A 72,089-nucleotide genomic window follows, 5' to 3' on the forward strand; every position below is an offset into this window, starting at 1 on the left:
AACATGAATAATTCAGTGAAAATGACTGTAAACAGATGAGAACTTGTTTAGAACAGATGAAAAATATTCTCCAAGTCAATTCTTAGTGTAGAAAAGGTAGCTAAATCCGGGAAATCTTTAATTCGAGTTAAGATAACATCAAACACTGTATGAATCCTATATTGTTTACTTAACTGAGACTAGAGTGGTAAATGTGTGTTATATAAGCCAGAATACCATTGAAATAGAGAAAGAAACACGTTTGGCAGCTTTGGAAAGCCTTACACTTCACTGAAATGTAGTACTACACTCTATAACACAGTTGAGAGACAATGTTCCCTAGCTCCCTCAGTTCATAACAGTGTGTAGGAAGTTGTTTGATAAAGTGGCCAAAGCTTATACTTGGGCCAGAAGGCAGAATATAGGAAACTACATGAAAACATGAATAATTCAGTGAGAATGACTGTAAACAGATGAGAACTTGTTTAGAACAACTGAAAGAGAATCTCCAAGTCAGTTCTTAGTGTAGAAAAGGTAGCTAAGATAAGGAAATCCTTAATTCAACTTAAGATAACATCAAACACTGTATGAATCCTATATTCATTACTTAAAGGAGACTAGAGTGGTAAATGTGTGTTATACAAGGCAGAATACCATTGAAATAGAGAAAGAAACACGTTCGGCAGCTTTGGAAAGCCTTACACTTCACTGAAATGTAGTACTACACTCTATAACACAGTTGAGAGACAATGTTCCCGAGCTGCCTCAGTTCATAACAGTGTGTAGGAAGTTGTTTGATAAAGTGGGCAAAGCTTATACTTGGGCCAGAAGGCAGAATATAGGAAACTACATGAAAACATAAATAATTCATTGAAAATGACTGTAAACAGATGAGAACTTGTTTAGAACAGATGAAAAATATTCTCCAAGTCAATTCTTAGTGTAGAAAAGGTAGCTAAATCCGGGAAATCCTTAATTCGAGTTAAGATAACATCAAACACTGTATGAATCCTATATTGTTTACTTAACTGAGACTAGAGTGGTAAATGTGTGTTATATAAGCCAGAATACCATTGAAATAGAGAAAGAAACACGTTTGGCAGCTTTGGAAAGCCTTACACTTCACTGAAATGTAGTACTACACTCTATAACACAGTTGAGAGACAATGTTCCTAGCTCCCTCAGTTCATAACAGTGTGTAGGAAGTTGTTTGATAAAGTGGGCAAAGCTTATACTTGGGCCAGAAGGCAGAATATAGGAAACTACATGAAAACATGAATAATTCATTGAAAATGACTGTAAACAGATGAGAACTTGTTTAGAACAGCTGAAAGAGAATCTCCAAGTCAGTTCTTAGTGTAGAAAAGGTAGCTAAGATAAGGAAAATCCTTAATTCGAGTTAAGATAACATCAAACACTGTATGAATCCTATATTCATTACTTAAAGGAGACTAGAGTGGTAAATGTGTGTTATACAAGGCAGAATACCATTGAAATAGAGAAAGAAACACGTTCGGCAGCTTTGCAAAGCCTTACACTACACTGAAATGTAGTACTACACTCTATAACACAGTTCAGAGACAATGTTCCCTAGCTCCCTCAGTTCATAACAGTGTGTAGGAAGTTGTTTGATAAGGTGGGCAAAGCTTATACTTGGGCCAGAAGGCAGAATATAGGAAACTACATGAAAACATGAATAATTCATTGAAAATGACTGTAAACAGATGAGAACTTGTTTAGAACAGCTGAAAGAGAATCTCCAAGTCAGTTCTTAGTGTAGAAAAGGTAGCTAAGATAAGGGAAATCCTTAATTCCAGTTAAGATCACATGAAACACTCTATGAATCCTATATTCTTTACTTAAAGGAGACTAGAGTGGTAAATGTGTGTTATACAAGGCAGAATACCATTGAAATAGAGAAACAAACACGTTCGGCAGCTTTGGAAAGCCTTACACTTCACTGAAATGTAGTACTACACTCTATAACACAGTTGAGAGACAATGTTCCCGAGCTGCCTCAGTTCATAACAGTGTGTAGGAAGTTGTTTGATAAAGTGGGCAAAGCTTATACTTGGGCCAGAAGGCAGAATATAGGAAACTACATGAAAACATAAATAATTCATTGAAAATGACTGTAAACAGATGAGAACTTGTTTAGAACAGATGAAAAATATTCTCCAAGTCAATTCTTAGTGTAGAAAAGGTAGCTAAATCCGGGAAATCCTTAATTCGAGTTAAGATAACATCAAACACTGTATGAATCCTATATTGTTTACTTAACTGAGACTAGAGTGGTAAATGTGTGTTATATAAGCCAGAATACCATTGAAATAGAGAAAGAAACACGTTTGGCAGCTTTGGAAAGCCTTACACTTCACTGAAATGTAGTACTACACTCTATAACACAGTTGAGAGACAATGTTCCTAGCTCCCTCAGTTCATAACAGTGTGTAGGAAGTTGTTTGATAAAGTGGGCAAACCTTATACTTGGGCCAGAAGGCAGAATATAGGAAACTACATGAAAACATGAATAATTCATTGAAAATGACTGTAAACATATGAGAACTTGTTTAGAACAGCTGAAAGAGAATCTCCAAGTCAGTTTTTAGTGTAGAAAAGGTAGCTAAGATCCGGGAAATCCTTAATTCGAGTTAAGATCACATGAAACACTGTATGAATCCTATATTCTTTACTTAAAGGAAACTAGAGTGGTAAATGTGTGTTATACAAGGCAGAATACCATTGAAATAGAGAAAGAAACACTTTCGGCAGCTTTGGAAAGGCTTACACTTCACTGAAATGTAGTACTACACTCTATAACACAGTTGAGAGACAATGTTCCCGAGCTGCCTCAGTTCATGACAGTGTGTAGGAAGTTGTTTGATAAAGTGGGCAAACCTTATACTTGGGCCAGAAGGCAGAATATAGGAAACTACATGAAAACATGAATAATTCATTGAAAATGACTGTAAACATATGAGAACTTGTTTAGAACAGATGAAAAATATTCTCCAAGTCAATTCTTAGTGTAGAAAAGGTAGCTAAATCCAGGAAATCCTTAATTCGAGTTAAGATAACATCAAACACTGTATGAATCCTATATTGTTTACTTAACTGAGACTAGAGTGGTAAATGTGTGTTATATAAGCCAGAATACCATTGAAATAGAAAAAGAAACACGTTTGGCAGCTTTGGAAAGCCTTACACTTCACTGAAATGTAGTACTACACTCTATAACACAGTTGAGAGACAATGTTCCTAGCTCCCTCAGTTCATAAGAGTGTGTAGGAAGTTGTTTGATAAAGTGGGCAAAGCTTATACTTGGGCCAGAAGGCAGAATATAGGAAACTACATGAAAACATGAATAATTCATTGAAAATGACTGTAAACAGATGAGAACTTGTTTAGAACAGCTGAAAGAGAATCTCCAAGTCAGTTCTTAGTGTAGAAAAGGTAGCTAAGATAAGGAAAATCCTTAATTCGAGTTAAGATAACATCAAACACTGTATGAATCCTATATTCATTACTTAAAGGAGACTAGAGTGGTAAATGTGTGTTATACAAGGCAGAATACCATTGAAATAGAGAAAGAAACACGTTCGGCAGCTTTGGAAAGCCTTACACTACACTGAAATGTAGTACTACACTCTATAACACAGTTCAGAGACAATGTTCCCTAGCTCCCTCAATTCATAACAGTGTGTAGGAAGATGTTTGATAAGGTGGGCAAAGCTTATACTTGGGCCAGAAGGCAGAATATAGGAAACTACATGAAAACATGAATAATTCATTGAAAATGACTGTAAACACATGAGAACTTGTTTAGAACAGCTGAAAGAGAATCTCCAAGTCAGTTCTTAGTGTAGAAAAGGTAGCTAAGATCCGGGAAATCCTTAATTCGAGTTAAGATCACATGAAACACTGTATGAATCCTATACTCTTTACTTAAAGGAAACTAGAGTGGTAAATGTGTGTTATACAAGGCAGAATACCATTGAAATAGAGAAAGAAACATGTTCGGCAGCTTTGGAAAGGCTTACACTTCACTGAAATGTAGTACTACACTCTATAACACAGTTGAGAGACAATGTTCCCTAGCTGCCTCAGTTGATAACAGAGTGTAGGAAGGTGTTTGATAAAGTAGGCAAAGCTTATACTTGGGCCAGAAGGCAGAATATAGGAAACTACATGAAAACATGAATAATTCAGTGAAAATGACTGTAAACAGATGAGAACTTGTTTAGAACAGATGAAAAATATTCTCCAAGTCAATTCTTAGTGTAGAAAAGGTAGCTAAATCCGGGAAATCTTTAATTCGAGTTAAGATAACATCAAACACTGTATGAATCCTATATTGTTTACTTAACTGAGACTAGAGTGGTAAATGTGTGTTATATAAGCCAGAATACCATTGAAATAGAGAAAGAAACACGTTTGGCAGCTTTGGAAAGCCTTACACTTCACTGAAATGTAGTACTACACTCTATAACACAGTTGAGAGACAATGTTCCCTAGCTCCCTCAGTTCATAACAGTGTGTAGGAAGTTGTTTGATAAAGTGGCCAAAGCTTATACTTGGGCCAGAAGGCAGAATATAGGAAACTACATGAAAACATGAATAATTCAGTGAGAATGACTGTAAACAGATGAGAACTTGTTTAGAACAACTGAAAGAGAATCTCCAAGTCAGTTCTTAGTGTAGAAAAGGTAGCTAAGATAAGGAAATCCTTAATTCAACTTAAGATAACATCAAACACTGTATGAATCCTATATTCATTACTTAAAGGAGACTAGAGTGGTAAATGTGTGTTATACAAGGCAGAATACCATTGAAATAGAGAAAGAAACACGTTCGGCAGCTTTGGAAAGCCTTACACTTCACTGAAATGTAGTACTACACTCTATAACACAGTTGAGAGACAATGTTCCCGAGCTGCCTCAGTTCATAACAGTGTGTAGGAAGTTGTTTGATAAAGTGGGCAAAGCTTATACTTGGGCCAGAAGGCAGAATATAGGAAACTACATGAAAACATAAATAATTCATTGAAAATGACTGTAAACAGATGAGAACTTGTTTAGAACAGATGAAAAATATTCTCCAAGTCAATTCTTAGTGTAGAAAAGGTAGCTAAATCCGGGAAATCCTTAATTCGAGTTAAGATAACATCAAACACTTTATGAATCCTATATTGTTTACTTAACTGAGACTAGAGTGGTAAATGTGTGTTATATAAGCCAGAATACCATTGAAATAGAGAAAGAAACACGTTTGGCAGCTTTGGAAAGCCTTACACTTCACTGAAATGTAGTACTACACTCTATAACACAGTTGAGAGACAATGTTCCTAGCTCCCTCAGTTCATAACAGTGTGTAGGAAGTTGTTTGATAAAGTGGGCAAAGCTTATACTTGGGCCAGAAGGCAGAATATAGGAAACTACATGAAAACATGAATAATTCATTGAAAATGACTGTAAACAGATGAGAACTTGTTTAGAACAGCTGAAAGAGAATCTCCAAGTCAGTTCTTAGTGTAGAAAAGGTAGCTAAGATAAGGAAAATCCTTAATTCGAGTTAAGATAACATCAAACACTGTATGAATCCTATATTCATTACTTAAAGGAGACTAGAGTGGTAAATGTGTGTTATACAAGGCAGAATACCATTGAAATAGAGAAAGAAACACGTTCGGCAGCTTTGCAAAGCCTTACACTACACTGAAATGTAGTACTACACTCTATAACACAGTTCAGAGACAATGTTCCCTAGCTCCCTCAGTTCATAACAGTGTGTAGGAAGTTGTTTGATAAGGTGGGCAAAGCTTATACTTGAGCCAGAAGGCAGAATATAGGAAACTACATGAAAACATGAATAATTCATTGAAAATGACTGTAAACAGATGAGAACTTGTTTAGAACAGCTGAAAGAGAATCTCCAAGTCAGTTCTTAGTGTAGAAAAGGTAGCTAAGATAAGGGAAATCCTTAATTCCAGTTAAGATCACATGAAACACTCTATGAATCCTATATTCTTTACTTAAAGGAGACTAGAGTGGTAAATGTGTGTTATACAAGGCAGAATACCATTGAAATAGAGAAACAAACACGTTCGGCAGCTTTGGAAAGCCTTACACTTCACTGAAATGTAGTACTACACTCTATAACACAGTTGAGAGACAATGTTCCCGAGCTGCCTCAGTTCATAACAGTGTGTAGGAAGTTGTTTGATAAAGTGGGCAAAGCTTATACTTGGGCCAGAAGGCAGAATATAGGAAACTACATGAAAACATAAATAATTCATTGAAAATGACTGTAAACAGATGAGAACTTGTTTAGAACAGATGAAAAATATTCTCCAAGTCAATTCTTAGTGTAGAAAAGGTAGCTAAATCCGGGAAATCCTTAATTCGAGTTAAGATAACATCAAACACTGTATGAATCCTATATTGTTTACTTAACTGAGACTAGAGGGGTAAATGTGTGTTATATAAGCCAGAATACCATTGAAATAGAGAAAGAAACACGTTTGGCAGCTTTGGAAAGCCTTACACTTCACTGAAATGTAGTACTACACTCTATAACACAGTTGAGAGACAATGTTCCTAGCTCCCTCAGTTCATAACAGTGTGTAGGAAGTTGTTTGATAAAGTGGGCAAACCTTATACTTGGGCCAGAAGGCAGAATATAGGAAACTACATGAAAACATGAATAATTCATTGAAAATGACTGTAAACATATGAGAACTTGTTTAGAACAGCTGAAAGAGAATCTCCAAGTCAGTTTTTAGTGTAGAAAAGGTAGCTAAGATCCGGGAAATCCTTAATTCGAGTTAAGATCACATGAAACACTGTATGAATCCTATATTCTTTACTTAAAGGAAACTAGAGTGGTAAATGTGTGTTATACAAGGCAGAATACCATTGAAATAGAGAAAGAAACACTTTCGGCAGCTTTGGAAAGGCTTACACTTCACTGAAATGTAGTACTACACTCTATAACACAGTTGAGAGACAATGTTCCCGAGCTGCCTCAGTTCATGACAGTGTGTAGGAAGTTGTTTGATAAAGTGGGCAAACCTTATACTTGGGCCAGAAGGCAGAATATAGGAAACTACATGAAAACATGAATAATTCATTGAAAATGACTGTAAACATATGAGAACTTGTTTAGAACAGATGAAAAATATTCTCCAAGTCAATTCTTAGTGTAGAAAAGGTAGCTAAATCCAGGAAATCCTTAATTCGAGTTAAGATAACATCAAACACTGTATGAATCCTATATTGTTTACTTAACTGAGACTAGAGTGGTAAATGTGTGTTATATAAGCCAGAATACCATTGAAATAGAAAAAGAAACACGTTTGGCAGCTTTGGAAAGCCTTACACTTCACTGAAATGTAGTACTACACTCTATAACACAGTTGAGAGACAATGTTCCTAGCTCCCTCAGTTCATAAGAGTGTGTAGGAAGTTGTTTGATAAAGTGGGCAAAGCTTATACTTGGGCCAGAAGGCAGAATATAGGAAACTACATGAAAACATGAATAATTCATTGAAAATGACTGTAAACAGATGAGAACTTGTTTAGAACAGCTGAAAGAGAATCTCCAAGTCAGTTCTTAGTGTAGAAAAGGTAGCTAAGATAAGGAAAATCCTTAATTCGAGTTAAGATAACATCAAACACTGTATGAATCCTATATTCATTACTTAAAGGAGACTAGAGTGGTAAATGTGTGTTATACAAGGCAGAATACCATTGAAATAGAGAAAGAAACACGTTCGGCAGCTTTGGAAAGCCTTACACTACACTGAAATGTAGTACTACACTCTATAACACAGTTCAGAGACAATGTTCCCTAGCTCCCTCAGTTCATAACAGTGTGTAGGAAGTTGTTTGATAAGGTGGGCAAAGCTTATACTTGGGCCAGAAGGCAGAATATAGGAAACTACATGAAAACATGAATAATTCATTGAAAATGACAGTAAACAGATGAGAACTTGTTTAGAACAGCTGAAAGAGAATCTCCAAGTCAGTTCTTAGTGTAGAAAAGGTAGCTAAGATAAGGGAAATCCTTAATTCCAGTTAAGATCACATGAAACACTCTATGAATCCTATATTCTTTACTTAAAGGAGACTAGAGTGGTAAATGTGTGTTATACAAGGCAGAATACCATTGAAATAGAGAAACAAACACGTTCGGCAGCTTTGGAAAGCCTTACACTTCACTGAAATGTAGTACTACACTCTATAACACAGTTGAGAGACAATGTTCCCGAGCTGCCTCAGTTCATGACAGTGTGTAGGAAGTTGTTTGATAAAGTGGGCAAAGCTTATACTTGGGCCAGAAGGCAGAATATAGGAAACTACATGAAAACATAAATAATTCAGTGAAAATGACTGTAAACAGATGAGAACTTGTTTAGAACAGATGAAAAATATTCTCCAAGTCAATTCTTAGTGTAGAAAAGGTAGCTAAATCCAGGAAATCCTTAATTCGAGTTAAGATAACATCAAACACTGTATGAATCCTATATTGTTTACTTAACTGAGACTAGAGTGGTAAATGTGTGTTATATAAGCCAGAATACCATTGAAATAGAAAAAGAAACACGTTTGGCAGCTTTGGAAAGCCTTACACTTCACTGAAATGTAGTACTACACTCTATAACACAGTTGAGAGACAATGTTCCTAGCTCCCTCAGTTCATAAGAGTGTGTAGGAAGTTGTTTGATAAAGTGGGCAAAGCTTATACTTGGGCCAAAAGGCAGAATATAGGAAACTACATGAAAACACGAATAACTCAGTGAAAATGACTGTAAACAGATGAGAACTTGTTTAAAACAGCTGGAAGAGAAACTCCAAGTCAGTTCTTAGTGTAGAAAAGGTAGCTAAGATAAGGGAAATCCTTAATACCAGTTAAGATCCCATGAAACATTGTATGAATTCTATATTCTTTACTTAAAGGAGACTAGAGTGGTAAATGTGTGTTATACAAGGCAGAATACCATTGAAATAGAGAAAGAAACACTTTCGGCAGCTTTGGAAAGGCTTACACTTCACTGAAATGTAGTACTACACTCTATAACACAGTTGAGAGACAATGTTCCCTAGCTGCCTCTGTTCATAACAGAGTGTAGGAAGTTGTTTGATAAAGTGGGCAAAGCTTATACTTGGGCCAGAAGGCAGAATATAGGAAACTACATGAAAACATGAATAATTCATTGAAAATGACTGTGTACACATGAGAACTTGTTTAGAACAGCTGAAAGAGAATCTCCAAGTCAGTTCTTAGTGCAGAAAAGGTAGCTAAGATCCGGGAAATCCTTAATTCGAGTGAAGATCACATGAAACACTGTATGAATCCTATATTCTTTACTTAAAGGAAACTAGAGTGGTAAATGTGTGTTATACAAGGCAGAATACCATTGAAATAGAGAAAGAAACACTTTCGGCAGCTTTGGAAAGGCTTACACTTCACTGAAATGTAGTACTACACTCTATAACACAGTTGAGAGACAATGTTCCCTAGCTCCCTCAGTTCATAACAGTGTGTAGGAAGTTGTTTGATAAGGTGGGCAAAGCTTATACTTGGGCCAGAAGGCAGAATATAGGAAACTACATGAAAACATGAATAATTCATTGAAAATGACTGTAAACAGATGAGAACTTGTTCAGAACAGCTGAAAGAGAATCTCCAAGTCAGTTCTTAGTGTAGAAAAGGTAGCTAAGATAAGGGAAATCCTTAATTCCAGTTAAGATCACATGAAACACTCTATGAATCCTATATTCTTTACTTAAAGGAGACTAGAGTGGTAAATGTGTGTTATACAAGGCAGAATACCATTGAAATAGAGAAACAAACACGTTCGGCAGCTTTGGAAAGCCTTACACTTCACTGAAATGTAGTACTACACTCTATAACACAGTTGAGAGACAATGTTCCCGAGCTGCCTCAGTTCATAACAGTGTGTAGGAAGTTGTTTGATAAGGTGGGCAAAGCTTATACATGGGCCAGAAGGCAGAATATAGGAAACTACATGAAAACATGAATAATTCATTGAAAATGACTGTAAACAGATGAGAACTTGTTTAGAACAGCTGAAAGAGAATCTCCAAGTCAGTTCTTAGTGTAGAAAAGGTAGCTAAGATCCGGGAAATCCTTAATTCGAGTTAAGATCACATGAAACACTGTATGAATCCTATATTCTTTACTTAAAGGAAACTAGTGTGGTAAATGTTTGTTATAAATGGCAGAATACCATTGAAATAGAGAAAGAAACACGTTCGGCAGCTTTGGAAAGGCTTACACTTCACTGAAATGTAGTACTACACTCTATAACACAGTTGAGAGACAATGTTCCCTAGCTGCCTCAGTTCATAACAGAGTGTAGGAAGGTGTTTGATAAAGTAGGCAAAGCTTATACTTGGGCCAAAAGGCAGAATATAGGAAACTACATGAAAACATGAATAATTCAGTGAAAATGACTGAAAACAGATGAGAACTTGTTTAGAACAGCTCAAAGAGAATCTCCAAGTCAGTTCTTAGTGTAGAAAAGGTAGCTAAGATAAGGGAAATCCTTAGTTCCAGTTAAGATCACATGAAACACTCTATGAATCCTATATTCTTTACTTAAAGGAGACTAGAGTGGTAAATGTGTGTTATACAAGGCAGAATACCATTGAAATAGAGAAACAAACACGTTCGGCAGCTTTGGAAAGCCTTACACTTCACTGAAATGTAGTACTACACTCTATAACACAGTTGAGAGACAATGTTCCCGAGCTGCCTCAGTTCATGACAGTGTGTAGGAAGTTGTTTGATAAAGTGGGCAAAGCTTATACTTGGGCCAGAAGGCAGAATATAGGAAACTACATGAAAACATAAATAATTCAGTGAAAATGACTGTAAACAGATGAGAACTTGTTTAGAACAGATGAAAAATATTCTCCAAGTCAATTCTTAGTGTAGAAAAGGTAGCTAAATCCGGGAAATCTTTAATTCGAGTTAAGATAACATCAAACACTGTATGAATCCTATATTGTTTACTTAACTGAGACTAGAGTGGTAAATGTGTGTTATATAAGCCAGAATACCATTGAAATAGAGAAAGAAACACGTTTGGCAGCTTTGGAAAGCCTTACACTTCACTGAAATGTAGTACTACACTCTATAACACAGTTGAGAGACAATGTTCCCTAGCTCCCTCAGTTCATAACAGTGTGTAGGAAGTTGTTTGATAAAGTGGCCAAAGCTTATACTTGGGCCAGAAGGCAGAATATAGGAACCTACATGAAAACATGAATAATTCAGTGAGAATGACTGTAAACAGATGAGAACTTGTTTAGAACAACTGAAAGAGAATCTCCAAGTCAGTTCTTAGTGTAGAAAAGGTAGCTAAGATAAGGAAATCCTTAATTCAACTTAAGATAACATCAAACACTGTATGAATCCTATATTCATTACTTAAAGGAGACTAGAGTGGTAAATGTGTGTTATACAAGGCAGAATACCATTGAAATAGAGAAAGAAACACGTTCGGCAGCTTTGGAAAGCCTTACACTTCACTGAAATGTAGTACTACACTCTATAACACAGTTCAGAGACAATGTTCCCTAGCTCCCTCAATTCATAACAGTGTGTAGGAAGATGTTTGATAAGGTGGGCAAAGCTTATACTTGGGCCAGAAGGCAGAATATAGGAAACTACATGAAAACATGAATAATTCATTGAAAATGACTGTAAACAGATGAGAACTTGTTTAGAACAGCTGAAAGAGAATCTCCAAGTCAGTTCTTAGTGTAGAAAAGGTAGCTAAGATAAGGGAAATCCTTAATTCCAGTTATGATCACATGAAACACTGTATGAATCCTATATTCTTAATTAAAGGAGACTAGAGTGGTAAATGTGTGTTATACAAGGCAGAATACCATTGAAATAGAGAAACAAACACGTTCGGCAGCTTTGGAAAGCCTTACACTTCACTGAAATGTAGTACTACACTCTATAACACAGTTGAGAGACAATGTTCCTAGCTCCCTCAGTTCATAACAGTGTGTAGGAAGTTGTTTGATAATGTGGGAAAAGCTTATACTTGGGCCAGAAGGCAGAATATAGGAAACTACATGAAAACATGAATAATTCAGTGAGAATGACTGTAAACAGATGAGAACTTGTTTAGAACAACTGAAAGAGAATCTCCAAGTCAGTTCTTAGTGTAGAAAAGGTAGCTAAGATAAGGAAATCCTTAATTCAACTTAAGATAACATCAAACACTGTATGAATCCTATATTCATTACTTAAAGGAGACTAGAGTGGTAAATGTGTGTTATACAAGGCAGAATACCATTGAAATAGAGAAAGAAACACGTTCGGCAGCTTTGGAAAGCCTTACACTTCACTGAAATGTAGTACTACACTCTATAACACAGTTAAGAGACAATGTTCCCGAGCTGCCTCAGTTCATAACAGTGTGTAGGAAGTTGTTTGATAAAGTGGGCAAAGCTTATACTTGGGCCAGAAGGCAGAATATAGGAAACTACATGAAAACATAAATAATTCATTGAAAATGACTGTAAACAGATGAGAACTTGTTTAGAACAGATGAAAAATATTCTCCAAGTCAATTCTTAGTGTAGAAAAGGTAGCTAAATCCGGGAAATCCTTAATTCGAGTTAAGATAACATCAAACACTGTATGAATCCTATATTGTTTACTTAACTGAGACTAGAGTGGTAAATGTGTGTTATATAAGCCAGAATACCATTGAAATAGAGAAAGAAACACGTTTGGCAGCTTTGGAAAGCCTTACACTTCACTGAAATGTAGTACTACACTCTATAACACAGTTGAGAGACAATGTTCCTAGCTCCCTCAGTTCATAACAGTGTGTAGGAAGTTGTTTGATAAAGTGGGCAAAGCTTATACTTGGGCCAGAAGGCAGAATATAGGAAACTACATGAAAACATGAATAATTCATTGAAAATGACTGTAAACAGATGAGAACTTGTTTAGAACAGCTGAAAGAGAATCTCCAAGTCAGTTCTTAGTGTAGAAAAGGTAGCTAAGATAAGGAAAATCCTTAATTCGAGTTAAGATAACATCAAACACTGTATGAATCCTATATTCATTACTTAAAGGAGACTAGAGTGGTAAATGTGTGTTATACAAGGCAGAATACCATTGAAATAGAGAAAGAAACACGTTCGGCAGCTTTGCAAAGCCTTACACTACACTGAAATGTAGTACTACACTCTATAACACAGTTCAGAGACAATGTTCCCTAGCTCCCTCAGTTCATAACAGTGTGTAGGAAGTTGTTTGATAAGGTGGGCAAAGCTTATACTTGGGCCAGAAGGCAGAATATAGGAAACTACATGAAAACATGAATAATTCATTGAAAATGACTGTAAACAGATGAGAACTTGTTTAGAACAGCTGAAAGAGAATCTCCAAGTCAGTTCTTAGTGTAGAAAAGGTAGCTAAGATAAGGGAAATCCTTAATTCCAGTTAAGATCACATGAAACACTCTATGAATCCTATATTCTTTACTTAAAGGAGACTAGAGTGGTAAATGTGTGTTATACAAGGCAGAATACCATTGAAATAGAGAAACAAACACGTTCGGCAGCTTTGGAAAGCCTTACACTTCACTGAAATGTAGTACTACACTCTATAACACAGTTGAGAGACAATGTTCCCGAGCTGCCTCAGTTCATAACAGTGTGTAGGAAGTTGTTTGATAAAGTGGGCAAAGCTTATACTTGGGCCAGAAGGCAGAATATAGGAAACTACATGAAAACATAAATAATTCATTGAAAATGACTGTAAACAGATGAGAACTTGTTTAGAACAGATGAAAAATATTCTCCAAGTCAATTCTTAGTGTAGAAAAGGTAGCTAAATCCGGGAAATCCTTAATTCGAGTTAAGATAACATCAAACACTGTATGAATCCTATATTGTTTACTTAACTGAGACTAGAGTGGTAAATGTGTGTTATATAAGCCAGAATACCATTGAAATAGAGAAAGAAACACGTTTGGCAGCTTTGGAAAGCCTTACACTTCACTGAAATGTAGTACTACACTCTATAACACAGTTGAGAGACAATGTTCCTAGCTCCCTCAGTTCATAACATTGTGTAGGAAGTTGTTTGATAAAGTGGGCAAACCTTATACTTGGGCCAGAAGGCAGAATATAGGAAACTACATGAAAACATAAATAATTCATTGAAAATGACTGTAAACATATGAGAACTTGTTTAGAACAGCTGAAAGAGAATCTCCAAGTCAGTTCTTAGTGTAGAAAAGGTAGCTAAGATCCGGGAAATCCTTAATTCGAGTTAAGATCACATGAAACACTGTATGAATCCTATATTCTTTACTTAAAGGAAACTAGTGTGGTAAATGTGTGTTATAAATGGCAGAATACCATTGAAATAGAGAAAGAAACACGTTCGGCAGCTTTGGAAAGGCTTACACTTCACTGAAATGTAGTACTACACTCTATAACACAGTTGAGAGACAATGTTCCCTAGCTGCCTCAGTTCATAACAGAGTGTAGGAAGGTGTTTGATAAAGTAGGAAAAGCTTATACTTGGGCCAAAAGGCAGAATATAGGAAACTACATGAAAACATGAATAATTCAGTGAAAATGACTGAAAACAGATGAGAACTTGTTTAGAACAGCTGAAAGAGAAACTCCAAGTCAGTTCTTAGTGTAGAAAAGGTAGCTAAGATAAGGGAAATCCTTAATACCAGTTAAGATCCCATGAAACATTGTATGAATCCTATATTCTTTACTTAAAGGAAACTAGAGTGGTAAATGTGTGTTATACAAGGCAGAATACCATTGAAATAGAGAAAGAAACACTTTCGGCAGCTTTGGAAAGGCTTACACTTCACTGAAATGTAGTACTACACTCTATAACACAGTTGAGAGACAATGTTCCCGAGCTGCCTCAGTTCATGACAGTGTGTAGGAAGTTGTTTGATAAAGTGGGCAAAGCTTATACTTGGGCCAGAAGGCAGAATATAGGAAACTACATGAAAACATAAATAATTCAGTGAAAATGACTGTAAACAGATGAGAACTTGTTTAGAACAGATGAAAAATATTCTCCAAGTCAATTCTTAGTGTAGAAAAGGTAGCTAAATCCAGGAAATCCTTAATTCGAGTTAAGATAACATCAAACACTGTATGAATCCTATATTGTTTACTTAACTGAGAGTAGAGTGGTAAATGTGTGTTATATAAGCCAGAATACCATTGAAATAGAAAAAGAAACACGTTTGGCAGCTTTGGAAAGCCTTACACTTCACTGAAATGTAGTACTACACTCTATAACACAGTTGAGAGACAATGTTCCTAGCTCCCTCAGTTCATAAGAGTGTGTAGGAAGTTGTTTGATAAAGTGGGCAAAGCTTATACTTGGGCCAGAAGGCAGAATATAGGAAACTACATGAAAACATGAATAATTCATTGAAAATGACTGTAAACAGATGAGAACTTGTTTAGAACAGCTGAAAGAGAATCTCCAAGTCAGTTCTTAGTGTAGAAAAGGTAGCTAAGATAAGGAAAATCCTTAATTCGAGTTAAGATAACATCAAACACTGTATGAATCCTATATTCATTACTTAAAGGAGACTAGAGTGGTAAATGTGTGTTATACAATGCAGAATACCATTGAAATAGAGAAAGAAACACGTTCGGCAGCTTTGGAAAGCCTTACACTACACTGAAATGTAGTACTACACTCTATAACACAGTTCAGAGACAATGTTCCCTAGCTCCCTCAGTTCATAACAGTGTGTAGGAAGTTGTTTGATAAGGTGGGCAAAGCTTATACTTGGGCCAGAAGGCAGAATATAGGAAACTACATGAAAACATGAATAATTCATTGAAAATGACAGTAAACAGATGAGAACTTGTTTAGAACAGCTGAAAGAGAATCTCCAAGTCAGTTCTTAGTGTAGAAAAGGTAGCTAAGATAAGGGAAATCCTTAATTCCAGTTAAGATCACATGAAACACTCTATGAATCCTATATTCTTTACTTAAAGGAGACTAGAGTGGTAAATGTGTGTTATACAAGGCAGAATACCATTGAAATAGAGAAACAAACACGTTCGGCAGCTTTGGAAAGCCTTACACTTCACTGAAATGTAGTACTACACTCTATAACACAGTTGAGAGACAATGTTCCCTAGCTCACTCAGTTCATAACAGTGTGTAGGAAGTTGTTTGATAAAGTGGGCAAAGCTTATACTTGGGCCAGAAGGCAGAATATAGGAAACTACATGAAAACATAAATAATTCAGTGAAAATGACTGTAAACAGATGAGAACTTGTTTAGAACAGATGAAAAATATTCTCCAAGTCAATTCTTAGTGTAGAAAAGGTAGCTAAATCCAGGAAATCCTTAATTCGAGTTAAGATAACATCAAACACTGTATGAATCCTATATTGTTTACTTAACTGAGACTAGAGTGGTAAATGTGTGTTATATAAGCCAGAATACCATTGAAATAGAAAAAGAAACACGTTTGGCAGCTTTGGAAAGCCTTACACTTCACTGAAATGTAGTACTACACTCTATAACACAGTTGAGAGACAATGTTCCTAGCTCCCTCAGTTCATAAGAGTGTGTAGGAAGTTGTTTGATAAAGTGGGCAAAGCTTATACTTGGGCCAAAAGGCAGAATATAGGAAACTACATGAAAACACGAATAACTCAGTGAAAATGACTGTAAACAGATGAGAACTTGTTTAAAACAGCTGGAAGAGAAACTCCAAGTCAGTTCTTAGTGTAGAAAAGGTAGCTAAGATAAGGGAAATCCTTAATACCAGTTAAGATCCCATGAAACATTGTATGAATTCTATATTCTTTACTTAAAGGAGACTAGAGTGGTAAATGTGTGTTATACAAGGCAGAATACCATTGAAATAGAGAAAGAAACACTTTCGGCAGCTTTGGAAAGGCTTACACTTCACTGAAATGTAGTACTACACTCTATAACACAGTTGAGAGACAATGTTCCCTAGCTGCCTCAGTTCATAACAGAGTGTAGGAAGTTGTTTGATAAAGTGGGCAAAGCTTATACTTGGGCCAGAAGGCAGAATATAGGAAACTACATGAAAACATGAATAATTCATTGAAAATGACTGTGTACACATGAGAACTTGTTTAGAACAGCTGAAAGAGAATCTCCAAGTCAGTTCTTAGTGCAGAAAAGGTAGCTAAGATCCGGGAAATCCTTAATTCGAGTGAAGATCACATGAAACACTGTATGAATCCTATATTCTTTACTTAAAGGAAACTAGAGTGGTAAATGTGTGTTATACAAGGCAGAATACCATTGAAATAGAGAAAGAAACACTTTCGGCAGCTTTGGAAAGGCTTACACTTCACTGAAATGTAGTACTACACTCTATAACACAGTTGAGAGACAATGTTCCCTAGCTGCCTCAGTTCATAACAGAGTGTAGGAAGGTGTTTGCTAAAGTGGGCAAAGCTTATACTTGGGCCAGAAGGCAGAATATAGGAAACTACATGAAAACATGAATAATTCAGTGAAAATGACTGTAAACAGATGAGAACTTCTTTAGAACAGCTGAAAGAGAATCTCCAAGTCAGTTCTTAGTGTAGAAAAGGTAGCTAAGATAAGGGAAATCCTTAATTCCAGTTAAGATCACATGAAACACTCTATGAATCCTATATTCTTTACTTAAAGGAGACTAGAGTGGTAAATGTGTGTTATACAAGGCAGAATACCATTGAAATAGAGAAACAAACACGTTCGGCAGCTTTGGAAAGCCTTACACTTCACTGAAATGTAGTACTACACTCTATAACACAGTTGAGAGACAATGTTCCCGAGCTGCCTCAGTTCATAACAGTGTGTAGGAAGTTGTTTGATAAGGTGTGCAAAGCTTATACTTGAGCCAGAAGGCAGAATATAGGAAACTACATGAAAACATGAATAATTCAGTGAAAATGACTGTAAACAGATGAGAACTTCTTTAGAACAGCTGAAAGAGAATCTCCAAGTCAGTTCTTAGTGTAGAAAAGGTAGCTAAGATAAGGGAAATCCTTAATTCCAGTTAAGATCACATGAAACACTCTATGAATCCTATATTCTTTACTTAAAGGAGACTAGAGTGGTAAATGTGTGTTATAAAAGCCAGAATACCATTGAAATAGAGAAAGAAACACGTTTGGCAGCTTTGGAAAGCCTTACACTTCACTGAAATGTAATACTACACTCTATAACACAGTTGAGAGACAATGTTCCTAGCTCCCTCAGTTCATAACAGTGTGTAGGAAGTTGTTTGATAAAGTGGGCAAAGCTTATACTTGGGCCAGAAGGCAGAATATAGGAAACTACATGAAAACATGAATAATTCATTGAAAATGACTGTAAACACATGAGAACTTGTTTAGAACAGCTGAAAGAGAATCTCCAAGTCAGTTCTTAGTGTAGAAAAGGTAGCTAAGATAAGGGAAATCCTTAATTCCAGTTAAGATCACATGAAACACTCTATGAATCCTATATTCTTTACTTAAAGGAGACTAGAGTGGTAAATGTGTGTTATACAAGGCAGAATACCATTGAAATAGAGAAAGAAACACTTTCGGCAGCTTTGGAAAGGCTTACACTTCACTGAAATGTAGTACTACACTCTATAACACAGTTGAGAGACAATGTTCCCTAGCTGCCTCAGTTCATAACAGAGTGTAGGAAGGTGTTTGATAAAGTGGGCAAAGCTTATACTTGGGCCAGAAGGCAGAATATAGGAAACTATATGAAAACATGAATAATTCAGTGAAAATGACTGTAAACAGATGAGAACTTGTTTAGAACAGCTGAAAGAGAATCTGCAATTCAGTTCTCAGTGTAGAAAAATAGCTAAGATAAGGAAAATCCTTAATTCGAGTTAAGATAACATCAAACACTGTATGAATCCTATATTCATTACTTAAAGGAGACTAGAGTGGTAAATGTGTGTTATACAAGGCAGAATACCATTGAAATAGAGAAAGAAACACGTTTGGCAGCTTTGGAAAGCCTTACACTACACTGAAATGTAGTACTACACTCTATAACACAGTTCAGAGACAATGTTCCCTAGCTCCCTCAGTTCATAACAGTGTGTAGGAAGTTGTTTGATAAGGTGGGCAAAGCTTATACTTGAGCCAGAAGGCAGAATATAGGAAACTACATGAAAACATGAATAATTCATTGAAAATGACTGTAAACAGATGAGAACTTGTTTAGAACAGCTGAAAGAGAATCTCCAAGTCAGTTCTTAGTGTAGAAAAGGTAGCTAAGATAAGGGAAATCCTTAATACCAGTTAAGATCACATGAAACACTCTATGAATCCTATATTCTTTACTTAAAGGAGACTAGAGTGGTAAATGTGTGTTACATAAGGCAGAATACCATTGAAATAGAGAAAGAAACACGTTTGGCAGCTTTGGAAAGCCTTACACTTCACTGAAATGTAGTACTACACTTTATAACACAGTTGAGAGACAATGTTCCTAGCTCCCTCAGTTCATAACAGTGTGTAGGAAGTTGTTTGATAAAGTGGGCAAAGCTTATACTTGGGCCAGAAGGCAGAATATAGGAAACTACATGAAAACATGAATAATTCAGTGAAAATGACTGTAAACAGATGAGAACTTGTTTAGAACAGCTGAAAGAGAAACTCCAAGTCAGTTCTTAGTGTAGAAAAGGTAGCTAAGATAAGGGAAATCCTTAATACCAGTTAAGATCCCATGAAACATTGTATGAATCCTATATTCTTTACTTAAAGGACACTAGAGTGGTAAATGTGTGTTATACAAGGCAGAATACCATTGAAATAGAGAAACAAACACGTTCGGCAGCTTTGGAAAGCCTTACACTTCACTGAAATGCAGTACTACACTCTATAACACAGTTGAGAGACAATGTTCCCGAGCTGCCTCAGTTCATAACAGTGTGTAGGAAGTTGTTTGATAAAGTGGGCAAAGCTTATACTTGGGCCCGAAGGCAGAATATAGGATACTACATGAAAACATAAATAATTCAGTGAAAATGACTGTAAACAGATGAGAACTTGTTTAGAACAGCTGAAAGAGAATCTCCAAGTCAGTTCTTAGTGTAGAAAAGGTAGCTAAGATAAGGAAAATCCTTAATTCGAGTTAAGATAACATCAAACACTGTATGAATCCTATATTCTTTACTTAAAGGAGACTAGAGTGGTAAATGTGTGTTATACAAAGCAGAATACCATTGAAATAGAGAAAGAAACAAGTTTGGCAGCTTTGGAAAGCCTTACACTTCACTGAAATGTAGTACTACACTCTATAACACAGTTGAGAGACAATGTTCCCTAGCTCCCTCAGTTCATAACAGTGTGTAGGAAGTTGTTTGATAAAGTGGCCAAAGCTTATACTTGGGCCAGAAGGCAGAATATAGGAAACTACATGAAAACCTGAATAATTCAGTGAAAATGATTGTAAACAGATGAGAACTTGTTTAGAACAGCTGAAAGAGAATCTCCAAGTCAGTTCTTAGTGTAGAAAAGGTAGATAAGATAAGGAAAATCCTTAATTCGAGTTAAGATAACATCAAACACTGTATGAATCCTATATTCATTACTTAAAGGAGACTAGAGTGGTAAATGTGTGTTATACAAGGCAGAATACCATTGAAATAGAGAAAGAAACAAGTTTGGCAGCTTTGGAAAGCCTTACACTTCACTGAAATGTAGTACTACACTCTATAACACAGTTGAGAGACAATGTTCCTAGCTCCCTCAGTTCATAACAGTGTGTAGGAAGTTGTTTGATAAAGTGGGCAAAGCTTATACTTGGGCCAGAAGGCAGAATATAGGAAACTACATGAAAACATGAATAATTCATTGAAAATGACTGTGTACACATGAGAACTTGTTTAGAACAGCTGAAAGAGAATCTCCAAGTCAGTTCTTAGTGCAGAAAAGGTAGCTAAGATCCGGGAAATCCTTAATTCGAGTTAAGATCACATGAAACACTGTATGAATCCTATATTCTTTACTTAAAGGAAACTAGAGTGGTAAATGTGTGTTATACAAGGCAGAATACCATTGAAATAGAGAAAGAAACACTTTCGGCAGCTTTGGAAAGGCTTACACTTCACTGAAATGTAGTACTACACTCTATAACACAGTTGAGAGACAATGTTCCCTAGCTGCCTCAGTTCATAACAGAGTGTAGGAAGGTGTTTGCTAAAGTGGGCAAAGCTTATACTTGGGCCAGAAGGCAGAATATAGGAAACTACATGAAAACATGAATAATTCAGTGAAAATGACTGTAAACAGATGAGAACTTCTTTAGAACAGCTGAAAGAGAATCTCCAAGTCAGTTCTTAGTGTAGAAAAGGTAGCTAAGATAAGGGAAATCCTTAATTCCAGTTAAGATCACATGAAACACTCTATGAATCCTATATTCTTTACTTAAAGGAGACTAGAGTGGTAAATGTGTGTTATACAAGGCAGAATACCATTGAAATAGAGAAACAAACACGTTCGGCAGCTTTGGAAAGCCTTACACTTCACTGAAATGTAGTACTACACTCTATAACACAGTTGAGAGACAATGTTCCCGAGCTGCCTCAGTTCATAACAGTGTGTAGGAAGTTGTTTGATAAGGTGTGCAAAGCTTATACTTGAGCCAGAAGGCAGAATATAGGAAACTACATGAAAACATGAATAATTCAGTGAAAATGACTGTAAACAGATGAGAACTTCTTTAGAACAGCTGAAAGAGAATCTCCAAGTCAGTTCTTAGTGTAGAAAAGGTAGCTAAGATAAGGGAAATCCTTAATTCCAGTTAAGATCACATGAAACACTCTATGAATCCTATATTCTTTACTTAAAGGAGACTAGAGTGGTAAATGTGTGTTATAAAAGCCAGAATACCATTGAAATAGAGAAAGAAACACGTTTGGCAGCTTTGGAAAGCCTTACACTTCACTGAAATGTAGTACTACACTCTATAACACAGTTGAGAGACAATGTTCCTAGCTCCCTCAGTTCATAACAGTGTGTAGGAAGTTGTTTGATAAAGTGGGCAAAGCTTATACTTGGGCCAGAAGGCAGAATATAGGAAACTACATGAAAACATGAATAATTCATTGAAAATGACTGTAAACACATGAGAACTTGTTTAGAACAGCTGAAAGAGAATCTCCAAGTCAGTTCTTAGTGTAGAAAAGGTAGCTAAGATAAGGGAAATCCTTAATTCCAGTTAAGATCACATGAAACACTCTATGAATCCTATATTCTTTACTTAAAGGAGACTAGAGTGGTAAATGTGTGTTATACAAGGCAGAATACCATTGAAATAGAGAAACAAACACGTTTGGCAGCTTTGGAAAGCCTTACACTTCACTGAAATGTAGTACTACACTCTATAACACAGTTGAGAGACAATGTTCCCGAGCTGCCTCAGTTCATAACAGTGTGTAGGAAGTTGTTTGATAAAGTGGGCAAAGCTTATACTTGGGCCAGAAGGCAGAATATAGGAAACTACATGAAAACATGAATAATTCTGTGAAAATGACTGTAAACAGATGAGAACTTGTTTAGAACAGATGAAAGAGATTCTCCAAGTCAGTTCTTAGTGTAGAAAAGGTAGCTAAATCCGGGAAATCCTTAATTCGAGTTAAGATAACATCAAACACTGTATGAATCCTATATTGTTTATTTAAAGGAGAATAGAGTGGTAAATGTGTGTTATATAAGGCAGAATACCATTGAAATAGAGAAAGAAACACGTTTGGCAGCTTTGGAAAGCATTACACTTCACTGAAATGTAGTACTACACTCTATAACACAGTTGAGAGACAATGTTCCTAGCTCCCTCAGTTCATAACAGTGTGTAGGAAGTTGTTTGATAAAGTGGGCAAAGCTTATACTTGGGCCAGAAGGCAGAATATAGGAAACTACATGAAAACATGAATAATTCATGGAAAATGACTGTAAACACATGAGAACTTGTTTAGAACAGCTGAAAGAGAATCTCCAAGTCAGTTCTTAGTGTAGAAAAGGTAGCTAAGATCCGGGAAATCCTTAATTCGAGTTAAGATCACATGAAACACTGTATGAATCCTATGTTCTTTACTTAAAGGAGACTAGAGTGGTAAATGTGTGTTACATAAGGCAGAATACCATTGAAATAGAGAAAGAAACACGTTTGGCAGCTTTGGAAAGCCTTACACTTCACTGAAATGTAGTACTACACTTTATAACACAGTTGAGAGACAATGTTCCTAGCTCCCTCAGTTCATAACAGTGTGTAGGAAGTTGTTTGATAAAGTGGGCAAAGCTTATACTTGGGCCAGAAGGCAGAATATAGGAAACTACATGAAAACATGAATAATTCATTGAAAATGACAGTAAACAGATGAGAACTTGTTTAGAACAGCTGAAAGAGAAACTCCAAGTCAGTTCTTAGTGTAGAAAAGGTAGCTAAGATAAGGGAAATCCTTAATACCAGTTAAGATCCCATGAAACATTGTATGAATCCTATATTCTTTACTTAAAGGACACTAGAGTGGTAAATGTGTGTTATACAAGGCAGAATACCATTGAAATAGAGAAACAAACACGTTCGGCAGCTTTGGAAAGCCTTACACTTCACTGAAATGCAGTACTACACTCTATAACACAGTTGAGAGACAATGTTCCCGAGCTGCCTCAGTTCATAACAGTGTGTAGGAAGTTGTTTGATAAAGTGGGCAAAGCTTATACTTGGGCCCGAAGGCAGAATATAGGATACTACATGAAAACATAAATAATTCAGTGAAAATGACTGTAAACAGATGAGAACTTGTTTAGAACAGCTGAAAGAGAATCTCCAAGTCAGTTCTTAGTGTAGAAAAGGTAGCTAAGATAAGGAAAATCCTTAATTCGAGTTAAGATAACATCAAACACTGTATGAATCCTATATTCATTACTTAAAGGAGACTAGAGTGGTAAATGTGTGTTATACAAAGCAGAATACCATTGAAATAGAGAAAGAAACAAGTTTGGCAGCTTTGGAAAGCCTTACACTTCACTGAAATGTAGTACTACACTCTATAACACAGTTGAGAGACAATGTTCCCTAGCTCCCTCAGTTCATAACAGTGTGTAGGAAGTTGTTTGATAAAGTGGCCAAAGCTTATACTTGGGCCAGAAGGCAGAATATAGGAAACTACATGAAAACCTGAATAATTCAGTGAAAATGATTGTAAACAGATGAGAACTTGTTTAGAACAGCTGAAAGAGAATCTCCAAGTCAGTTCTTAGTGTAGAAAAGGTAGATAAGATAAGGAAAATCCTTAATTCGAGTTAAGATAACATCAAACACTGTATGAATCCTATATTCATTACTTAAAGGAGACTAGAGTGGTAAATGTGTGTTATACAAGGCAGAATACCATTGAAATAGAGAAAGAAACAAGTTTGGCAGCTTTGGAAAGCCTTACACTTCACTGAAATGTAGTAGTACACTCTATAACACAGTTGAGAGACAATGTTCCTAGCTCCCTCAGTTCATAACAGTGTGTAGGAAGTTGTTTGATAAGGTGGGCAAAGCTTATACTTGGGCCAGAAGGCAGAATATAGGAAACTACATGAAAACATGAATAATTCATTGAAAATGACAGTAAACAGATGAGAACTTGTTTAGAACAGCTGAAAGAGAATCTCCAAGTCAGTTCTTAGTGTAGAAAATGTAGCTAAGATAAGGGAAATCCTTAATTCCAGTTAAGATCACATGAAACACTCTATGAATCCTATATTCTTTACTTAAAGGAGACTAGAGTGGTAAATGTGTGTTATACAAGGCAGAATACCATTGAAATAGAGAAACAAACACGTTCGGCAGCTTTGGAAAGCCTTACACTTCACTGAAATGTAGTACTACACTCTATAACACAGTTGAGAGACAATGTTCCCGAGCTGCCTCAGTTCATGACAGTGTGTAGGAAGTTGTTTGATAAAGTGGGCAAAGCTTATACTTGGGCCAGAAGGCAGAATATAGGAAACTACATGAAAACATAAATAATTCAGTGAAAATGACTGTAAACAGATGAGAACTTGTTTAGAACAGATGAAAAATATTCTCCAAGTCAATTCTTAGTGTAGAAAAGGTAGCTAAATCCAGGAAATCCTTAATTCGAGTTAAGATAACATCAAACACTGTATGAATCCTATATTCATTACTTAAAGGAGACTAGAGTGGTAAATGTGTGTTATACAAGGCAGAATACCATTGAAATAGAGAAAGAAACAAGTTTGGCAGCTTTGGAAAGCCTTACACTTCACTGAGATGTAGTAGTACACTCTATAACACAGTTGAGAGACAATGTTCCTAGCTCCCTCAGTTCATAACAGTGTGTAGGAAGTTGTTTGATAAAGTGGGCAAAGCTTATACTTGGGCCAGAAGGCAGAATATAGGAAACTACATGAAAACCTGAATAATTCAGTGAAAATGATTGTAAACAGATGAGAACTTGTTTAGAACAGCTGAAAGAGAATCTCCAAGTCAGTTCTTAGTGTAGAAAAGGTAGATAAGATAAGGAAAATCCTTAATTCGAGTTAAGATAACATCAAACACTGTATGAATCCTATATTCATTACTTAAAGGAGACTAGAGTGGTAAATGTGTGTTATACAAGGCAGAATACCATTGAAATAGAGAAAGAAACAAGTTTGGCAGCTTTGGAAAGCCTTACACTTCACTGAAATGTAGTAGTACACTCTATAACACAGTTGAGAGACAATGTTCCTAGCTCCCTCAGTTCATAACAGTGTGTAGGAAGTTGTTTGATAAAGTGGGCAAAGCTTATACTTGGGCCAGAAGGCAGAATATAGGAAACTACATGAAAACATGAATAATTCATTGAAAATGACTGTAAACAGATGAGAACTTGTTTAGAACAGCTGAAAGAGAATCTCCAAGTCAGTTCTTAGTGTAGAAAAGGTAGCTAAGATAAGGAAAATCCTTAATTCGAGTTAAGATAACATCAAACACTGTATGAATCCTATATTCATTACTTAAAGGAGACTAGAGTGGTAAATGTGTGTTATACAAGGCAGAATACCATTGAAATAGAGAAAGAAACACGTTCGGCAGCTTTGGAAAGCCTTACACTACACTGAAATGTAGTACTACACTCTATAACACAGTTCAGAGACAATGTTCCCTAGCTCCCTCAGTTCATAACAGTGTGTAGGAAGTTGTTTGATAAGGTGGGCAAAGCTTATACTTGGGCCAGAAGGCAGAATATAGGAAACTACATGAAAACATTTATAATTCATTGAAAATGACAGTAAACAGATGAGAACTTGTTTAGAACAGCTGAAAGAGAATCTCCAAGTCAGTTCTTAGTGTAGAAAATGTAGCTAAGATAAGGGAAATCCTTAATTCCAGTTAAGATCACATGAAACACTCTATGAATCCTATATTCTTTACTTAAAGGAGACTAGAGTGGTAAATGTGTGTTATACAAGGCAGAATACCATTGAAATAGAGAAACAAACACGTTCGGCAGCTTTGGAAAGCCTTACACTTCACTGAAATGTAGTACTACACTCTATAACACAGTTGAGAGACAATGTTCCCGAGCTGCCTCAGTTCATGACAGTGTGTAGGAAGTTGTTTGATAAAGTGGGCAAAGCTTATACTTGGGCCAGAAGGCAGAATATAGGAAACTACATGAAAACATAAATAATTCAGTGAAAATGACTGTAAACAGATGAGAACTTGTTTAGAACAGATGAAAAATATTCTCCAAGTCAATTCTTAGTGTAGAAAAGGTAGCTAAATCCAGGAAATCCTTAATTCGAGTTAAGATAACATCAAACACTGTATGAATCCTATATTGTTTACTTAACTGAGACTAGAGTGGTAAATGTGTGTTATATAAGCCAGAATACCATTGAAATAGAAAAAGAAACACGTTTGGCAGCTTTGGAAAGCCTTACACTTCACTGAAATGTAGTACTACACTCTATAACACAGTTGAGAGACAATGTTCCTAGCTCCCTCAGTTCATAAGAGTGTGTAGGAAGTTGTTTGATAAAGTGGGCAAAGCTTATACTTGGGCCAAAAGGCAGAATATAGGAAACTACATGAAAACACGAATAACTCAGTGAAAATGACTGTAAACAGATGAGAACTTGTTTAGAACAGCTGGAAGAGAAACTCCAAGTCAGTTCTTAGTGTAGAAAAGGTAGCTAAGATAAGGGAAATCCTTAATACCAGTTAAGATCCCATGAAACATTGTATGAATTCTATATTCTTTACTTAAAGGAGACTAGAGTGGTAAATGTGTGTTATACAAGGCAGAATACCATTGAAATAGAGAAAGAAACACTTTCGGCAGCTTTGGAAAGGCTTACACTTCACTGAAATGTAGTACTACACTCTATAACACAGTTGAGAGACAATGTTCCCTAGCTGCCTCAGTTCATAACAGAGTGTAGGAAGGTGTTTGATAAAGTGGGCAAAGCTTATACTTGGGCCAGAAGGCAGAATATAGGAAACTACATGAAAACATGAATAATTCAGTGAAAATGACTGTAAACAGATGAGAACTTGTTTAGAACAGCTGAAAGAGAATCTCCAAGTCAGTTCTTAGTGTAGAAAAGGTAGATAAGATAAGGAAAATCCTTAATTCGAGTTAAGATAACATCAAACACTGTATGAATCCTATATTCATTACTTAAAGGAGACTAGAGTGGTAAATGTGTGTTATACAAGGCAGAATACCATTGAAATAGAGAAAGAAACAAGTTTGGCAGCTTTGGAAAGCCTTACACTTCACTGAAATGTAGTACTACACTCTATAACACAGTTGAGAGACAATGTTCCTAGCTCCCTCAGTTCATAACAGTGTGTAGGAAGTTGTTTGATAAAGTGGGCAAAGCTTATACTTGGGCCAGAAGGCAGAATATAGGAAACTACATGAAAACATGAATAATTCATTGAAAATGACTGTGTACACATGAGAACTTGTTTAGAACAGCTGAAAGAGAATCTCCAAGTCAGTTCTTAGTGCAGAAAAGGTAGCTAAGATCCGGGAAATCCTTAATTCGAGTTAAGATCACATGAAACACTGTATGAATCCTATATTCTTTACTTAAAGGAAACTAGAGTGGTAAATGTGTGTTATACAAGGCAGAATACCATTGAAATAGAGAAAGAAACACTTTCGGCAGCTTTGGAAAGGCTTACACTTCACTGAAATGTAGTACTACACTCTATAACACAGTTGAGAGACAATGTTCCCTAGCTGCCTCAGTTCATAACAGAGTGTAGGAAGGTGTTTGCTAAAGTGGGCAAAGCTTATACTTGGGCCAGAAGGCAGAATATAGGAAACTACATGAAAACATGAATAATTCAGTGAAAATGACTGTAAACAGATGAGAACTTCTTTAGAACAGCTGAAAGAGAATCTCCAAGCCAGTTCTTAGTGTAGAAAAGGTAGCTAAGATAAGGGAAATCCTTAATTCCAGTTAAGATCACATGAAACACTCTATGAATCCTATATTCTTTACTTAAAGGGGACTAGAGTGGTAAATGTGTGTTATACAAGGCAGAATACCATTGAAATAGAGAAACAAACACGTTCGGCAGCTTTGGAAAGCCTTACACTTCACTGAAATGTAGTACTACACTCTATAACACAGTTGAGAGACAATGTTCCCGAGCTGCCTCAGTTCATAACAGTGTGTAGGAAGTTGTTTGATAAGGTGTGCAAAGCTTATACTTGAGCCAGAAGGCAGAATATAGGAAACTACATGAAAACATGAATAATTCAGTGAAAATGACTGTAAACAGATGAGAACTTCTTTAGAACAGCTGAAAGAGAATCTCCAAGTCAGTTCTTAGTGTAGAAAAGGTAGCTAAGATAAGGGAAATCCTTAATTCCAGTTAAGATCACATGAAACACTCTATGAATCCTATATTCTTTACTTAAAGGAGACTAGAGTGGTAAATGTGTGTTATAAAAGCCAGAATACCATTGAAATAGAGAAAGAAACACGTTTGGCAGCTTTGGAAAGCCTTACACTTCACTGAAATGTAGTACTACACTCTATAACACAGTTGAGAGACAATGTTCCTAGCTCCCTCAGTTCATAACAGTGTGTAGGAAGTTGTTTGATAAAGTGGGCAAAGCTTATACTTGGGCCAGAAGGCAGAATATAGGAAACTACATGAAAACATGAATAATTCATTGAAAATGACTGTAAACACATGAGAACTTGTTTAGAACAGCTGAAAGAAAATCTCCAAGTCAGTTCTTAGTGTAGAAAAGGTAGCTAAGATAAGGGAAATCCTTAATTCCAGTTAAGATCACATGAAACACTCTATGAATCCTATATTCTTTACTTAAAGGAGACTAGAGTGGTAAATGTGTGTTATACAAGGCAGAATACCATTGAAATAGAGAAACAAACACGTTTGGCAGCTTTGGAAAGCCTTACACTTCACTGAAATGTAGTACTACACTCTATAACACAGTTGAGAGACAATGTTCCCGAGCTGCCTCAGTTCATAACAGTGTGTAGGAAGTTGTTTGATAAAGTGGGCAAAGCTTATACTTGGGCCAGAAGGCAGAATATAGGAAACTACATGAAAACATAAATAATTCAGTGAAAATGACTGTAAACAGATGAGAACTTGTTTAGAACAGATGAAAAATATTCTCCAAGTCAATTCTTAGTGTAGAAAAGGTAGCTAAATCCAGGAAATCCTTAATTCGAGTTAAGATAACATCAAACACTGTATGAATCCTATATTGTTTACTTAACTGAGACTAGAGTGGTAAATGTGTGTTATATAAGCCAGAATACCATTGAAATAGAAAAAGAAACACGTTTGGCAGCTTTGGAAAGCCTTACACTTCACTGAAATGTAGTACTACACTCTATAACACAGTTGAGAGACAATGTTCCTAGCTCCCTCAGTTCATAAGAGTGTGTAGGAAGTTGTTTGATAAAGTGGGCAAAGCTTATACTTGGGCCAAAAGGCAGAATATAGGAAACTACATGAAAACACGAATAACTCAGTGAAAATGACTGTAAACAGATGAGAACTTGTTTAGAACAGCTGGAAGAGAAACTCCAAGTCAGTTCTTAGTGTAGAAAAGGTAGCTAAGATAAGGGAAATCCTTAATACCAGTTAAGATCCCATGAAACATTGTATGAATTCTATATTCTTTACTTAAAGGAGACTAGAGTGGTAAATGTGTGTTATACAAGGCAGAATACCATTGAAATAGAGAAAGAAACACTTTCGGCAGCTTTGGAAAGGCTTACACTTCACTGAAATGTAGTACTACACTCTATAACACAGTTGAGAGACAATGTTCCCTAGCTGCCTCAGTTCATAACAGAGTGTAGGAAGGTGTTTGATAAAGTGGGCAAAGCTTATACTTGGGCCAGAAGGCAGAATATAGGAAACTACATGAAAACATGAATAATTCAGTGAAAATGACTGTAAACAGATGAGAACTTGTTTAGAACAGCTGAAAGAGAATCTCCAAGTCAGTTCTTAGTGTAGAAAAGGTAGATAAGATAAGGAAAATCCTTAATTCGAGTTAAGATAACATCAAACACTGTATGAATCCTATATTCATTACTTAAAGGAGACTAGAGTGGTAAATGTGTGTTATACAAGGCAGAATACCATTGAAATAGAGAAAGAAACAAGTTTGGCAGCTTTGGAAAGCCTTACACTTCACTGAAATGTAGTACTACACTCTATAACACAGTTGAGAGACAATGTTCCTAGCTCCCTCAGTTCATAACAGTGTGTAGGAAGTTGTTTGATAAAGTGGGCAAAGCTTATACTTGGGCCAGAAGGCAGAATATAGGAAACTACATGAAAACATGAATAATTCATTGAAAATGACTGTGTACACATGAGAACTTGTTTAGAACAGCTGAAAGAGAATCTCCAAGTCAGTTCTTAGTGCAGAAAAGGTAGCTAAGATCCGGGAAATCCTTAATTCGAGTTAAGATCACATGAAACACTGTATGAATCCTATATTCTTTACTTAAAGGAAACTAGAGTGGTAAATGTGTGTTATACAAGGCAGAATACCATTGAAATAGAGAAAGAAACACTTTCGGCAGCTTTGGAAAGGCTTACACTTCACTGAAATGTAGTACTACACTCTATAACACAGTTGAGAGACAATGTTCCCTAGCTGCCTCAGTTCATAACAGAGTGTAGGAAGGTGTTTGCTAAAGTGGGCAAAGCTTATACTTGGGCCAGAAGGCAGAATATAGGAAACTACATGAAAACATGAATAATTCAGTGAAAATGACTGTAAACAGATGAGAACTTCTTTAGAACAGCTGAAAGAGAATCTCCAAGCCAGTTCTTAGTGTAGAAAAGGTAGCTAAGATAAGGGAAATCCTTAATTCCAGTTAAGATCACATGAAACACTCTATGAATCCTATATTCTTTACTTAAAGGGGACTAGAGTGGTAAATGTGTGTTATACAAGGCAGAATACCATTGAAATAGAGAAACAAACACGTTCGGCAGCTTTGGAAAGCCTTACACTTCACTGAAATGTAGTACTACACTCTATAACACAGTTGAGAGACAATGTTCCCGAGCTGCCTCAGTTCATAACAGTGTGTAGGAAGTTGTTTGATAAGGTGTGCAAAGCTTATACTTGAGCCAGAAGGCAGAATATAGGAAACTACATGAAAACATGAATAATTCAGTGAAAATGACTGTAAACAGATGAGAACTTCTTTAGAACAGCTGAAAGAGAATCTCCAAGTCAGTTCTTAGTGTAGAAAAGGTAGCTAAGATAAGGGAAATCCTTAATTCCAGTTAAGATCACATGAAACACTCTATGAATCCTATATTCTTTACTTAAAGGAGACTAGAGTGGTAAATGTGTGTTATAAAAGCCAGAATACCATTGAAATAGAGAAAGAAACACGTTTGGCAGCTTTGGAAAGCCTTACACTTCACTGAAATGTAGTACTACACTCTATAACACAGTTGAGAGACAATGTTCCTAGCTCCCTCAGTTCATAACAGTGTGTAGGAAGTTGTTTGATAAAGTGGGCAAAGCTTATACTTGGGCCAGAAGGCAGAATATAGGAAACTACATGAAAACATGAATAATTCATTGAAAATGACTGTAAACACATGAGAACTTGTTTAGAACAGCTGAAAGAAAATCTCCAAGTCAGTTCTTAGTGTAGAAAAGGTAGCTAAGATAAGGGAAATCCTTAATTCCAGTTAAGATCACATGAAACACTCTATGAATCCTATATTCTTTACTTAAAGGAGACTAGAGTGGTAAATGTGTGTTATACAAGGCAGAATACCATTGAAATAGAGAAACAAACACGTTTGGCAGCTTTGGAAAGCCTTACACTTCACTGAAATGTAGTACTACACTCTATAACACAGTTGAGAGACAATGTTCCCGAGCTGCCTCAGTTCATAACAGTGTGTAGGAAGTTGTTTGATAAAGTGGGCAAAGCTTATACTTGGGCCAGAAGGCAGAATATAGGAAACTACATGAAAACATGAATAATTCTGTGAAAATGACTGTAAACAGATGAGAACTTGTTTAGAACAGATGAAAGAGATTCTCCAAGTCAGTTCTTAGTGTAGAAAAGGTAGCTAAATCCGGGAAATCCTTAATTCGAGTTAAGATAACATCAAACACTGTATGAATCCTATATTGTTTATTTAAAGGAGAATAGAGTGGTAAATGTGTGTTATATAAGGCAGAATACCATTGAAATAGAGAAAGAAACACGTTTGGCAGCTTTGGAAAGCATTACACTTCACTGAAATGTAGTACTACACTCTATAACACAGTTGAGAGACAATGTTCCTAGCTCCCTCAGTTCATAACAGTGTGTAGGAAGTTGTTTGATAAAGTGGGCAAAGCTTATACTTGGGCCAGAAGGCAGAATATAGGAAACTACATGAAAACATGAATAATTCATGGAAAATGACTGTAAACACATGAGAACTTGTTTAGAACAGCTGAAAGAGAATCTCCAAGTCAGTTCTTAGTGTAGAAAAGGTAGCTAAGATCCGGGAAATCCTTAATTCGAGTTAAGATCACATGAAACACTGTATGAATCCTATGTTCTTTACTTAAAGGTAACTAGAGTGGTAAATGTGTGTTATACAAGGCAGAATACCATTGAAATAGAGAAAGAAACACGTTCGGCAGCTTTGGAAAGGCTTACACTTCACTGAAATGTAGTACTACACTCTATAACACAGTTGAGAGACAATGTTCCCTAGCTGCCTCAGTTCATAACAGAGTGTAGGAAGGTGTTTGATAAAGTAGGCAAAGCTTATACTTGGGCCAAAAGGCAGAATATAGGAAACTACATGAAAACACGAATAACTCAGTGAAAATGACTGTAAACAGATGAGAACTTGTTTAGAACAGCTGGAAGAGAAACTCCAAGTCAGTTCTTAGTGTAGAAAAGGTAGCTAAGATAAGGGAAATCCTTAATACCAGTTAAGATCCCATGAAACATTGTATGAATTCTATATTCTTTACTTAAAGGAGACTAGAGTGGTAAATGTGTGTTATACAAGGCAGAATACCATTGAAATAGAGAAAGAAACACTTTCGGCAGCTTTGGAAAGGCTTACACTTCACTGAAATGTAGTACTACACTCTATAACACAGTTGAGAGACAATGTTCCCTAGCTGCCTCAGTTCATAACAGAGTGTAGGAAGGTGTTTGATAAAGTGGGCAAAGCTTATACTTGGGCCAGAAGGCAGAATATAGGAAACTACATGAAAACATGAATAATTCAGTGAAAATGACTGTAAACAGATGAGAACTTGTTTAGAACAGCTGAAAGAGAATCTGCAATTCAGTTCTCAGTGTAGAAAAATAGCTAAGATAAGGAAAATCCTTAATTCGAGTTAAGATAACATCAAACACTGTATGAATCCTATATTCATTACTTAAAGGAGACTAGAGTGGTAAATGTGTGTTATACAAGGCAGAATACCATTGAAATAGAGAAAGAAACACGTTCGGCAGCTTTGGAAAGCCTTACACTACACTGAAATGTAGTACTACACTCTATAACACAGTTCAGAGACAATGTTCCCTAGCTCCCTCAGTTCATAACAGTGTGTAGGAAGTTGTTTGATAAGGTGGGCAAAGCTTATACTTGAGCCAGAAGGCAGAATATAGGAAACTACATGAAAACATGAATAATTCATTGAAAATGACTGTAAACAGATGAGAACTTGTTTAGAACAGCTGAAAGAGAATCTCCAAGTCAGTTCTTAGTGTAGAAAAGGTAGCTAAGATAAGGGAAATCCTTAATACCAGTTAAGATCACATGAAACACTCTATGAATCCTATATTCTTTACTTAAAGGAGACTAGAGTGGTAAATGTGTGTTACATAAGGCAGAATACCATTGAAATAGAGAAAGAAACACGTTTGGCAGCTTTGGAAAGCCTTACACTTCACTGAAATGTAGTACTACACTTTATAACACAGTTGAGAGACAATGTTCCTAGCTCCCTCAGTTCATAACAGTGTGTAGGAAGTTGTTTGATAAAGTGGGCAAAGCTTATACTTGGGCCAGAAGGCAGAATATAGGAAACTACATGAAAACATGAATAATTCATTGAAAATGACTGTAAACACATGAGAACTTGTTTAGAACAGCTGAAAGAGAATCTCCAAGTCAGTTCTTAGTGTAGAAAAGGTAGCTAAGATCCGGGAAATCCTTAATTCGAGTTAAGATCACATGAAACACTGTATGAATCCTATATTCTTTACTTAAAGGAGACTAGAGTGGTAAATGTGTGTTATACAAGGCAGAATACCATTGAAATAGAGAAAGAAACACGTTTGGCAGCTTTGGAAAGGCTTACACTTCACTGAAATGTAGTACTACACTCTATAACACAGTTGAGAGACAATGTTCCCTAGCTGCCTCAGTTCATAACAGAGTGTAGGAAGGTGTTTGATAAAGTAGGCAAAGCTTATACTTGGGCCAGAAGGCAGAATATAGGAAACTACATGAAAACATGAATAATTCAGTGAAAATGACTGTAAACAGATGAGAACTTGTTTAGAACAGCTGAAAGAGAAACTCCAAGTCAGTTCTTAGTGTAGAAAAGGTAGCTAAGATAAGGGAAATCCTTAATACCAGTTAAGATCCCATGAAACATTGTATGAATCCTATATTCTTTACTTAAAGGACACTAGAGTGGTAAATGTGTGTTATACAAGGCAGAATACCATTGAAATAGAGAAACAAACACGTTCGGCAGCTTTGGAAAGCCTTACACTTCACTGAAATGCAGTACTACACTCTATAACACAGTTGAGAGACAATGTTCCCGAGCTGCCTCAGTTCATAACAGTGTGTAGGAAGTTGTTTGATAAAGTGGGCAAAGCTTATACTTGGGCCAGAAGGCAGAATATAGGATACTACATGAAAACATAAATTATTCAGTGAAAATGACTGTAAACAGATGAGAACTTGTTTAGAACAGCTGAAAGAGAATCTCCAAGTCAGTTCTTAGTGTAGAAAAGGTAGCTAAGATAAGGAAAATCCTTAATTCGAGTTAAGATAACATCAAACACTGTATGAATCCTATATTCATTACTTAAAGGAGACTAGAGTGGTAAATGTGTGTTATACAAAGCAGAATACCATTGAAATAGAGAAAGAAACAAGTTTGGCAGCTTTGGAAAGCCTTACACTTCACTGAAATGTAGTACTACACTCTATAACACAGTTGAGAGACAATGTTCCCTAGCTCCCTCAGTTCATAACAGTGTGTAGGAAGTTGTTTGATAAAGTGGCCAAAGCTTATACTTGGGCCAGAAGGCAGAATATAGGAAACTACATGAAAACCTGAATAATTCAGTGAAAATGATTGTAAACAGATGAGAACTTGTTTAGAACAGCTGAAAGAGAATCTCCAAGTCAGTTCTTAGTGTAGAAAAGGTAGATAAGATAAGGAAAATCCTTAATTCGAGTTAAGATAACATCAAACACTGTATGAATCCTATATTCATTACGTAAAGGAGACTAGAGTGGTAAATGTGTGTTATACAAGGCAGAATACCATTGAAATAGAGAAAGAAACAAGTTTGGCAGCTTTGGAAAGCCTTACACTTCACTGAAATGTAGTACTACACTCTATAACACAGTTGAGAGACAATGTTCCTAGCTCCCTCAGTTCATAACAGTGTGTAGGAAGTTGTTTGATAAAGTGGGCAAAGCTTATACTTGGGCCAGAAGGCAGAATATAGGAAACTACATGAAAACATGAATAATTCATTGAAAATGACTGTGTACAAATGAGAACTTGTTTAGAACAGCTGAAAGAGAATCTCCAAGTCAGTTCTTAGTGCAGAAAAGGTAGCTAAGATCCGGGAAATCCTTAATTCGAGTTAAGATCACATGAAACACTGTATGAATCCTATATTCTTTACTTAAAGGAAACTAGAGTGGTAAATGTGTGTTATACAAGGCAGAATACCATTGAAATAGAGAAAGAAACACTTTCGGCAGCTTTGGAAAGGCTTACACTTCACTGAAATGTAGTACTACACTCTATAACACAGTTGAGAGACAATGTTCCCTAGCTGCCTCAGTTCATAACAGAGTGTAGGAAGGTGTTTGCTAAAGTGGGAAAAGCTTATACTTGGGCCAGAAGGCAGAATATAGGAAACTACATGAAAACATGAATAATTCAGTGAAAATGACTGTAAACAGATGAGAACTTCTTTAGAACAGCTGAAAGAGAATCTCCAAGCCAGTTCTTAGTGTAGAAAAGGTAGCTAAGATAAGGGAAATCCTTAATTCCAGTTAAGATCACATGAAACACTCTATGAATCCTATATTCTTTACTTAAAGGAGACTAGAGTGGTAAATGTGTGTTATACAAGGCAGAATACCATTGAAATAGAGAAACAAACACGTTCGACAGCTTTGGAAAGCCTTACACTTCACTGAAATGTAGTACTACACTCTATAACACAGTTGAGAGACAATGTTCCCGAGCTGCCTCAGTTCATAACAGTGTGTAGGAAGTTGTTTGATAAGGTGTGCAAAGCTTATACTTGAGCCAGAAGGCAGAATATAGGAAACTACATGAAAACATGAATAATTCAGTGAAAATGACTGTAAACAGATGAGAACTTCTTTAGAACAGCTGAAAGAGAATCTCCAAGTCAGTTCTTAGTGTAGAAAAGGTAGCTAAGATAAGGGAAATCCTTAATTCCAGTTAAGATCACATGAAACACTCTATGAATCCTATATTCTTTACTTAAAGGAGACTAGAGTGGTAAATGTGTGTTATAAAAGCCAGAATACCATTGAAATAGAGAAAGAAACACGTTTGGCAGCTTTGGAAAGCATTACACTTCACTGAAATGTAGTACTACACTCTATAACACAGTTGAGAGACAATGTTCCTAGCTCCCTCAGTTCATAACAGTGTGTAGGAAGTTGTTTGATAAAGTGGGCAAAGCTTATACTTGGGCCAGAAGGCAGAATATAGGAAACTACATGAAAACATGAATAATTCATGGAAAATGACTGTAAACACATGAGAACTTGTTTAGAACAGCTGAAAGAGAATCTCCAAGTCAGTTCTTAGTGTAGAAAAGGTAGCTAAGATCCGGGAAATCCTTAATTCGAGTTAAGATCACATGAAACACTGTATGAATCCTATGTTCTTTACTTAAAGGTAACTAGAGTGGTAAATGTGTGTTATACAAGGCAGAATACCATTGAAATAGAGAAAGAAACACGTTCGGCAGCTTTGGAAAGGCTTACACTTCACTGAAATGTAGTACTACACTCTATAACACAGTTGAGAGACAATGTTCCCTAGCTGCCTCAGTTCATAACAGAGTGTAGGAAGGTGTTTGATAAAGTAGGCAAAGCTTATACTTGGGCCAAAAGGCAGAATATAGGAAACTACATGAAAACACGAATAACTCAGTGAAAATGACTGTAAACAGATGAGAACTTGTTTAGAACAGCTGGAAGAGAAACTCCAAGTCAGTTCTTAGTGTAGAAAAGGTAGCTAAGATAAGGGAAATCCTTAATACCAGTTCAGATCCCATGAAACATTGTATGAATTCTATATTCTTTACTTAAAGGAGACTAGAGTGGTAAATGTGTGTTATACAAGGCAGAATACCATTGAAATAGAGAAAGAAACACTTTCGGCAGCTTTGGAAAGGCTTACACTTCACTGAAATGTAGTACTACACTCTATAACACAGTTGAGAGACAATGTTCCCTAGCTGCCTCAGTTCATAACAGAGTGTAGGAAGGTGTTTGATAAAGTGGGCAAAGCTTATACTTGGGCCAGAAGGCAGAATATAGGAAACTACATGAAAACATGAATAATTCAGTGAAAATGACTGTAAACAGATGAGAACTTGTTTAGAACAGCTGAAAGAGAATCTGCAATTCAGTTCTCAGTGTAGAAAAATAGCTAAGATAAGGAAAATCCTTAATTCGAGTTAAGATAACATCAAACACTGTATGAATCCTATATTCATTACTTAAAGGAGACTAGAGTGGTAAATGTGTGTTATACAAGGCAGAATACCATTGAAATAGAGAAAGAAACACGTTCGGCAGCTTTGGAAAGCCTTACACTACACTGAAATGTAGTACTACACTCTATAACACAGTTCAGAGACAATGTTCCCTAGCTCCCTCAGTTCATAACAGTGTGTAGGAAGTTGTTTGATAAGGTGGGCAAAGCTTATACTTGAGCCAGAAGGCAGAATATAGGAAACTACATGAAAACATGAATAATTCATTGAAAATGACTGTAAACAGATGAGAACTTGTTTAGAACAGCTGAAAGAGAATCTCCAAGTCAGTTCTTAGTGTAGAAAAGGTAGCTAAGATAAGGGAAATCCTTAATACCAGTTAAGATCACATGAAACACTCTATGAATCCTATATTCTTTACTTAAAGGAGACTAGAGTGGTAAATGTGTGTTACATAAGGCAGAATACCATTGAAATAGAGAAAGAAACACGTTTGGCAGCTTTGGAAAGCCTTACACTTCACTGAAATGTAGTACTACACTTTATAACACAGTTGAGAGACAATGTTCCTAGCTCCCTCAGTTCATAACAGTGTGTAGGAAGTTGTTTGATAAAGTGGGCAAAGCTTATACTTGGGCCAGAAGGCAGAATATAGGAAACTACATGAAAACATGAATAATTCATTGAAAATGACTGTAAACACATGAGAACTTGTTTAGAACAGCTGAAAGAGAATCTCCAAGTCAGTTCTTAGTGTAGAAAAGGTAGCTAAGATCCGGGAAATCCTTAATTCGAGTTAAGATCACATGAAACACTGTATGAATCCTATATTCTTTACTTAAAGGACACTAGAGTGGTAAATGTGTGTTATACAAGGCAGAATACCATTGAAATAGAGAAAGAAACACGTTCGGCAGCTTTGGAAAGGCTTACACTTCACTGAAATGTAGTACTACACTCTATAACACAGTTGAGAGACAATGTTCCCTAGCTCCCTCAGTTCATAACAGTGTGTAGGAAGTTGTTTGATAAAGTGGCCAAAGCTTATACTTGGGCCAGAAGGCAGAATATAGGAAACTACATGAAAACCTGAATAATTCAGTGAAAATGATTGTAAACAGATGAGAACTTGTTTAGAACAGCTGAAAGAGAATCTCCAAGTCAGTTCTTAGTGTAGAAAAGGTAGATAAGATAAGGAAAATCCTTAATTCGAGTTAAGATAACATCAAACACTGTATGAATCCTATATTCATTACTTAAAGGAGACTAGAGTGGTAAATGTGTGTTATACAACGCAGAATACCATTGAAATAGAGAAAGAAACAAGTTTGGCAGCTTTGGAAAGCCTTACACTTCACTGAAATGTAGTAGTACACTCTATAACACAGTTGAGAGACAATGTTCCTAGCTCCCTCAGTTCATAACAGTGTGTAGGAAGTTGTTTGATAAAGTGGGCAAAGCTTATACTTGGGCCAGAAGGAAGAATATAGGAAACTACATGAAAACATGAATAATTCATTGAAAATGACTGTGTACACATGAGAACTTGTTTAGAACAGCTGAAAGAGAATCTCCAAGTCAGTTCTTAGTGCAGAAAAGGTAGCTAAGATCCGGGAAATCCTTAATTCGAGTTAAGATCACATGAAACACTGTATGAATCCTATATTCTTTACTTAAAGGAAACTAGAGTGGTAAATGTGTGTTATACAAGGCAGAATACCATTGAAATAGAGAAAGAAACACTTTCGGCAGCTTTGGAAAGGCTTACACTTCACTGAAATGTAGTACTACACTCTATAACACAGTTCAGAGACAATGTTCCCTAGCTGCCTCAGTTCATAACAGAGTGTAGGAAGGTGTTTGCTAAAGTGGGCAAAGCTTATACTTGGGCCAGAAGGCAGAATATAGGAAACTACATGAAAACATGAATAATTCAGTGAAAATGACTGTAAACAGATGAGAACTTCTTTAGAACAGCTGAAAGAGAATCTCCAAGTCAGTTCTTAGTGTAGAAAAGGTAGCTAAGATAAGGGAAATCCTTAATTCCAGTTAAGATCACATGAAACACTCTATGAATCCTATATTCTTTACTTAAAGGAGACTAGAGTGGTAAATGTGTGTTATACAAGGCAGAATACCATTGAAATAGAGAAACAAACACGTTCGGCAGCTTTGGAAAGCCTTACACTTCACTGAAATGTAGTACTACACTCTATAACACAGTTGAGAGACAATGTTCCCGAGCTGCCTCAGTTCATAACAGTGTGTAGGAAGTTGTTTGATAAAGTGGGCAAAGCTTATACTTGGGCCAGAAGGCAGAATATAGGAAACTACATGAAAACATGAATAATTCATTGAAAATGACTGTAAACACATGAGAACTTGTTTAGAACAGCTGAAAGAGAATCTCCAAGTCAGTTCTTAGTGTAGAAAAGGTAGCTAAGATAAGGGAAATCCTTAATTCCAGTTAAGATCACATGAAACACTCTATGAATCCTATATTCTTTACTTAAAGGAGACTAGAGTGGTAAATGTGTGTTATACAAGGCAGAATACCATTGAAATAGAGAAACAAACACGTTTGGCAGCTTTGGAAAGCCTTACACTTCACTGAAATGTAGTACTACACTCTATAACACAGTTGAGAGACAATGTTCCCGAGCTGCCTCAGTTCATAACAGTGTGTAGGAAGTTGTTTGATAAAGTGGGCAAAGCTTATACTTGGGCCAGAAGGCAGAATATAGGGAACTACATGAAAACATGAATAATTCTGTGAAAATGACTGTAAACAGATGAGAACTTGTTTAGAACAGATGAAAGAGATTCTCCAAGTCAGTTCTTAGTGTAGAAAAGGTAGCTAAATCCGGGAAATCCTTAATTCGAGTTAAGATAACATCAAACACTGTATGAATCCTATATTGTTTATTTAAAGGAGAATAGAGTGGTAAATGTGTGTTATATAAGGCAGAATACCATTGAAATAGAGAAAGAAACACGTTTGGCAGCTTTGGAAAGCATTACACTTCACTGAAATGTAGTACTACACTCTATAACACAGTTGAGAGACAATGTTCCTAGCTCCCTCAGTTCATAACAGTGTGTAGGAAGTTGTTTGATAAAGTGGGCAAAGCTTATACTTGGGCCAGAAGGCAGAATATAGGAAACTACATGAAAACATGAATAATTCATGGAAAATGACTGTAAACACATGAGAACATGTTTAGAACAGCTGAAAGAGAATCTCCAAGTCAGTTCTTAGTGTAGAAAAGGTAGCTAAGATCCGGGAAATCCTTAATTCGAGTTAAGATCACATGAAACACTGTATGAATCCTATGTTCTTTACTTAAAAGTAACTAGAGTGGTAAATGTGTGTTATTCAAGGCAGGATACCATTGAAATAGAGAAAGAAACACGTTCGGCAGCTTTGGAAAGGCTTACACTTCACTGAAATGTAGTACTACACTCTATAACACATTTGAGAGACAATGTTCCCTAGCTGCCTCAGTTCATAACAGAGTGTAGGAAGGTGTTTGATAAAGTAGGCAAAGCTTATACTTGGGCCAAAAGGCAGAATATAGGAAACTACATGAAAACACGAATAACTCAGTGAAAATGACTGTAAACAGATGAGAACTTGTTTAGAACAGCTGAAAGAGAAACTCCAAGTCAGTTCTTAGTGTAGAAAAGGTAGCTAAGATAAGGGAAATCCTTAATACCAGTTAAGATCCCATGAAACATTGTATGAATTCTATATTCTTTACTTAAAGGAGACTAGAGTGGTAAATGTGTGTTATACAAGGCAGAATACCATTGAAATAGAGAAAGAAACACTTTCGGCAGCTTTGGAAAGGCTTACACTTCACTGAAATGTAGTACTACACTCTATAACACAGTTGAGAGACAATGTTCCCTAGCTGCCTCAGTTCATAACAGAGTGTAGGAAGGTGTTTGATAAAGTGGGCAAAGCTTATACTTGGGCCAGAAGGCAGAATATAGGAAACTACATGAAAACATGAATAATTCAGTGAAAATGACTGTAAACAGATGAGAACTTGTTTAGAACAGCTGAAAGAGAATCTGCAATTCAGTTCTCAGTGTAGAAAAATAGCTAAGATAAGGAAAATCCTTAATTCGAGTTAAGATAACATCAAACACTGTATGAATCCTATATTCATTACTTAAAGGAGACTAGAGTGGTAAATGTGTGTTATACAAGGCAGAATACCATTGAAATAGAGAAAGAAACACGTTCGGCAGCTTTGGAAAGCCTTACACTACACTGAAATGTAGTACTACACTCTATAACACAGTTCAGAGACAATGTTCCCTAGCTCCCTCAGTTCATAACAGTGTGTAGGAAGTTGTTTGATAAGGTGGGCAAAGCTTATACTTGAGCCAGAAGGCAGAATATAGGAAACTACATGAAAACATGAATAATTCATTGAAAATGACTGTAAACAGATGAGAACTTGTTTAGAACAGCTGAAAGAGAATCTCCAAGTCAGTTCTTAGTGTAGAAAAGGTAGATAAGATAAGGAAAATCCTTAATTCGAGTTAAGATAACATCAAACACTGTATGAATCCTATATTCATTACTTAAAGGAGACTAGAGTGGTAAATGTGTGTTATACAACGCAGAATACCATTGAAATAGAGAAAGAAACAAGTTTGGCAGCTTTGGAAAGCCTTACACTTCACTGAAATGTAGTAGTACACTCTATAACACAGTTGAGAGACAATGTTCCTAGCTCCCTCAGTTCATAACAGTGTGTAGGAAGTTGTTTGATAAAGTGGGCAAAGCTTATACTTGGGCCAGAAGGAAGAATATAGGAAACTACATGAAAACATGAATAATTCATTGAAAATGACTGTGTACACATGAGAACTTGTTTAGAACAGCTGAAAGAGAATCTCCAAGTCAGTTCTTAGTGCAGAAAAGGTAGCTAAGATCCGGGAAATCCTTAATTCGAGTTAAGATCACATGAAACACTGTATGAATCCTATATTCTTTACTTAAAGGAAACTAGAGTGGTAAATGTGTGTTATACAAGGCAGAATACCATTGAAATAGAGAAAGAAACACTTTCGGCAGCTTTGGAAAGGCTTACACTTCACTGAAATGTAGTACTACACTCTATAACACAGTTCAGAGACAATGTTCCCTAGCTGCCTCAGTTCATAACAGAGTGTAGGAAGGTGTTTGCTAAAGTGGGCAAAGCTTATACTTGGGCCAGAAGGCAGAATATAGGAAACTACATGAAAACATGAATAATTCAGTGAAAATGACTGTAAACAGATGAGAACTTCTTTAGAACAGCTGAAAGAGAATCTCCAAGTCAGTTCTTAGTGTAGAAAAGGTAGCTAAGATAAGGGAAATCCTTAATTCCAGTTAAGATCACATGAAACACTCTATGAATCCTATATTCTTTACTTAAAGGAGACTAGAGTGGTAAATGTGTGTTATACAAGGCAGAATACCATTGAAATAGAGAAACAAACACGTTCGGCAGCTTTGGAAAGCCTTACACTTCACTGAAATGTAGTACTACACTCTATAACACAGTTGAGAGACAATGTTCCCGAGCTGCCTCAGTTCATAACAGTGTGTAGGAAGTTGTTTGATAAAGTGGGCAAAGCTTATACTTGGGCCAGAAGGCAGAATATAGGAAACTACATGAAAACATGAATAATTCATTGAAAATGACTGTAAACACATGAGAACTTGTTTAGAACAGCTGAAAGAGAATCTCCAAGTCAGTTCTTAGTGTAGAAAAGGTAGCTAAGATAAGGGAAATCCTTAATTCCAGTTAAGATCACATGAAACACTCTATGAATCCTATATTCTTTACTTAAAGGAGACTAGAGTGGTAAATGTGTGTTATACAAGGCAGAATACCATTGAAATAGAGAAACAAACACGTTTGGCAGCTTTGGAAAGCCTTACACTTCACTGAAATGTAGTACTACACTCTATAACACAGTTGAGAGACAATGTTCCCGAGCTGCCTCAGTTCATAACAGTGTGTAGGAAGTTGTTTGATAAAGTGGGCAAAGCTTATACTTGGGCCAGAAGGCAGAATATAGGGAACTACATGAAAACATGAATAATTCTGTGAAAATGACTGTAAACAGATGAGAACTTGTTTAGAACAGATGAAAGAGATTCTCCAAGTCAGTTCTTAGTGTAGAAAAGGTAGCTAAATCCGGGAAATCCTTAATTCGAGTTAAGATAACATCAAACACTGTATGAATCCTATATTGTTTATTTAAAGGAGAATAGAGTGGTAAATGTGTGTTATATAAGGCAGAATACCATTGAAATAGAGAAAGAAACACGTTTGGCAGCTTTGGAAAGCATTACACTTCACTGAAATGTAGTACTACACTCTATAACACAGTTGAGAGACAATGTTCCTAGCTCCCTCAGTTCATAACAGTGTGTAGGAAGTTGTTTGATAAAGTGGGCAAAGCTTATACTTGGGCCAGAAGGCAGAATATAGGAAACTACATGAAAACATGAATAATTCATGGAAAATGACTGTAAACACATGAGAACATGTTTAGAACAGCTGAAAGAGAATCTCCAAGTCAGTTCTTAGTGTAGAAAAGGTAGCTAAGATCCGGGAAATCCTTAATTCGAGTTAAGATCACATGAAACACTGTATGAATCCTATGTTCTTTACTTAAAAGTAACTAGAGTGGTAAATGTGTGTTATTCAAGGCAGGATACCATTGAAATAGAGAAAGAAACACGTTCGGCAGCTTTGGAAAGGCTTACACTTCACTGAAATGTAGTACTACACTCTATAACACATTTGAGAGACAATGTTCCCTAGCTGCCTCAGTTCATAACAGAGTGTAGGAAGGTGTTTGATAAAGTAGGCAAAGCTTATACTTGGGCCAAAAGGCAGAATATAGGAAACTACATGAAAACACGAATAACTCAGTGAAAATGACTGTAAACAGATGAGAACTTGTTTAGAACAGCTGAAAGAGAAACTCCAAGTCAGTTCTTAGTGTAGAAAAGGTAGCTAAGATAAGGGAAATCCTTAATACCAGTTAAGATCCCATGAAACATTGTATGAATTCTATATTCTTTACTTAAAGGAGACTAGAGTGGTAAATGTGTGTTATACAAGGCAGAATACCATTGAAATAGAGAAAGAAACACTTTCGGCAGCTTTGGAAAGGCTTACACTTCACTGAAATGTAGTACTACACTCTATAACACAGTTGAGAGACAATGTTCCCTAGCTGCCTCAGTTCATAACAGAGTGTAGGAAGGTGTTTGATAAAGTGGGCAAAGCTTATACTTGGGCCAGAAGGCAGAATATAGGAAACTACATGAAAACATGAATAATTCAGTGAAAATGACTGTAAACAGATGAGAACTTGTTTAGAACAGCTGAAAGAGAATCTGCAATTCAGTTCTCAGTGTAGAAAAATAGCTAAGATAAGGAAAATCCTTAATTCGAGTTAAGATAACATCAAACACTGTATGAATCCTATATTCATTACTTAAAGGAGACTAGAGTGGTAAATGTGTGTTATACAAGGCAGAATACCATTGAAATAGAGAAAGAAACACGTTCGGCAGCTTTGGAAAGCCTTACACTACACTGAAATGTAGTACTACACTCTATAACACAGTTCAGAGACAATGTTCCCTAGCTCCCTCAGTTCATAACAGTGTGTAGGAAGTTGTTTGATAAGGTGGGCAAAGCTTATACTTGAGCCAGAAGGCAGAATATAGGAAACTACATGAAAACATGAATAATTCATTGAAAATGACTGTAAACAGATGAGAACTTGTTTAGAACAGCTGAAAGAGAATCTCCAAGTCAGTTCTTAGTGTAGAAAAGGTAGCTAAGATAAGGGAAATCCTTAATTCCAGTTAAGATCACATGAAACACTCTATGAATCCTATATTCTTTACTTAAAGGAGACTAGAGTGGTAAATGTGTATTACATAAGGCAGAATACCATTGAAATAGAGAAAGAAACACGTTTGGCAGCTTTGGAAAGCCTTACACTTCACTGAAATGTAGTACTACACTCTATAACACAGTTGAGAGACAATGTTCCTAGCTCCCTCAGTTCATAACAGTGTGTAGGAAGTTGTTTGATAAAGTGGGCAAAGCTTATACTTTGGCCAGAAGGCAGAATATAGGAAACTACATGAAAACATGAATAATTCATTGAAAATGACTGTAAACACATAAGAACTTGTTTAGAACAGCTGAAAGAGAATCTCCAAGTCAGTTCTTAGTGTAGAAAAGGTAGCTAAGATAAGGGAAATCCTTAATTCCAGTTAAGATCACATGAAACACTCTATGAATCCTATATTCTTTACTTAAAGGAGACTAGAGTGGTAAATGTGTGTTATACAAGGCAGAATACCATTGAAATAGAGAAACAAACACGTTTGGCAGCTTTGGAAAGCCTTACACTTCACTGAAATGTAGTACTACACTCTATAACACAGTTGAGAGACAATGTTCCCGAGCTGCCTCAGTTCATAACAGTGTGTAGGAAGTTGTTTGATAAAGTGGGCAAAGCTTATACTTGGGCCAGAAGGCAGAATATAGGAAACTACATGAAAACATGAATAATTCTGTGAAAATGACTGTAAACAGATGAGAACTTGTTTAGAACAGATGAAAGAGATTCTCCAAGTCAGTGCTTAGTGTAGAAAAGGTAGCTAAATCCGGGAAATCCTTAATTCGAGTTAAGATAACATCAAACACTGTATGAATCCTATATTGTTTATTTAAAGGAGAATAGAGTGGTAAATGTGTGTTATATAAGGCAGAATACCATTGAAATAGAGAAAGAAACACGTTTGGCAGCTTTGGAAAGCATTACACTTCACTGAAATGTAGTACTACACTCTATAACACAGTTGAGAGACAATGTTCCTAGCTCCCTCAGTTCATAACAGTGTGTAGGAAGTTGTTTGATAAAGTGGGCAAAGCTTATACTTGGGCCAGAAGGCAGAATATAGGAAACTACATGAAAACATGAATAATTCATTGAAAATGACTGTAAACACATGAGAACATGTTTAGAACAGCTGAAAGAGAATCTCCAAGTCAGTTCTTAGTGTAGAAAAGGTAGCTAAGATCCGGGAAATCCTTAATTCGAGTTAAGATCACATGAAACACTGTATGAATCCTATGTTCTTTACTTAAAGGTAACTAGAGTGGTAAATGTGTGTTATTCAAGGCAGAATACCATTGAAATAGAGAAAGAAACACGTTCGGCAGCTTTGGAAAGGCTTACACTTCACTGAAATGTAGTACTACACTCTATAACACAGTTGAGAGACAATGTTCCCTAGCTGCCTCAGTTCATAACAGAGTGTAGGAAGGTGTTTGATAAAGTAGGCAAAGCTTATACTTGGGCCAAAAGGCAGAATATAGGAAACTACATGAAAACACGAATAACTCAGTGAAAATGACTGTAAACAGATGAGAACTTGTTTAGAACAGCTGAAAGAGAAACTCCAAGTCAGTTCTTAGTATAGAAAAGGTAGCTAAGATAAGGGAAATCCTTAATACCAGTTAAGATCCCATGAAACATTGTATGAATTCTATATTCTTTACTTAAAGGAGACTAGAGTGGTAAATGTGTGTTATACAAGGCAGAATACCATTGAAATAGAGAAAGAAACACTTTCGGCAGCTTTGGAAAGGCTTACACTTCACTGAAATGTAGTACTACACTCTATAACACAGTTGAGAGACAATGTTCCCTAGCTGCCTCAGTTCATAACAGAGTGTAGGAAGGTGTTTGATAAAGTGGGCAAAGCTTATACTTGGGCCAGAAGGCAGAATATAGGAAACTACATGAAAACATGAATAATTCAGTGAAAATGACTGTAAACAGATGAGAACTTGTTTAGAACAGCTGAAAGAGAATCTGCAATTCAGTTCTCAGTGTAGAAAAATAGCTAAGATAAGGAAAATCCTTAATTCGAGATAAGATAACATCAAACACTGTATGAATCCTATATTCATTACTTAAAGGAGACTAGAGTGGTAAATGTGTGTTATACAAGGCAGAATACCATTGAAATAGAGAAAGAAACACGTTCGGCAGCTTTGGAAAGCCTTACACTACACTGAAATGTAGTACTACACTCTATAACACAGTTCAGAGACAATGTTCCCTAGCTCCCTCAGTTCATAACAGTGTGTAGGAAGTTGTTTGATAAGGTGGGCAAAGCTTATACTTGAGCCAGAAGGCAGAATATAGGAAACTACATGAAAACATGAATAATTCATTGAAAATGACTGTAAACAGATGAGAACTTGTTTAGAACAGCTGAAAGAGAATCTCCAAGTCAGTTCTTAGTGTAGAAAAGGTAGCTAAGATAAGGGAAATCCTTAATTCCAGTTAAGATCACATGAAACACTCTATGAATCCTATATTCTTTACTTAAAGGAGACTAGAGTGGTAAATGTGTGTTACATAAGGCAGAATACCATTGAAATAGAGAAAGAAACACGTTTGGCAGCTTTGGAAAGCCTTACACTTCACTGAAATGTAGTACTACACTCTATAACACAGTTGAGAGACAATGTTCCTAGCTCCCTCAGTTCATAACAGTGTGTAGGAAGTTGTTTGATAAAGTGGGCAAAGCTTATACTTGGGCCAGAAGGCAGAATATAGGAAACTACATGAAAACATGAATAATTCATTGAAAATGACTGTAAACACATGAGAACTTGTTTAGAACAGCTGAAAGAGAATCTCCAAGTCAGTTCTTAGTGTAGAAAAGGTAGCTAAGATAAGGGAAATCCTTAATTCCAGTTAAGATCACATGAAACACTCTATGAATCCTATATTCTTTACTTAAAGGAGACTAGAGTGGTAAATGTGTGTTATACAAGGCAGAATACCATTGAAATAGAGAAACAAACACGTTTGGCAGCTTTGGAAAGCCTTACACTTCACTGAAATGTAGTACTACACTCTATAACACAGTTGAGAGACAATGTTCCCGAGCTGCCTCAGTTCATAACAGTGTGTAGGAAGTTGTTTGATAAAGTGGGCAAAGCTTATACTTGGGCCAGAAGGCAGAATATAGGAAACTACATGAAAACATGAATATTTCTGTGAAAATGACTGTAAACAGATGAGAACTTGTTTAGAACAGATGAAAGAGATTCTCCAAGTCAGTTCTTAGTGTAGAAAAGGTAGCTAAATCCGGGAAATCCTTAATTCGAGTTAAGATAACATCAAACACTGTTTGAATCCTATATTGTTTATTTAAAGGAGAATAGAGTGGTAAATGTGTGTTATATAAGGCAGAATACCATTGAAATAGAGAAAGAAACACGTTTGGCAGCTTTGGAAAGCATTACACTTCACTGAAATGTAGTACTACACTCTATAACACAGTTGAGAGACAATGTTCCTAGCTCCCTCAGTTCATAACAGTGTGTAGGAAGTTGTTTGATAAAGTGGGCAAAGCTTATACTTGGGCCAGAAGGCAGAATATAGGAAACTACATGAAAACATGAATAATTCATTGAAAATGACTGTAAACACATGAGAACATGTTTAGAACAGCTGAAAGAGAATCTCCAAGTCAGTTCTTAGTGTAGAAAAGGTAGCTAAGATCCGGGAAATCCTTAATTCGAGTTAAGATCACATGAAACACTGTATGAATCCTATGTTCTTTACTTAAAGGTAACTAGAGTGGTAAATGTGTGTTATTCAAGGCAGAATACCATTGAAATAGAGAAAGAAACACGTTCGGCAGCTTTGGAAAGGCTTACACTTCACTGAAATGTAGTACTACACTCTATAACACAGTTGAGAGACAATGTTCCCTAGCTGCCTCAGTTCATAACAGAGTGTAGGAAGGTGTTTGATAAAGTAGGCAAAGCTTATACTTGGGCCAAAAGGCAGAATATAGGAAACTACATGAAAACACGAATAACTCAGTGAAAATGACTGTAAACAGATGAGAACTTGTTTAGAACAGCTGAAAGAGAAACTCCAAGTCAGTTCTTAGTGTAGAAAAGGTAGCTAAGATAAGGGAAATCCTTAATACCAGTTAAGATCCCATGAAACATTGTATGAATTCTATATTCTTTACTTAAAGGAGACTAGAGTGGTAAATGTGTGTTATACAAGGCAGAATACCATTGAAATAGAGAAAGAAACACTTTCGGCAGCTTTGGAAAGGCTTACACTTCACTGAAATGTAGTACTACACTCTATAACACAGTTGAGAGACAATGTTCCCTAGCTGCCTCAGTTCATAACAGAGTGTAGGAAGGTGTTTGATAAAGTGGGCAAAGCTTATACTTGGGCCAGAAGGCAGAATATAGGAAACTACATGAAAACATGAATAATTCAGTGAAAATGACTGTAAACAGATGAGAACTTGTTTAGAACAGCTGAAAGAGAATCTGCAATTCAGTTCTCAGTGTAGAAAAATAGCTAAGATAAGGAAAATCCTTAATTCGAGTTAAGATAACATCAAACACTGTATGAATCCTATATTCATTACTTAAAGGAGACTAGAGTGGTAAATGTGTGTTATACAAGGCAGAATACCATTGAAATAGAGAAAGAAACACGTTCGGCAGCTTTGGAAAGCCTTACACTACACTGAAATGTAGTACTACACTCTATAACACAGTTCAGAGACAATGTTCCCTAGCTCCCTCAGTTCATAACAGTGTGTAGGAAGTTGTTTGATAAGGTGGGCAAAGCTTATACTTGAGCCAGAAGGCAGAATATAGGAAACTACATGAAAACATGAATAATTCATTGAAAATGACTGTAAACAGATGAGAACTTGTTTAGAACAGCTGAAAGAGAATCTCCAAGTCAGTTCTTAGTGTAGAAAAGGTAGCTAAGATAAGGGAAATCCTTAATTCCAGTTAAGATCACATGAAACACTCTATGAATCCTATATTCTTTACTTAAAGGAGACTAGAGTGGTAAATGTGTGTTACATAAGGCAGAATACCATTGAAATAGAGAAAGAAACACGTTTGGCAGCTTTGGAAAGCCTTACACTTCACTGAAATGTAGTACTACACTCTATAACACAGTTGAGAGACAATGTTCCTAGCTCCCTCAGTTCATAACAGTGTGTAGGAAGTTGTTTGATAAAGTGGGCAAAGCTTATACTTGGGCCAGAAGGCAGAATATAGGAAACTACATGAAAACATGAATAATTCATTGAAAATGACTGTAAACACATGAGAACTTGTTTAGAACAGCTGAAAGAGAATCTCCAAGTCAGTTCTTAGTGTAGAAAAGGTAGCTAAGATCCGGGAAATCCTTAATTCGAGTTAAGATCACATGAAACACTGTATGAATCCTATATTGTTTACTTAAAGGAGACTAGAGTGGTAAATGTGTGTTATATAAGCCAGAATACCATTGAAATAGAGAAAGAAACACGTTTGGCAGCTTTGGAAAGCCTTACACTTCACTGAAATGTAGTACTACACTCTATAACACAGTTGAGAGACAATGTTCCTAGCTCCCTCAGTTCATAACAGTGTGTAGGAAGTTGTTTGCTAAAGTGGGCAAAGCTTATACTTGGGTCAGAAGGCAGAATATAGGAAACTACATGAAAACATGAATAATTCAGTGAAAATGACTGTAAACAGATGAGAACTTCTTTAGAACAGCTGAAAGAGAATCTCCAAGTCAGTTCTTAGTGTAGAAAAGGTAGCTAAGATAAGGGAAATCCTTAATTCCAGTTAAGATCACATGAAACACTCTATGAATCCTATATTCTTTACTTAAAGGAGACTAGAGTGGTAAATGTGTGTTATACAAGGCAGAATACCATTGAAATAGAGAAACAAACACGTTCGGCAGCTTTGGAAAGCCTTACACTTCACTGAAATGTAGTACTACACTCTATAACACAGTTGAGAGACAATGTTCCCGAGCTGCCTCAGTTCATAACAGTGTGTAGGAAGTTGTTTGATAAAGTGGGCAAAGCTTATACTTGGGCCAGAAGGCAGAATATAGGAAACTACATGAAAACATGAATAATTTAGTGAAAATGACTGTAAACAGATGAGAACGTGTTTAGAACAGATGAAAGAGATTCTCCAAGTCAGTTCTTAGTGTAGAAAAGGTAGCTAAATCCGGGAAATCCTTAATTCGAGTTAAGATAACATCAAACACTGTATGAATCCTATATTGTTTACTTAAAGGAGACTAGAGTGGTAAATGTGTGTTATACAAGGCAGAATACCATTGAAATAGAGAAAGAAACACGTTTGGCAGCTTTGGAAAGCCTTACACTTCACTGAAATGTAGTACTACACTCTATAACACAGTTGAGAGACAATGTTCCTAGCTCCCTCAGTTCATAACAGTGTGTAGGAAGTTGTTTGATAAAGTGGGCAAAGCTTATACTTGGGCCAGAAGGCAGAATATAGGAAACTACATGAAAGCATGAATAATTCATTGAAAATGACTGTAAACACATGAGAACTTGTTTAGAACAGCTGAAAGAGAATCTCCAAGTCAGTACTTAGTGTAGAAAAGGTAGCTAAGATAAGGGAAATCCTTAATACCAGTTAAGATCCCATGAAACATTGTATGAATTCTATATTCTTTACTTAAAGGAGACTAGAGTGGTAAATGTGTGTTATACAAGGCAGAATACCATTGAAATAGAGAAAGAAACACTTTCGGCAGCTTTGGAAAGGCTTACACTTCACTGAAATGTAGTACTACACTCTATAACACAGTTGAGAGACAATGTTCCCTAGCTGCCTCAGTTCATAACAGAGTGTAGGAAGGTGTTTGATAAAGTGGGCAAAGCTTATACTTGGGCCAGAAGGCAGAATATAGGAAACTACATGAAAACATGAATAATTCAGTGAAAATGACTGTAAACAGATGAGAACTTGTTTAGAACAGCTGAAAGAGAATCTGCAATTCAGTTCTCAGTGTAGAAAAATAGCTAAGATAAGGAAAATCCTTAATTCGAGTTAAGATAACATCAAACACTGTATGAATCCTATATTCATTACTTAAAGGAGACTAGAGTGGTAAATGTGTGTTATACAAGGCAGAATACCATTGAAATAGAGAAAGAAACACGTTCGGCAGCTTTGGAAAGCCTTACACTACACTGAAATGTAGTACTACACTCTATAACACAGTTCAGAGACAATGTTCCCTAGCTCCCTCAGTTCATAACAGTGTGTAGGAAGTTGTTTGATAAGGTGGGCAAAGCTTATACTTGAGCCAGAAGGCAGAATATAGGAAACTACATGAAAACATGAATAATTCATTGAAAATGACTGTAAACAGATGAGAACTTGTTTAGAACAGCTGAAAGAGAATCTCCAAGTCAGTTCTTAGTGTAGAAAAGGTAGCTAAGATAAGGGAAATCCTTAATTCCAGTTAAGATCACATGAAACACTCTAGGAATCCTATATTCTTTACTTAAAGGAGACTAGAGTGGTAAATGTGTGTTACATAAGGCAGAATACCATTGAAATAGAGAAAGAAACACGTTTGGCAGCTTTGGAAAGCCTTACACTTCACTGAAATGTAGTACTACACTCTATAACACAGTTGAGAGACAATGTTCCTAGCTCCCTCAGTTCATAACAGTGTGTAGGAAGTTGTTTGATAAAGTGGGCAAAGCTTATACTTGGGCCAGAAGGCAGAATATAGGAAACTACATGAAAACATGAATAATTCATTGAAAATGACTGTAAACACATGAGAACTTGTTTAGAACAGCTGAAAGAGAATCTCCAAGTCAGTTCTTAGTGTAGAAAAGGTAGCTAAGATCCGGGAAATCCTTAATTCGAGTTAAGATCACATGAAACACTGTATGAATCCTATATTGTTTACTTAAAGGAGACTAGAGTGGTAAATGTGTGTTATATAAGCCAGAATACCATTGAAATAGAGAAAGAAACACGTTTGGCAGCTTTGGAAAGCCTTACACTTCACTGAAATGTAGTACTACACTCTATAACACAGTTGAGAGACAATGTTCCTAGCTCCCTCAGTTCATAACAGTGTGTAGGAAGTTGTTTGCTAAAGTGGGCAAAGCTTATACTTGGGTCAGAAGGCAGAATATAGGAAACTACATGAAAACATGAATAATTCAGTGAAAATGACTGTAAACAGATGAGAACTTCTTTAGAACAGCTGAAAGAGAATCTCCAAGTCAGTTCTTAGTGTAGAAAAGGTAGCTAAGATAAGGGAAATCCTTAATTCCAGTTAAGATCACATGAAACACTCTATGAATCCTATATTCTTTACTTAAAGGAGACTAGAGTGGTAAATGTGTGTTATACAAGGCAGAATACCATTGAAATAGAGAAACAAACACGTTCGGCAGCTTTGGAAAGCCTTACACTTCACTGAAATGTAGTACTACACTCTATAACACAGTTGAGAGACAATGTTCCCGAGCTGCCTCAGTTCATAACAGTGTGTAGGAAGTTGTTTGATAAAGTGGGCAAAGCTTATACTTGGGCCAGAAGGCAGAATATAGGAAACTACATGAAAACATGAATAATTTAGTGAAAATGACTGTAAACAGATGAGAACGTGTTTAGAACAGATGAAAGAGATTCTCCAAGTCAGTTCTTAGTGTAGAAAAGGTAGCTAAATCCGGGAAATCCTTAATTCGAGTTAAGATAACATCAAACACTGTATGAATCCTATATTGTTTACTTAAAGGAGACTAGAGTGGTAAATGTGTGTTATACAAGGCAGAATACCATTGAAATAGAGAAAGAAACACGTTTGGCAGCTTTGGAAAGCCTTACACTTCACTGAAATGTAGTACTACACTCTATAACACAGTTGAGAGACAATGTTCCTAGCTCCCTCAGTTCATAACAGTGTGTAGGAAGTTGTTTGATAAAGTGGGCAAAGCTTATACTTGGGCCAGAAGGCAGAATATAGGAAACTACATGAAAGCATGAATAATTCATTGAAAATGACTGTAAACACATGAGAACTTGTTTAGAACAGCTGAAAGAGAATCTCCAAGTCAGTTCTTAGTGTAGAAAAGGTAGCTAAGATAAGGGAAATCCTTAATACCAGTTAAGATCCCATGAAACATTGTATGAATTCTATATTCTTTACTTAAAGGAGACTAGAGTGGTAAATGTGTGTTATACAAGGCAGAATACCATTGAAATAGAGAAAGAAACACTTTCGGCAGCTTTGGAAAGGCTTACACTTCACTGAAATGTAGTACTACACTCTATAACACAGTTGAGAGACAATGTTCCCTAGCTGCCTCAGTTCATAACAGAGTGTAGGAAGGTGTTTGATAAAGTGGGCAAAGCTTATACTTGGGCCAGAAGGCAGAATATAGGAAACTACATGAAAACATGAATAATTCAGTGAAAATGACTGTAAACAGATGAGAACTTGTTTAGAACAGCTGAAAGAGAATCTGCAATTCAGTTCTCAGTGTAGAAAAATAGCTAAGATAAGGAAAATCCTTAATTCGAGTTAAGATAACATCAAACACTGTATGAATCCTATATTCATTACTTAAAGGAGACTAGAGTGGTAAATGTGTGTTATACAAGGCAGAATACCATTGAAATAGAGAAAGAAACACGTTCGGCAGCTTTGGAAAGCCTTACACTACACTGAAATGTAGTACTACACTCTATAACACAGTTCAGAGACAATGTTCCCTAGCTCCCTCAGTTCATAACAGTGTGTAGGAAGTTGTTTGATAAGGTGGGCAAAGCTTATACTTGAGCCAGAAGGCAGAATATAGGAAACTACATGAAAACATGAATAATTCATTGAAAATGACTGTAAACAGATGAGAACTTGTTTAGAACAGCTGAAAGAGAATCTCCAAGTCAGTTCTTAGTGTAGAAAAGGTAGCTAAGATAAGGGAAATCCTTAATTCCAGTTAAGATCACATGAAACACTCTATGAATCCTATATTCTTTACTTAAAGGAGACTAGAGTGGTAAATGTGTGTTACATAAGGCAGAATACCATTGAAATAGAGAAAGAAACACGTTTGGCAGCTTTGGAAAGCCTTACACTTCACTGAAATGTAGTACTACACTCTATAACACAGTTGAGAGACAATGTTCCTAGCTCCCTCAGTTCATAACAGTGTGTAGGAAGTTGTTTGATAAAGTGGGCAAAGCTTATACTTGGGCCAGAAGGCAGAATATAGGAAACTACATGAAAACATGAATAATTCATTGAAAATGACTGTAAACACATGAGAACTTGTTTAGAACAGCTGAAAGAGAATCTCCAAGTCAGTTCTTAGTGTAGAAAAGGTAGCTAAGATCCGGGAAATCCTTAATTCGAGTTAAGATCACATGAAACACTGTATGAATCCTATATTGTTTACTTAAAGGAGACTAGAGTGGTAAATGTGTGTTATATAAGCCAGAATACCATTGAAATAGAGAAAGAAACACGTTTGGCAGCTTTGGAAAGCCTTACACTTCACTGAAATGTAGTACTACACTCTATAACACAGTTGAGAGACAATGTTCCTAGCTCCCTCAGTTCATAACAGTGTGTAGGAAGTTGTTTGCTAAAGTGGGCAAAGCTTATACTTGGGTCAGAAGGCAGAATATAGGAAACTACATGAAAACATGAATAATTCAGTGAAAATGACTGTAAACAGATGAGAACTTGTTTAGAAAAGATGAAAGAGAATCTCCAAGTCAGTTCTTAGTGTAGAAAAGGTAGCTAAGATAAGGGAAATCCTTAATTCGAGTTAAGATCACATGAAACACTGTATGAATCCTATATTGCTTACTTAAAGGAGACTAGAGTGGTAAATGTGTGTTATACAAGGCAGAATACCATTGAAATAGAGAAACAAACACGTTCGGCAGCTTTGGAAAGCCTTACACTTCACTGAAATGTAGTACTACACTCTATAACACAGTTGAGAGACAATGTTCCCGAGCTGCCTCAGTTCATAACAGTGTGTAGGAAGTTGTTTGATAAAGTGGGCAAAGCTTATACTTGGGCCAGAAGGCAGAATATAGGAAACTACATGAAAACATGAATAATTTAGTGAAAATGACTGTAAACAGATGAGAACGTGTTTAGAACAGATGAAAGAGATTCTCCAAGTCAGTTCTTAGTGTAGAAAAGGTAGCTAAATCCGGGAAATCCTTAATTCGAGTTAAGATAACATCAAACACTGTATGAATCCTATATTGTTTACTTAAAGGAGACTAGAGTGGTAAATGTGTGTTATACAAGGCAGAATACCATTGAAATAGAGAAAGAAACACGTTTGGCAGCTTTGGAAAGCCTTACACTTCACTGAAATGTAGTACTACACTCTATAACACAGTTGAGAGACAATGTTCCTAGCTCCCTCAGTTCATAACAGTGTGTAGGAAGTTGTTTGATAAAGTGGGCAAAGCTTATACTTGGGCCAGAAGGCAGAATATAGGAAACTACATGAAAGCATGAATAATTCATTGAAAATGACTGTAAACACATGAGAACTTGTTTAGAACAGCTGAAAGAGAATCTCCAAGTCAGTTCTTAGTGTAGAAAAGGTAGCTACTATGCGGGAAATCCTTAATTCGAGTTAAGATCACATGAAACACTGTATGAATCCTATATTCTTTACTTAAAGGACACTAGAGTGGTAAATGTGTGTTATACAAGGCAGAATACCATTGAAATAGAGAAAGAAACACGTTCGGCAGCTTTGGAAAGGCTTACACTTCACTGAAATGTAGTACTACACTCTATAACACAGTTCAGAGACAATGTTCCCTAGCTGCCTCAGTTCATAACAGAGTGTAGGAAGGTGTTTGATAAAGTAGGCAAAGCTTATACTTGGGCCAGAAGGCAGAATATAGGAAACTACATGAAAACATGAATAATTCAGTGAAAATGACTGTAAACAGATGAGAACTTGTTTAGAACAGCTGAAAGAGAAACTCCAAGTCAGTTCTTAGTGTAGAAAAGGTAGCTAAGATAAGGGAAATCCTTAATACCAGTTAAGATCCCATGAAACATTGTATGAATCCTATATTCTTTACTTAAAGGAAACTAGAGTGGTAAATGTGTGTTATACAAGGCAGAATACCATTGAAATAGAGAAAGAAACACTTTCGGCAGCTTTGGAAAGGCTTACACTTCACTGAAATGTAGTACTACACTCTATAACACAGTTGAGAGACAATGTTCCCTAGCTGCCTTAGTTCATAACAGAGTGTAGGAAGGTGTTTGATAAAGTGGGCAAAGCTTATACTTGGGCCAGAAGGCAGAATATAGGAAACTACATGAAAACATGAATAATTCAGTGAAAATGACTGTAAACAAATGAGAACTTGTTTAGAACAGCTGAAAGAGAATCTCCAAGTCAGTTCTTAGTGTAGAAAAGGTAGCTAAGATAAGGAAAATCCTTAATTCGAGTTAAGATAACATCAAACACTGTATGAATCCTATATTCATTACTTAAAGGAGACTAGAGTGGTAAATGTGTGTTATACAAAGCAGAATACCATTGAAATAGAGAAAGAAACAAGTTTGGCAGCTTTGGAAAGCCTTACACTTCATTGAAATGTAGTACTACACTCTATAACACAGTTGAGAGACAATGTTCCCTAGCTCCCTCAGTTCATAACAGTGTGTAGGAAGTTGTTTGATAAAGTGGCCAAAGCTTATACTTGGGCCAGAAGGCAGAATATAGGAAACTACATGAAAACATGAATAATTCAGTGAAAATGACTGTAAACAGATGAGAACTTGTTTAGAACAGCTGAAAGAGAATCTCCAAGACAGTTCTTAGTGTAGAAAAGGTAGCTAAGATAAGGGAAATCCTTAATTCCAGTTAAGATCACATGAAACACTCTATGAATCCTATATTCTTTACTTAAAGGGGACTAGAGTGGTAAATGTGTGTTATACAAGGCAGAATACCATTGAAATAGAGAAACAAACACTTTCGGCAGCTTTGGAAAGCCTTACACTTCACTGAAATGCAGTACTACACTCTATAACACAGTTGAGAGACAATGTTCCCGAGCTGCCTCAGTTCATAACAGTGTGTAGGAAGTTGTTTGATAAAGTGGGCAAAGCTTATACTTGGGCCCGAAGGCAGAATATAGGATACTACATGAAAACATAAATAATTCAGTGAAAATGACTGTAAACAGATGAGAACTTGTTTAGAACAGCTGAAAGAGAATCTCCAAGTCAGTTCTTAGTGTAGAAAAGGTAGCTAAGATAAGGAAAATCCTTAATTCGAGTTAAGATAACATCAAACACTGTATGAATCCTATATTCATTACTTAAAGGAGACTAGAGTGGTAAATGTGTGTTATACAAAGCAGAATACCATTGAAATAGAGAAAGAAACAAGTTTGGCAGCTTTGGAAAGCCTTACACTTCACTGAAATGTAGTACTACACTCTATAACACAGTTGAGAGACAATGTTCCCTAGCTCCCTCAGTTCATAACAGTGTGTAGGAAGTTGTTTGATAAAGTGGCCAAAGCTTATACTTGGGCCAGAAGGCAGAATATAGGAAACTACATGAAAACCTGAATAATTCAGTGAAAATGACTGTAAACAGATGAGAACTTGTTTAGAACAGCTGAAAGAGAATCTCCAAGTCAGTTCTTAGTGTAGAAAAGGTAGATAAGATAAGGAAAAACCTTAATTCGAGTTAAGATAACATCAAACACTGTATGAATCCTATATTCATTACTTAAAGGAGACTAGAGTGGTAAATGTGTGTTATACAAGGCAGAATACCATTGAAATAGAGAAAGAAACAAGTTTGGCAGCTTTGGAAAGCCTTACACTTCACTGGAATGTAGTACTACACTCTATAACACAGTTGAGAGACAATGTTCCTAGCTCCCTCAGTTCATAACAGTGTGTAGGAAGTTGTTTGATAAAGTGGGCAAAGCTTATACTTGGGCCAGAAGGCAGAATATAGGAAACTACATGAAAACATGAATAATTCATTGAAAATGACTGTGTACACATGAGAACTTGTTTAGAACAGCTGAAAGAGAATCTCCAAGTCAGTTCTTAGTGCAGAAAAGGTAGCTAAGATCCGGGAAATCCTTAATTCGAGTTAAGATCACATGAAACACTGTATGAATCCTATATTCTTTACTTAAAGGAAACTAGAGTGGTAAATGTGTGTTATACAAGGCAGAATACCATTGAAATAGAGAAAGAAACACGTTCGGCAGCTTTGGAAAGGCTTACACTTCACTGAAATGTAGTAATACACTCTATAACACAGTTGAGAGACAATGTTCCCTAGCTGCCTCAGTTCATAACAGAGTGTAGGAAGGTGTTTGATAAAGTAGGCAAAGCTTATACTTGGGCCAGAAGGCAGAATATAGGAAACTACATGAAAACATGAGTAATTCAGTGAAAATGACTGTAAACAGATGAGAACTTGTTTAGAACAGCTGAAAGAGAAACTCCAAGTCAGTTCTTAGTGTAGAAAAGGTAGCTAAGATAAGGGAAATCCTTAATACCAGTTAAGATCCCATGAAACATTGTATGAATCCTATATTCTTTACTTAAAGGAAACTAGAGTGGTAAATGTGTGTTATACAAGGCAGAATACCATTGAAATAGAGAAAGAAACACTTTCGGCAGCTTTGGAAAGGCTTACACTTCACTGAAATGTAGTACTACACTCTATAACACAGTTGAGAGACAATGTTCCCTAGCTGCCTTAGTTCATAACAGAGTGTAGGAAGGTGTTTGATAAAGTGGGCAAAGCTTATACTTGGGCCAGAAGGCAGAATATAGGAAACTACATGAAAACATGAATATTTCAGTGAAAATGACTGTAAACAAATGAGAACTTGTTTAGAACAGCTGAAAGAGAATCTCCAAGTCAGTTCTTAGTGTAGAAAAGGTAGCTAAGATAAGGAAAATCCTTAATTCGAGTTAAGATAACATCAAACACTGTATGAATCCTATATTCATTACTTAAAGGAGACTAGAGTGGTAAATGTGTGTTATACAAAGCAGAATACCATTGAAATAGAGAAAGAAACAAGTTTGTCAGCTTTGGAAAGCCTTAAACTTCATTGAAATGTAGTACTACACTCTATAACACAGTTGAGAGACAATGTTCCCTAGCTCCCTCAGTTCATAACAGTGTGTAGGAAGTTGTTTGATAAAGTGGCCAAAGCTTATACTTGGGCCAGAAGGCAGAATATAGGAAACTACATGAAAACATGAATAATTCAGTGAAAATGACTGTAAACAGATGAGAACTTGTTTAGAACAGCTGAAAGAGCATCTGCAATTCAGTTCTCAGTGTAGAAAAATAGCTAAGATAAGGAAAATCCTTAATTCGAGTTAAGATAACATCAAACACTGTATGAATCCTATATTCATTACTTAAAGGAGACTAGAGTGGTAAATGTGTGTTATACAAGGCAGAATACCATTGAAATAGAGAAAGAAACACGTTCGGCAGCTTTGGAAAGCCTTACACTACACTGAAATGTAGTACTACACTCTATAACACAGTTCAGAGACAATGTTCCCTAGCTCCCTCAGTTCATAACAGTGTGTAGGAAGTTGTTTGATAAGGTGGGCAAAGCTTATACTTGAGCCAGAAGGCAGAATATAGGAAACTACATGAAAACATGAATAATTCATTGAAAATGACTGTAAACAGATGAGAACTTGTTTAGAACAGCTGAAAGAGAATCTCCAAGTCAGTTCTTAGTGTAGAAAAGGTAGCTAAGATAAGGGAAATCCTTAATTCCAGTTAAGATCACATGAAACACTCTATGAATCCTATATTCTTTACTTAAAGGAGACTAGAGTGGTAAATGTGTGTTACATAAGGCAGAATACCATTGAAATAGAGAAAGAAACACGTTTGGCAGCTTTGGAAAGCCTTACACTTCACTGAAATGTAGTACTACACTCTATAACACAGTTGAGAGACAATGTTCCTAGCTCCCTCAGTTCATAACAGTGTGTAGGAAGTTGTTTGATAAAGTGGGCAAAGCTTATACTTGGGCCAGAAGGCAGAATATAGGAAACTACATGAAAACATGAATAATTCATTGAAAATGACTGTAAACACATGAGAACTTGTTTAGAACAGCTGAAAGAGAATCTCCAAGTCAGTTCTTAGTGTAGAAAAGGTAGCTAAGATCCGGGAAATCCTTAATTCGAGTTAAGATCACATGAAACACTGTATGAATCCTATATTGTTTACTTAAAGGAGACTAGAGTGGTAAATGTGTGTTATATAAGCCAGAATACCATTGAAATAGAGAAAGAAACACGTTTGGCAGCTTTGGAAAGCCTTACACTTCACTGAAATGTAGTACTACACTCTATAACACAGTTGAGAGACAATGTTCCTAGCTCCCTCAGTTCATAACAGTGTGTAGGAAGTTGTTTGCTAAAGTGGGCAAAGCTTATACTTGGGTCAGAAGGCAGAATATAGGAAACTACATGAAAACATGAATAATTCAGTGAAAATGACTGTAAACAGATGAGAACTTCTTTAGAACAGCTGAAAGAGAATCTCCAAGTCAGTTCTTAGTGTAGAAAAGGTAGCTAAGATAAGGGAAATCCTTAATTCCAGTTAAGATCACATGAAACACTCTATGAATCCTATATTCTTTACTTAAAGGAGACTAGAGTGGTAAATGTGTGTTATACAAGGCAGAATACCATTGAAATAGAGAAACAAACACGTTCGGCAGCTTTGGAAAGCCTTACACTTCACTGAAATGTAGTACTACACTCTATAACACAGTTGAGAGACAATGTTCCCGAGCTGCCTCAGTTCATAACAGTGTGTAGGAAGTTGTTTGATAAAGTGGGCAAAGCTTATACTTGGGCCAGAAGGCAGAATATAGGAAACTACATGAAAACATGAATAATTTAGTGAAAATGACTGTAAACAGATGAGAACGTGTTTAGAACAGATGAAAGAGATTCTCCAAGTCAGTTCTTAGTGTAGAAAAGGTAGCTAAATCCGGGAAATCCTTAATTCGAGTTAAGATAACATCAAACACTGTATGAATCCTATATTGTTTACTTAAAGGAGACTAGAGTGGTAAATGTGTGTTATACAAGGCAGAATACCATTGAAATAGAGAAAGAAACACGTTTGGCAGCTTTGGAAAGCCTTACACTTCACTGAAATGTAGTACTACACTCTATAACACAGTTGAGAGACAATGTTCCTAGCTCCCTCAGTTCATAACAGTGTGTAGGAAGTTGTTTGATAAAGTGGGCAAAGCTTATACTTGGGCCAGAAGGCAGAATATAGGAAACTACATGAAAGCATGAATAATTCATTGAAAATGACTGTAAACACATGAGAACTTGTTTAGAACAGCTGAAAGAGAATCTCCAAGTCAGTTCTTAGTGTAGAAAAGGTAGCTACTATGCGGGAAATCCTTAATTCGAGTTAAGATCACATGAAACACTGTATGAATCCTATATTCTTTACTTAAAGGACACTAGAGTGGTAAATGTGTGTTATACAAGGCAGAATACCATTGAAATAGAGAAAGAAACACGTTCGGCAGCTTTGGAAAGGCTTACACTTCACTGAAATGTAGTACTACACTCTATAACACAGTTCAGAGACAATGTTCCCTAGCTGCCTCAGTTCATAACAGAGTGTAGGAAGGTGTTTGATAAAGTAGGCAAAGCTTATACTTGGGCCAGAAGGCAGAATATAGGAAACTACATGAAAACATGAATAATTCAGTGAAAATGACTGTAAACAGATGAGAACTTGTTTAGAACAGCTGAAAGAGAAACTCCAAGTCAGTTCTTAGTGTAGAAAAGGTAGCTAAGATAAGGGAAATCCTTAATACCAGTTAAGATCCCATGAAACATTGTATGAATCCTATATTCTTTACTTAAAGGAAACTAGAGTGGTAAATGTGTGTTATACAAGGCAGAATACCATTGAAATAGAGAAAGAAACACTTTCGGCAGCTTTGGAAAGGCTTACACTTCACTGAAATGTAGTACTACACTCTATAACACAGTTGAGAGACAATGTGTCCTAGCTGCCTCAGTTCATAACAGAGTCTAGGAAGGTGTTTGATAAAGTGGGCAAAGCTTATACTTGGGCCAGAAGGCAGAATATAGGAAACTACATGAAAACATGAATAATTCAGTGAAAATGACTGTAAACAGATTAGAACTTGTTTAGAACAGCTGAAAGAGAATCTCCAAGTCAGTTCTTAGTGTAGAAAAGGTAGCTAAGATAAGGAAAATCCTTAATTCGAGTTAAGATAACATCAAACACTGTATGAATCCTATATTCATTACTTAAAGGAGACTAGAGTGGTAAATGTGTGTTATATAAGCCAGAATACCATTGAAATAGAGAAAGAAACACGTTTGGCAGCTTTGGAAAGCCTTACACTTCACTGAAATGTAGTACTACACTCTATAACACAGTTGAGAGACAATGTTCCTAGCTCCCTCAGTTCATAACAGTGTGTAGGAAGTTGTTTGATAAAGTGGGCAAAGCTTATACTTGGGCCAGAAGGCAGAATATAGGAAACTACATGAAAACATGAATAATTCATTGAAAATGACTGTAAACACATGAGAACTTGTTTAGAACAGCTGAAAGAGAATCTCCAAGTCAGTTCTTAGTGTAGAAAAGGTAGCTAAGATCCGGGAAATCCTTAATTCGAGTTAAGATCACATGAAACACTGTATGAATCCTATATTCTTTAGTTAAAGGAAACTAGAGTGGTAAATGTGTGTTATACAAGGCAGAATACCATTGAAATAGAGAAAGAAACACGTTCGGCAGCTTTGGAAAGGCTTACACTTCACTGAAATGTAGTACTACACTCTATAACACAGTTGAGAGACAATGTTCCCTAGCTGCCTCAGTTCATAACAGAGTGTAGGAAGGTGTTTGATAAAGTAGGCAAAGCTTATACTTGGGCCAGAAGGCAGAATATAGGAAACTACATGAAAACATGAATAATTCAGTGAAAATTACTGTAAACAGATGAGAACTTGTTTAGAACAGCTGAAAGAGAATCTCCAAGTCAGTCCTTAGTGTAGAAAAGGTAGCTAAGATAAGGAAAATCCTTAATTCGAGTTAAGATAACATCAAACACTGTATGAATCCTATATTCATTACTTAAAGGAGACTAGAGTGGTAAATGTGTGTTATACAAAGCAGAATACCATTGAAATAGAGAAAGAAACAAGTTTGGCACCTTTGGAAAGCCTTACACTTCATTGAAATGTAGTACTACACTCTATAACACAGTTGAGAGACAATGTTCCCTAGATCCCTCAGTTCATAACAGTGTGTAGGAAGTTGTTTGATAAAGTGGCCAAAGCTTATACTTGGGACAGAAGGCAGAATATAGGAAACTACATGAAAACATGAATAATTCAGTGAAAATGACTGTAAACAGATGAGAACTTGTTTAGAACAGCTGAAAGAGAATCTCCAAGTCAGTTCTTAGTGTAGAAAAGGTAGCTAAGATAAGTGAAATCCTTAATTCCAGTTAAGATCACATGAAACACTCTATGAATCCTATATTCTTTACTTAAAGGGGACTAGAGTGGTAAATGTGTGTTATACAAGGCAGAATACCATTGAAATAGAGAAACAAACACGTTCGGCAGCTTTGGAAAGCCTTACACTTCACTGAAATGCAGTACTACACTCTATAACACAGTTGAGAGACAATGTTCCCGAGCTGCCTCAGTTCATAACAGTGTGTAGGAAGTTGTTTGATAAAGTGGGCAAAGCTTATACTTGGGCCCGAAGGCAGAATATAGGATACTACATGAAAACATAAATAATTCAGTGAAAATGACTGTAAACAGATGAGAACTTGTTTAGAACAGATGAAAAATATTCTCCAAGTCAGTTCTTAGTGTAGAAAAGGTAGCTAAATCCGGGAAATCCTTAATTCGAGTTAAGATAACATCAAACACTGTATGAATCCTATATTGTTTACTTAAAGGAGACTAGAGTGGTAAATGTGTGTTATATAAGCCAGAATACCATTGAAATAGAGAAAGAAACACGTTTGGCAGCTTTGGAAAGCCTTACACTTCACTGAAATGTAGTACTACACTCTATAACACAGTTGAGAGACAATGTTCCTGGCTCCCTCAGTTCATAACAGTGTGTAGGAAGTTGTTTGATAAAGTGGGCAAAGCTTATACTTGGGCCAGAAGGCAGAATATAGGAAACTACATGAAAACATGAATAATTCAGTGAAAATGACTGTAAACAGATGAGAAATTGTTTAGAACAGCTGAAAGAGAAACTCCAAGTCAGTTTTTAGTGTAGAAAAGGTAGCTAAGATAAGGGAAATCCTTAATACCAGTTAAGATCCCATGAAACATTGTATGAATCCTATATTCTTTACTTAAAGGAAACTAGAGAGGTAAATGTGTGTTATACAAGGCAGAATACCATTGAAATAGAGAAAGAAACACTTTCGGCAGCTTTGGAAAGGCTTACACTTCACTGAAATGTAGTACTACACTCTATAACACAGTTGAGAGACAATGTTCCCTAGCTGCCTCAGTTCATAACAGAGTGTAGGAAGGTGTTTGATAAAGTGGGCAAAGCTTATACTTGGGCCAGAAGGCAGAATATAGGAAACTACATGAAAACATGAATAATTCAGTGAAAATGACTGTAAACAGATGAGAACTTGTTTAGAACAGCTGAAAGAGAATCTCCAAGTCAGTTCTTAGTGTAGAAAAGGTAGCTAAGATAAGGAAAATCCTTAATTCGAGTTAAGATAACATCAAACACTGTATGAATCCTATATTCATTACTTAAAGGAGACTAGAGTGGTAAATGTGTGTTATACAAAGCAGAATACCATTGAAATAGAGAAAGAAACAAGTTTGGCAGCTTTGGAAAGCCTTACACTTCACTGAAATGTAGTACTACACTCTATAACACAGTTGAGAGACAATGTTCCCTAGCTCCCTCAGTTCATAACAGTGTGTAGGAAGTTGTTTGATAAAGTGGCCAAAGCTTATACTTGGGCCAGAAGGCAGAATATAGGAAACTACATGAAAACATGAATAATTCAGTGAAAATGACTGTAAACAGATGAGAACTTGTTTAGAACAGCTGAAAGAGAATCTCCAAGTCAGTTCTTAGTGTAGAAAAGGTAGCTAAGATAAGGGAAATCCTTAATTCCAGTTAAGATCACATGAAACACTCTATGAATCCTATATTCTTTACTTAAAGGGGACTAGAGTGGTAAATGTGTGTTATACAAGGCAGAATACCATTGAAATAGAGAAACAAACACGTTCGGCAGCTTTGGAAAGCCTTACACTTCACTGAAATGTAGTACTACACTCTATAACACAGTTGAGAGACAATGTTCCCGAGCTGCCTCAGTTCATAACAGTGTGTAGGAAGTTGTTTGATAAAGTGGGCAAAGTTTATACTTGGGCCCGAAAGCAGAATATAGGATACTACATGAAAACATAAATAATTCAGTGAAAATGACTGTAAAGAGATGAGAACTTGTTTAGAACAGATGAAAAATATTCTCCAAGTCAGTTCTTAGTGTAGAAAAAGTAGCTAAATCCGGGAAATCCTTAATTCGAGTTAAGATAACATCAAACACTGTATGAATCCTATATTGTTTACTTAAAGGAGACTAGAGTGGTAAATGTGTGTTATATAAGCCAGAATACCATTGAAATAGAGAAAGAAACACGTTTGGCAGCTTTGGAAAGCCTTACACTTCACTGAAATGTAGTACTACACTCTATAACACAGTTGAGAGACAATGTTCCTAGCTCCCTCAGTTCATAACAGTGTGTAGGAAGTTGTTTGATAAAGTGGGCAAAGCTTATACTTGGGCCAGAAGGCAGAATACAGGAAACTACATGAAAACATGAATAATTCATTGAAAATGACTGTAAACACATGAGAACTTGTTTAGAACAGCTGAAAGAGAATCTCCAAGTCAGTTCTTAGTGTAGAAAAGGTAGCTACTATCCGGGAAATCCTTAATTCGAGTTAAGATCACATGAAACACTGTATGAATCCTATATTCTTTACTTAAAGGAAACTAGAGTGGTAAATGTGTGTTATACAAGGCAGAATACCATTGAAATAGAGAAAGAAACACGTTCGGCAGCTTTGGAAAGGCTTACACTTCACTGAAATGTAGTACTACACTCTATAACACAGTTGAGAGACAATGTTCACGAGCTGCCTCAGTTCATAACAGAGTGTAGGAAGGTGTTTGATAAAGTAGGCAAAGCTTATACTTCGGCCAGAAGGCAGAATATAGGAAACTACATGAAAACATGAATAATTCAGTGAAAATGACTGTAAACAGATGAGAACTTGTTTAGAACAGCTGAAAGAGAAACTCCAAGTCAGTTCTTAGTGTAGAAAAGGTAGCTAAGATAAGGGAAATCCTTAATACCAGTTAAGATCCCATGAAACATTGTATGAATCCTATATTCTTTACTTAAAGGAAACTAGAGTGGTAAATGTGTGTTATACAAGGCAGAATACCATTGAAATAGAGAAAGAAACACTTTCGGCAGCTTTGGAAAGGCTTACACTTCACTGAAATGTAGTACTACACTCTATAACACAGTTGAGAGACAATGTGTCCTAGCTGCCTCAGTTCATAACAGAGTGTAGGAAGGTGTTTGATAAAGTGGGCAAAGCTTATACTTGGGCCAGAAGGCAGAATATAGGAAACTACATGAAAACATGAATAATTCAGTGAAAATGACTGTAAACAGATGAGAACTTGTTTAGAACAGCTGAAAGAGAATCTCCAAGTCAGTTCTTAGTGTAGAAAAGGTAGCTAAGATAAGGAAAATCCTTAATTCGAGTTAAGATAACATCAAACACTGTATGAATCCTATATTCATTACTTAAAGGAGACTAGAGTGGTAAATGTGTGTTATACAAGGCAGAATACCATTGAAATAGAGAAAGAAACACGTTCGGCAGCTTTGGAAAGCCTTACACTACACTGAAATGTAGTACTACACTCTATAACACAGTTGAGAGACAATGTTCCCTAGCTCCCTCAGTTCATAACAGTGTGTAGGAAGTTGTTTGATAAATTGGGCAAAGCTTATACTTGGGCCAGAAGGCAGAATATAGGAAACTACATGAAAACATGAATAATTCAGTGAAAATGACTGTAAACAGATGAGAACTTGTTTAGAACAGCTGAAAGAGAATCTCCAAGTCAGTTCTTAGTGTAGAAAAGGTAGCTAAGATAAGGAAAATCCTTAATTCGAGTTAAGATAACATCAAACACTGTATGAATCCTATATTCATTACTTAAAGGAGACTAGAGTGGTAAATGTGTGTTATACAAGGCAGAATACCATTGAAATAGAGAAAGAAACACGTTCGGCAGCTTTGGAAAGCCTTACACTACACTGAAATGTAGTACTACACTCTATAACACAGTTCAGAGACAATGTTCCCTAGCTCCCTCAGTTCATAACAGTGTGTAGGAAGTTGTTTGATAAGGTGGGCAAAGCTTATACTTGGGCCAGAAGGCAGAATATAGGAAACTACATGAAAACATGAATAATTCATTGAAAATGACTGTAAACTGATGAGAACTTGTTTAGAACAGCTGAAAGAGAATCTTCAAGTCAGTTCTTAGTGTAGAAAAGGTAGCTAAGATAAGGGAAATCCTTAATTCCAGTTAAGATCACATGAAACACTCTATGAATCCTATATTCTTTACTTAAAGGAGACTAGAGTGGTAAATGTGTGTTATACAAGGCAGAATACCATTGAAATAGAGAAACAAACACGTTCGGCAGCTTTGGAAAGCCTTACACTTCACTGAAATGTAGTACTACACTCTATAACACAGTTGAGAGACAATGTTCCCGAGCTGCCTCAGTTCATAACAGTGTGTAGGAAGTTGTTTGATAAAGTGGGCAAAGCTTATACTTGGGCCAGAAGGCAGAATATAGGAAACTACATGAAAACATAAATAATTCAGTGAAAATGACTGTAAACAGATGAGAACTTGTTTAGAACAGATGAAAAATATTCTCCAAGTCAGTTCTTAGTGTAGAAAAGGTAGCTAAATCCGGAAAATCCTTAATTCGAGTTAAGATAACATCAAACACTGTATGAATCCTATATTGTTTACTTAAAGGAGACTAGAGTGGTAAATGTGTGTTATATAAGCCAGAATACCATTGAAATAGAGAAAGAAACACGTTTGGCAGCTTTGGAAAGCCTTACACTTCACTGAAATGTAGTACTACACTCTATAACACAGTTGAGAGACAATGTTCCTAGCTCCCTCAGTTCATAACAGTGTGTAGGAAGTTGTTTGATAAAGTGGGCAAAGCTTATACATGGGCCAGAAGGCAGAATATAGGAAACTACATAAAAACATGAATAATTCATTGAAAATGACTGTAAACACATGAGAACTTGTTTAGAACAGCTGAAAGAGAATCTCCAAGTCAGTTCTTAGTGTAGAAAAGGTAGCTAAGATCCAGGAAATCCTTAATTCGAGTTAAGATCACATGAAACACTGTATGAATCCTATATTCTTTACTTAAAGGAAACTAGAGTGGTAAATGTGTGTTATACAAGGCAGAATACCATTGAAATAGAGAAAGAAACACGTTCGGCAGCTTTGGAAAGGCTTACACTTCACTGAAATGTAGTACTACACTCTATAACACAGTTGAGAGACAATGTTCCCTAGCTTCCTCAGTTCATAACAGAGTGTAGGAAGGTGTTTGATAAAGTAGGCAAAGCTTATACTTGGGCCAGAAGGCAGAATATAGGAAACTACATGAAAACATGAATAATTCAGTGAAAATGACTGTAAACAGATGAGAACTTGTTTAGAACAGCTGAAAGAGAATCTCCAAGTAAGTTCTTAGTGTAGAAAAGGTAGCTAAGATAAGGGAAATCCTTAATACCACTTAAGATCCCATGAAACATTGTATGAATCCTATATTCTTTACTTAAAGGAAACTAGAGTGGTAAATGTGTGTTATACAAAGAAGAATACCATTGAAATAGAGAAAGAAACAAGTTTGGCAGCTTTGGAAAGCCTTACACTTCACTGAAATGTAGTACTACACTCTATAACACAGTTGAGAGACAATGTTCCCTAGCTCCCTCAGTTCATAACAGTGTGTAGGAAGTTGTTTGATAAAGTGGCCAAAGCTTATACTTGGGCCAGAAGGCAGAATATAGGAAACTACATGAAAACATGAATAATTCAGTGAAAATGACTGTAAACAGATGAGAACTTGTTTAGAACACCTGAAAGAGAATATCCAAGTCAGTTCTTAGTGTAGAAAAGGTAGCTAAGATAAGGAAAATCCTTAATTCGAGTTAAGATAACATCAAACACTGTATGAATCCTATATTCATTACTTAAAGGAGACTAGAGTGGTAAATGTGTGTTATACAAGGCAGCATACCATTGAAATAGAGAAACAAACACGTTCGGCAGCTTTGGAAAGCCTTACACTACACTGAAATGTAGTACTACACTCTAT

This window comes from Pipistrellus hanaki (genome assembly GCF_964339955.1).
Source record: "Pipistrellus hanaki genome assembly, chromosome: 6".
NCBI lineage: Eukaryota > Metazoa > Chordata > Mammalia > Chiroptera > Vespertilionidae > Pipistrellus > Pipistrellus hanaki.